The sequence below is a fragment of the Miscanthus floridulus genome, chromosome 1 (genome assembly GCF_019320115.1).
Source record: "Miscanthus floridulus cultivar M001 chromosome 1, ASM1932011v1, whole genome shotgun sequence".
NCBI classification, from domain to species: Eukaryota; Viridiplantae; Streptophyta; class Magnoliopsida; order Poales; family Poaceae; genus Miscanthus; species Miscanthus floridulus.
Window position 1 is genome coordinate 4,217,050 of NC_089580.1, and position 71,219 is coordinate 4,288,268.

At 49.0% G+C, this 71,219-nt stretch overlaps 2 protein-coding genes across 7 annotated transcripts; one reads left to right on the plus strand and one right to left on the minus strand.

Annotated features, from left to right (window-relative positions):
- Positions 1–30,462: 30,462 nt before the first annotated feature.
- LOC136503314 (uncharacterized) lies at positions 30,463–35,924 on the plus strand. Of its 6 annotated transcripts, XR_010771061.1 has the most exons (9): positions 32,020–32,090; positions 32,221–32,318; positions 32,425–32,483; positions 33,447–33,518; positions 33,645–33,742; positions 33,849–33,907; positions 34,867–34,938; positions 35,196–35,265; positions 35,607–35,741. XR_010771061.1 is itself a non-coding variant. In XM_066498635.1 (8 exons), the coding sequence occupies exons 4-7, from the start codon at positions 33,757–33,759 to the stop codon at positions 35,653–35,655; spliced, it is 342 nt and encodes a 113-aa protein (XP_066354732.1). In that variant the 5' UTR covers positions 32,104–32,318; positions 32,425–32,483; positions 33,447–33,518; positions 33,645–33,756; the 3' UTR covers positions 35,656–35,742; positions 35,809–35,924. The 6 variants fall into 6 exon arrangements, 1 of the variants encoding a protein (XP_066354732.1); XR_010770962.1 differs by lacking the exon at positions 32,020–32,090 and adding an exon at positions 30,463–30,677 and having other exon boundaries at positions 32,221–32,751; XR_010771155.1 differs by lacking the exon at positions 32,020–32,090 and having other exon boundaries at positions 32,104–32,318; positions 32,425–32,751.
- A 1,128-nt stretch (positions 35,925–37,052) lies between these two features.
- On the minus strand, positions 37,053–39,232 carry LOC136502360 (protein CUP-SHAPED COTYLEDON 1-like). Its single transcript, XM_066497986.1, has 3 exons — positions 38,984–39,232; positions 38,058–38,323; positions 37,053–37,930 (listed from the first exon to the last, which is right to left on the minus strand). The coding sequence occupies exons 1-3, from the start codon at positions 39,135–39,137 to the stop codon at positions 37,334–37,336; spliced, it is 1,017 nt and encodes a 338-aa protein (XP_066354083.1). The 5' UTR covers positions 39,138–39,232; the 3' UTR covers positions 37,053–37,333.
- Positions 39,233–71,219: the final 31,987 nt, after the last annotated feature.

Here is a 71,219-nt window from a genome sequence, read left to right on the forward strand (position 1 = left end):
GACCTCTTCTACTTCATCCTCTTCGGCCTCTTGTTCAGGAAGCGGCGCCGGTCTAGAGTTTGTAGTCTCTGTGACCACTATGGCTTTCCCACGAGCTGTGGCATCAGCAAGCGTGCTTTGTGCCACCTCCGGTTGCTGTTCCTCGGCTTGGTCTGGTCCACTTGGCGCCGAAGTATCCCTCTCAGCAGGGTTAGTGCTCGGAGCACTTGTACTTGGCTCGGTTCTCTTCTCGACCAGCTGCTCAGGGACTGTCGTCTGGCCGCTCATCTGCTGAGGTTCTGGTGGATTTTCTTCTATAGGTTCCTCCATAGCCAGCTGCTGGACAGTTCTCTCCGCCGTTGCTGGTGAAGTCATGCCGCACCCGGCTAGCTGGTTGGGATTTTCGGTGGACGCTGACCTAATATATTAGAGATAAGTTGAAAAGACAACAGTATCCAATACAAATTGTAAGCTTATATCAAGGTTGCAAATACTTACACCTTGGAAGTACAGAATGATGTGGCGAAGGAGCGTCTCTTCGACCGTGCTTGCTCCACGTGCTCGGCGGGTGCCACCGGGTCTTTTTCCACGACCAGTACCAGCGCTGGGGCTTGGTGCTCGACCCCTTTGCCGCTTGTCCTCTGCGTTGCAGTGGTCGGTGATGCGATCCCTACTGGCATGGAGGAGCCACTCTGCTCCGTCGACTCCAGTTGTCTCCTCCTCTTTCGAGGGACGAGTCGGAAGATGTCTGCATCCTCTATTTCATCATCTGACAGTGGGAAGATGGCCTAACGACATTTGCTAGCCGCTAGCTGCTTGCTAGTAGCCCTGGTCGTTGCCTCCTCCCCAACCCTGAGTATGGCCCAGTCGACGTCTTCGGCCCTGGCACTGGTCTGGGTGGTTGGGCCGGCAACTTGTGGCCAATCCACACCAGGGGGTAGAGACACGAACATTGCTGCTCTGTCACGACCATTACTCTAGGAAATATAAAGGCGACAACACAGTCAATTTTTGTTACAGCATAACTCTACAGGTACAAGGTAGCATAATTTACCTTTGGGGGAGGTCGGGCCAGCTTGAAGGCATGCTCGATGTCGCTTAACCTGACATAATTCGGATCAGCTAAGTTGAATAGCTCTCCAATCCTGGCTTTGATTTCTATCTTGTCAAGCACCTCTTTCTTGGTCCTCGTTGGATCTACGCTACCCTGGTATTCGTAGCCCAGATGTACCCTCTTCTGGTAGGGCTAGATCCTTCGGCTAATGAAGTTCCCGACCACACTTGGACCATCTAGTTTCCCCCATAGGATCATCCCAAGCAGTTCTACGATCTATTCCAAGTGCTCGGGCTTCTCCGACCAGCTGTTCTTCTTCTCCGGAATGAACCCCACGTTGCACAGGGTGATCGTGTTTGGCTCTTCGCGGATGTAGAACCACTTCTTGTACCAGTCGTCCAGTGATGTGTTCCAAGGGCAGTGCAAGTACTGGGCCTTCATCTCGTCATGCATATTGAGGTATACGCCTCCGGCTATCTTTGAGCCGCCACTTCCTTTCTTCTGTAGACAGAACAGATGGCGGAAGAGGTCGAAATGGGGCTGGAAGCGACCATATGCTTCACAAAGATGGATGAAGGTGGAGATAAGAAGAATCGAGTTGGGATGCAGATTGCAAATCCCAATCTCGTAATACAAGCAGAGCCCCTGAAGGAAAGGGTGCACTGGAACCCCAAAACCCCGCTTGAAGAAATCCTCGAAAACCACAATCTCACCTGGTTGTGGATCGGGGTAGCTTTCTCCTTCCGGTGCATGCCATCCCGCGAGTGCCTTGTTGTGGAGCACTCCCATGGTGACGAGGTCTTCGATGGTCTGCTCATTGCTCCTTGACTTCCACCACTCCTTCGCCATGACTCCGGCTTTCTTCTGGGCATCCCTCTTCGCCATTAATCTGTTCTTGCTAAAGGGGTGGATACGGTGGAGGGGTGATTGGTGATGATTTCGAAGGTATAGGGTTTGGCAAGAGGAAGAAGAAGGCTGCGACGGCGAATGATAATGGGGATCGGTAAAAAATAACTTACCTATTCTATATTATAAATAACCAAGAGTTCCGTCGTTTTGTCCGCCCAAGATTCTTGGGAGACGTGCGCATGCGCCATAGATGGTTGTTTTCACAACCTCGAGATCTACGCCAATAAACGCACCCCTTCGTTACCAGTGTACGCGCCTCTTCATTGCTAGTGTGAGAGGGCCCACACTGACGCACCTCTTTATAGGTGCCAAGCGACTGTTTGCTAGAAAGGGCAAGAAGACAGTATGACGTGCTATACCTGTCTGCTTTTTTGACCAGACATGTACGTTTGGACTTGACAGAATAAGAAGATAAATAAATACACCAAATAATAGTACAAGCGGCGTTCGTTTTTTCGCTGCATGTCTTATGCTCAAGGATGGTCCAGACCACTGCCATGCTCGGGGACTACCCAGACCACTACCATGCTTAGGGACTACCCAGACCACTGCCATGCTTGGGGACTGCCCAGACCACTGCCGTGCTTGTGGACTGCCTAGACCACTGCCGTGCTCGAGGACTGCCTAGACCACTACCATGCTCGGGGACTACTACGACCACTACCATGCTCAGGGACTGCTCTGACCACTAATGTGCTCGAGGACTATCCCGACCACTGCTCCGAGACCGCTCTCTTCGGCTACATGTGATTTGTACTCACATATAGTTGAGAGACATTTGTTTAGACCTTGTTACAAGGCTCATACTTCGCCTTCCAGCAAGCTCGGGGACTACATCGGTACGATGCACCTGCCGGTGCATCTCGTATCGCCTGTAATGGCATGTCGGTAAGGCTCTCTTTGTACACGCCATTTCGGTATGATGTATTATCCTTCGTTACCAGTGTACGCGCCTCTTCGTTGCTAGTGTGAGAGGGCCCACACTGACGCACCTCTTTACAGGTGCCAAGCGACTATTTGCTAGAAAGGGCAAGAAGACAGTATGACGTGCTATACCTGTCTGCTTTTTTGACCAGACATGTGCATTTGGACTTGATAGAATAAGAAGATAAATAAATACACCAAATAATAGTACAAGCGGCATTTGTTTTTTTGCTGCATGTCTTATGCTCAAGGATGGTCCAGACCACTGCCGTGCTCGAGGACTACCTAGACCACTGCTGTGCTTGGGGACTGCCCAGACCACTGCTGTGCTTGGGGACTACCTAGACCACTGCCATGCTCGTGGACTGCCTAGACCACTGCTGTGCTCGGGGACTGCCTAGACCACTGCCGTGCTCGGGGACTGCTACGACCACTACCATGCTCGGGGACTGCTATAACCACTAATGTGCTCGGGGACTGTCCCGACCACTGCTCGGAGACCGCTCTCTTTGGCTACATGTGATTTGTACTCACATACAGTTGAGAGACATTTGTTTAGACCTTGTTACAAGGCTCATACTTCTCCTTCCAGCAAGCTCGGGGACTACATCGGTACGATGCACCTGCCGGTGCATCTCATATCGCCTGTACGACGATTGGATTCTTAACTCCAGTGGAAATTCTTTTTAGACCCTGGCACCACGTGCCTACGTCACCTACTACCAGGCTCGGGTGAAGGGTCGAGATGGCAGACTAGAGGGGGGGTGAATAGTCTTTTCTAAAATTAATCGCGTCGGCTAACCAAAACAAGTGCGGAATTATAACTATCGGTCTAGCCAAGACTACACCCCTCTATCTATGTTCTCTAGCACCTTCCAAAGATACTAATCAAGCAACAAAGGTGCCGGGCTAGCTAGAGCTCACCTAACCAATTCTAGGAGCAAGGTTACGCAAACCTATGCCACTAGTACTTTAAGCAACAAGGGAGCTCCTACACATGCTAGTAAGCAAAAGCACAAAGCTAACTAAGCTCACTAGCAATGCTCAATAACAAGGCAACCAATGCCTAATTAGAGAGCGCAAAAACTTAGCTACACAAACTAAGCAATGTGACTAACAAGGTTACTAAAACCAAATTAGCCACGCAAGGGAGCTACTTCTATGCTACACAAGCAAGAAGGTAATTAGCAAGCTACACAAGCTATCTAATTACAAGAGCAACTACACAAGCTTAATATGTATAAAAGTAATTGCAAGCTTGTGTAACAGGGATGCAAACCAACGGGAAGAATAAGGTTGACATGATGATTTTTCTCCTGAGGTTCACGTGTTTGCCAACACGCTAGTCCCCGTTGTGTCAACCGCTCACTTGGTGGTTCGGTGGCTAATTAGCATCACCCGCTAAGCCCGCATGTCAGGCGCTGCACCCCGGAAGTGAGGGTAGCTCAATGACATGCTTTACTAGAGTTGCTCTTCGCGGCTCCCACAGGGCGAGCATAATGCCCCTCACAAGCACTTCTCCGGAGCGCCGCACAAGCTTCTTGCGCGCTTCGACGGAGACCACCACCAAGCCATCTAGGAGGTGGCAACCTCCAAGAGTAACAAGCACCACTGGCTTGCAACTCGATCACCTAGTGCCACTCGATGCAACCTCATGATGCAATCGCACTAGAATCGCTCACTCACACAATCGGATGATCGCTATCAAGTATGCGTGAGATAGAGGGCTCCTAAGCACTCTCAAGCATGGACACAAAGTCCCCCAAGGTGCTCAGCTCCAGCCATGGCCGAAGGCCACTTCTATTTATAGCCCCAGGGGCTAAACTAGCCGTTACCCCTTCACTGGGCAAAAATTGGGCCGACCGGACGCTGGACCTCAGTGTCCGGTCGCCCGCAGACGGCCACGTGTCCCGATTCCAATGGTCACTTGACCTGACCAGATGCAGCAGCTTCAACTGACCGGATGCTGGACCTTAGCGTCTGGTCATTTCCAGTAAGCTCCCCGAGGCGTATTTCTTCGACTGGACGCGTCCGGTCCACCTTGACCGGACACAGACTAGCGTCCGGTGCAATACCCTCGATACTGTGTCGACCGACCAGTTCGACCGGACGCATGCTGCCAGCATCCGGTGCTTTCAGACCCAGCGTCCGGTCAGTTGACCGATGCCAGCGTCTTTGCGATCAACTCGTTTTCACTTCTAACTTCTTCACCCTTGCTCCAATGTGCCAACCACAAGAACTTGCATCCGGCACAATAGAAAATAGGCATTCCATTTTCCTGAAAGCGCCGAATCAACTCCTTTGTAAATGTGCCAACACCACCAAGTGTACACCACCATGTGTATGTGTGTTAGCTTTTCACAATCATTTCCCAAAGGATGTTAGCCACTCAACTTGCCACGCCACTCGATCCTAGCGATAATGCAAAGTTAGATCACTCGAGTGGCACTAGATGACCGATATACAAACAAGTTTGCCCCTCTTGATAGTACGGCCATCTATCCTAAACTCGGTCATAAACTTCTCTACACACCTATGACCGGTGAAATGAAATGCCCTAGGTTATACCTTTGCCTTGCGCATTCCATTCCATCTCCTTCAATGTTGATGCAACACATGCACCAATATGATCAACAATGATATGATCCACTTCATATCATCATGTGATCATATTGGTTCATCGATCTTGACTTTACTTGCTCTTTACCATTGCCATTGTCCATCGGTGCCAAGTCTTGCTCAAGCTTCACCGCCACGCGGTCCATCACTCCAAAGCCTTTGACTTGCCCTTCACGCTTGCAACCGGTCCATCAAGCCAAGTCTTGTCTTGATCTTCTCCACCTTGATCACATGACTCAATGTCATGTCTCATGTGCAATAAGCTCCTTCATCATCACATGTGTGAGCTTTGCAACATCTCCAAGCCATTTTCACCTCCATGGCATATGTTGCTCACACACATGTACCTGTGGACTAATCACCTGTGTATCTCACATAAACACAATTAGTCCACCTAAGTTGTCACTCAATTACCAAAACCAAACAAGGACCTTTCATCGGGGACTAAGTGGGCACACTTCACCTTGTGGTGAATGTGTTTATTTAATCGACCCTTATGCTTTGACTGATTAAACGGATTACTATCGTGCTCGGGAACTATCCCGACCACTGCTCGGAGATTGTTCTCCTCGGCTACATGTGATTTGTACTCACATACAGTTGAGAGACATTTATTTAGACCTTACTACAAGGCTCATACCTCACCTTCGAGCAAGCTCAGGGACTACATCGGTACGATGCACCTACCGGTGCATCTTGTATCGCCTGTACGATGATTGGATTCTCAACTTAACTAGGAATTCTTTTTAGACCCTGGCACCATGTGCCTACGTCACCTACTACCAGGCTCGGGGACTAAGTGGGCACACTTCACCTTGTGGTGAATGTGTTTGTTTTTCGACCTCTATGCCTCTGATGATTAAGGATGCTACGCTTCAAGATTCACTTACATTTCTTTTCAGAAATACAAGTGGGCACACTTCGCATGATGGAAATCTTTTTCTTTTTCTTAAGAGCACCATACATTCTTCGAACAACCTACTTCTCCGGCGACAACGGTGGTCAGAAATGTCAAGGACTCAAGCCTTACTATTCGGAGAAGGTTAAAATGGCGTGTCATAGCATAATACATGGTGCTCGGGGACTAGCTGTGGGGGTATTAACCCCTATACCCTTATGGCTAAGATTGGGCCGGCCCGGATCAGTGGGTCCGGTCCACCAAAAGACGAAGCATGGCCCGGCCAACCTGTTTGGAGTCCCATGCAAGGAGTCAAGACAGATTGGGCGATCAAGCAAGATCTTGGTCGGTTAGAATAGGAATCCTTATCCAGTCACCTATGGCAATTGTAACTGATTAGGATTAGTTTCCAGATCTGTAACCCTGCCCCCCGGACTATATAAGGCGGGCAGGGGACCCCTCTAAAAAACATCTCTCATTGACATACAACAATACAATCAGACGTAGGACGTAGGTATTACGCCTTCTTGGTGGCCGAACCTGGATAAAACCCCGTGTCTGTCTTGTGTCACCATCTTGTTTGTGGCTTGCACATCTGTCTGCTGACAATCTACTACCTTGGGCATACCCCTAGGTAGACTGCCGACCATATTTCATCGACAGTGGGTGAGAGAGAGAGCCCCTCTTGCCCTCATCCTCTTAGCATTATATATAGACAAAGGCAATTTACAAGCGACCCCTCGGTGAGGATGAAATTGACAAGCCACTACACTAGCCCCTATTGGGCCTCTTCTAGGGCAAGTTGGCCCATATGAATATGGGCTCCCCCAACAGTAGCTCCTCAGCTACTAGGTTATGGCCGGTACTACATGACCTAGTAGATGCTCATACAAGAAGAGGGACAATACAACTCAAAATTTGGTTGCGAGGACTACCCTTCGCGACCTACACGTGCATGCCTTACTAAAAACTCCACCCAAAAACCCTATGGGGAAAAAGGCATGGAAAAAAGAGCACGCGCAAGACTTTAACCTATGCATGTTCTAATTCCTGAGGCTTCTAGCTCCAAGTGCCTTGATCTTCCAAACATTTTCATCTTTGGGCCTTGGCTCCTTCCGTTGCTTCTATAACGTGGTTAATTAGCTTTGCTCGGCATGTAGGTCTTCATCTCTAGGACCTTCTTGATGCGTTGGTCTTTTTCTCTAGGTTCTTCTCAGCGTGCAAGTCTTTGTCTCATAGGCCTTGTCCTCCGATATCTTCACGGGTTGTAGGTCTTTGTCTCCGAGGTGTTCTTGATGCATAATCCTTCATCTTTGGTATCTTCTCGATGTGCATGTCTTCATCTCTAGGACCTTCATGCCAGGAGCTTCACTTGATGATGCGTCTTGTCTTCAGAAATAGATGTAGCTATCATGGTTGGAATAGTCTATGTAGTTGTGGTCGTAGGTTGCTATGAGGCCTCCAATCTTTGCTCACGAGCATCAGGTAAAAGACTCCATGCCCTGGAGTAGCTAGTCCTTCCACTGTGACCCCTAGCCCCTTTTGGCCGATGCTCGTGACTAAATCCTCCATCGCTCTTGGTGTAGTCGATGCAGTCGTACTAGTGGAAGTAGATATCTAGACCCAAGTTGCCAATGAGCCCCTAACAAAGGTGTGGTAGACCTTGGTATCAAAGGAGCTGACATAGCCCTTCGAGCTTGGTGATGGTGCCAAATCATCGTAGGCATTGACGCTGGAGATGTCGACAAAGGCTCTTGTGCCGTTGTAGTGGATGAAGATGATGGCGAAGCTGCCCTTGGGGAAGTGTTGGTAGAGGCGAGTCATAGAGGCTTGTTGAAGTTGTTGGCGAGGCCCCTCTTGCTGAAGTGTTAGTGGAGGCACATTGTTATGGTTCGCTGAAGGTGCTCATGAAGGCCCTCCTACAAAAGGTGTTTGGCGGAGGCGATGTTTGTGTAGACATTGAAGGTTTCGATGAAGCCCCTTGTGCTGATGTGTTCATGGAGGCAAGTTGCTTCAGTTTTGCCAAAGGTGAAGGCTATCCTACAAAGGTGTTTGGCAAAAACCCTCCTAAAAAAGGTGTTTTAGCGGAGGCGATGTTTGGTGAAGTCACCAAAGATGGTGGCAAAGCCCCTCATGCTGAAGAGCTTAGCAAAGGTGATACCGATGTAGACGCCGATGCCGCATGTCGAAGGCAAAAGAAGTCGCATGAAAATGCACCTGAGTTGATAGGGTGCATTTTTTAGGGAGCATTATAGCTTCTTCGAATATTGACTTGCTTACAAATCTTTCGACACTCAGAAAGACACTGGCTTTCTACTTGCTACAAAAGATGGTTAGTCATTTATATGATATGCGAGGTAGCGTGAAATCCTTAGCTTCGTGACCTGGTGCCTGTTTAAGTTCGGGACTTCTTCCAGGATTTTGATGCACAGAGTCCTGGTGCCCGTGTATTTTTGGGACTTCTTCCAGGTGGCCCGAGCCATGCAATGCAATGCAATGCATTTATGTAATGTATGTATGTGATGATGCAAATGAATGCATTTGCATGAAAATATTAGAGGGGGTAAACATATCATGCATCCTACAAAAATGATAGTTTTGCTTGAACAAAAGATAAGCACTACACATAAGGAATAATGCCCTCAAATGAGAGGGTATAGTTTTAGAAGGCAAAAGAGTTGGTATGCGTAATATCATGAATTTAATGCTTATATGGTACCACTATTGTTTCTATGTGTAATATGATCTAGTAGTAGCATATGACATGTTTGTGAGCTTGTGAACCTAGTGTTTGATCTAGAAAATGAGCAATCAAGTATTTGACTCAACATTGGCAAGACAACCATTGAAAGATGTGTGAAGAATCTTGTCATTGGTTCAAACCGAGTTAGATCACTTATGCATGTTCCCTAGATTGATTTCAAGATGACTACTTAAACCTACATCAAATTGGTGCATACCTTTTGTGGAAATAGATGACAAAGGGGGAGAAGTTAGTCACAAAGATAGTGTGTGATGGGGAGAAGTGATCAAGATGGTGGACATTGAAGAATAGAAGGGGATCAACATCATATAAAATTGAAGCACACAAGTAAGGGGAGCAAGCTCCTGAACTTGTTTGATGCATTTGAATGTGCATTTACATATGCTTGCTTGCATTTGCACAAGTTTTAAATTGATATACATGCTTGTGTGGTGTATGCTAGTTATAGAACTTGAATGATGATTTGAATACTAGCATGCATAGGTTGCTAGCTAGATATATAGTGTTGTTCAAGTGGTACTAGAAGCCTTGCTTATAATGTTGATCTCATGGGGTTTCTAGTATTTGTTGTATGTAGCTAAGGATGAACTTCAAATGTGCACTCTGATTGGTATCATGCTTCAAAGGTCAATTCTTTACACCTTACCATCATCTGGTAGTTATTACTCTCCCACAATTCCAATTCAAGCATAGGTGCAAGCTTTAAACCAAGCACACTAGCACATATGTAGGGGAAAGCTAACACTACCACATCGGGTTTATAGTTCTTGTCCAAATCCTTTACACATGGTAAAATTCATTGGGCAAGCAACTCTAATCCAAAATTGAATTTAATTAATATCTTTATGGAGGTTGTCATCAATTAATAAAAAGGGGGAGATTGAAAGCCCTAGTTTGGTTTTGGTTAATGGATGAAACCTATTGGACTAACCCTATGCTCTAAGTGTGTAGATGAGATAGGTTGGTCCAAGCTAAGAAGGAGGTAGATGGCACTCATGGTGATGGAGATGGCCAAAAGATGGTGATCAAGTGCTCCAACTTGGAAAAGAGGAAAGAGAAAAACAAAATGCAAGGGCTCAAGGCAAAGTTATATGCTAGCGCATTTTGTTTTGCCGGTCAAGACACAATAGAGTGCGTGGCCTGGTTTAGGATAGATAGCCATACTATGAAGAAAGGAAATTCATGGTTAATACGGTTATCTAGTGCCACTAGGTGAAATGATTTATTGCATATGCATCAGGACCTAGTGAGTGCTAACTTACCCTTAAAAAATCCTAACACACGAGCACAAGTGTTTGAGACACTTTGGTGTTGTCACATGAGAGCAAGGGTCATCAATTGGTGCTGAAATAGGGGCGCTGGATCGAGCGTCGAACCAGATGGCTTTGGGTCCAACGGTGGCGCAAGCAAGACAGAGAGCAGCAGACCTGGCTCAGACCGAGTGAAACTAGGTCATCGGACTGAACAATATCACTATTCATCATCCGATGGCTAGGTCAACAAAAGCAGTGCGAAGGGCAGAGGACATGTGGTGCAACGAGGAGCATCAGACCAAAGTGAACAAGTCTGATGGTCGGCGTCGGACTAGGGTCCGACCGAATTTGCGGTTCTAGAACCTCTCTGGACGGCATCGGACCGAGCGGTTCTTTGGTCTGACGGTGGCGTGAAGTGCACGGCAGAGAGCCATTGATTGAGCAATGGTCGAATCTGATTCGAATGAGTCATGTGGTAGTGTAGCAGTGGCCACGGCAGGGTGTCGGACCAGACCCTATTGGTCTGACAGCCCGTGCTAGGTGGTCCAATGATCGACTGGAGCACATAACATGTAGTGGAGGCTTTAGCTATCTATTTAAGCTTGTTGGCTGTCTCTTGCTCATTCTCATGGGCATTTTCAACAGTGAAACAACCTTGTGAGCCTAGCCAAACACTCCCACTCATCTCTCTTGATTTGTTCCTCTAGTGAGTTGGGAGAGCATCCAAGTGCTTTTTGCTTTGAGTGATTGAATCTAGTGGCACTTGGGATTGCATTTGCTACGGGTTTTCTTATTACTTTTGATGGTTGTCACCACCTAGATGGCTTGGAGCAGCGATGATCATTGAGCGGAGGGTGGTGATTATCTCTGACTCCGATCGATGATTTGTGAGGGGTTCTTATGCCTATTCCCCGTGGGAGATCGCGAAAGGTAACTCTAGTGGATTGCTCATGGCTTGTTGATCCTCTCTTGTGTTGGTTCTTACGATGCCCAAGTGGTGGGCTAGGTGTGTGATGCCTATTAGCACATGAGCCACTAAGTGAGTGTATCGCCACAACGTCAACGTAGGTTGCCGGCAAGCAACCAAACCACGGGGATAAATCTTGTGTCCCAATTATCTCTTGGTATTCTCTATTGACACTTGCCTTGTTCGGTATTGCTCACTACCTCACTTGTATTTCATACTTACATTCTTGTCTTGTGTTGTAGTTGGTTGCTTGTGTAGATAGCTGAGTAGCTTAGTTGTATTTATTTGTAACTAGTTCTTTTGTTAGCTCTCTAGTTGTTGTAGTTGTTGACTAGCTTGCTTTGATTATGTGAAAATCAACTTAGAGATCATAACAACTAGCATGTGGTAGGTGGCTTGCTTGTGGTGAAATAGAGCTAGAGCAAAACCGTAAATTCGCCATCTTGTTATCTAATTAAGTTTGCTCTAGTGTTTTGTAGAATTTTTATTAGGCTATTCATCGCCTCTAGCTATTTAGGACCTTTCAATGTTTCATTTTTGTTGCATTATAGTGAAAAACTAAACCTTGGAGCTTTCAATGCAAAAACTATATTTGATTTGTATGATTTGGAACTTCTAAATTTTCCTTTGACACGTTGAAATAAATAATTATGAATAAAAACATACTATGTGGATTATGCAATTCAAGATTCATTCACGGAGGTGTAAGGTACGTAATAAAGAATATTTAGAGAAGGTCCATAAAGCTAATTGAGAAACACTGTCCACCTAAAAGTTTGAGAAATAAAACACCAACAAAAGTTAGATAAACATAAAAAGCTACATATTTTTTCAAAATTAAACAGCTATATATTTCTTAAACCACTTCTCCTATATTTCAAGTGCCTAAATTTTAAGATAGTTTCAGGCTAAACTCTTGTTCAACCAACTAATACAAGTAAATTGTTAGTTATTTTGTGATTTGTTATTTGTCTTTGTATCATAGCATATCAAAATTTTGTCCTTGTCTAACTATAGAAATAATTGTTAACTATCTTTATGCCAACTTGTCGGTGTTTCGGACCAGTGGGCCCTCAACCAACTAGTAAATTTGTACTGCGTGTTCCCAATCCCGGATGGTGATGCAAAGAGACACAAGGTTTATACTGGTTCGGGTAATGAGCACCCTACGTCCAGTTTGAGAGATTGATCTTGTATTCCTTGCATCGAAGTGCTCGTAGTAGGGGGTTACAAGCAGGGCGAGAAAGGGAGCTAGTCCCAGGTCTCTACGTGGAGCGGCGTGGATTGCTTGAGATGTTGATCTCAGGCAGCGGGGAAGCTCGAGCGTTTGTCTGCGTGTTTATGCGTAAGTTCATTGTGGGGGCCTAGGCCTAATCATAAGTGTCTGATCCTAGAAACGGCCTAGGTCCCTCCCTTTTATAGTTGAAGGGGGACAAGGGTGACACATTCGCTAGCTACACGACATCGTGCGGACGGAGGCAGCATGTTTGAGCCCTATAGCCTGTTACTGTGGCGGCGTGGGCGACAGAGTGGTCTCGTCCTTGAAGTACTAGGGCGATGCGCCGGTCACATCCGATCCTGTGCGTCGTGGGAGCTCCAGTGTTATCTCGAAGCAGGCGTGGCGGTCGGCGTGCTGGTCAGTATGTGTTGACTACGCGAGAAGCTGAGGCTTAGTTGGCACCGAGGCTGAGCCATCGTGGGGCTCTCGGCAGGCATGAATCACGAGGTTGCCGAGACCCTGATGTAGATTGCCAAGGCTTGGAGGGAACAATTGGTCTTGTACGCTGATTCCGAGGCTATGGTGACCCGGACTAGACTCCCCATGCCGCATTGTCTCTGGGGTGGGGGTTACATGGCACAGTGTAGTGCAGGCACTGATCGTGGGCATAGCACCAGAACACAGTGGTCGGTAATCCCAGCCGCGCCCTGTCCTAGTCGGTATGGTGTTGATGCGACTTCTTGTCCCATCGGCCACTCTGCGGTGTTGAGCCATCGTCCAGCTGAGATTGCGGGAGTGGTTGATGCATTAATGGGATGTGACGCTCTGTCGGGGAGACCGGTCGAGGCAGAAGCGATGGGTTATTGCCGAGCCGGCCTCGAATGATATGGAGAATCGCTGTCTCGTTCGAGGCTTTACGCGCGGGGCCTTGGGTGAGATGGAGAATTGGTTCCTCATCGAGGCCTACCGTGCGAGGCCTCGCGTGAGGCGAAGACTTGGTAGGCCGTCGAGGCCTCCCATGCAAGGCCTCGTGCGAGGCGGAGAGCCGGTGGGCTCAGACAATGCCGGAGGTCAACCGATGGTTTACCTTTTGGCTTTGCCTTTGATAGGGCTTAAGTGATTCTTTCGGTAAACGTTTGGGGTACCCTGTTTTATGGTACCCGACAGTAGCCCCCAAACCTCAGGGAGAGCATGAGCGCTCTTCTTGAGGTTTTGACGAGGCTTGACTTGCGGCAGCTCTTAGTGGACTAGTGTTTCGTACTTCGAGGCCTCGGTGGGTGCGAGCGCACCCACCGGGTGTAGCCCTCGAGGCCCTGGGGGAGTGGATTCATTCCTCTAGGGTCTTTTTCTCACGTTGACTGAGGGATGTTATCGTATTTGCCAAGCCCACAAGTGCGAGTTCGGGTTGTGGGGTCTCAGCAAGATCGTAGGAAGAACCCCCAAGCCTCTGCACGGAGCGAGAGGGCGATCAAGAGTCCTCCTGACTTTTTGTGCGACCCTCGCACTTCCTTTTCGCTCAGAAGGAGGGGTGGAATATGCCAGGCTACCCTCGGTGGGTGCGAGCGGTGACACTTCCGGTGAGCTATTATCGGGTAAGTCCGAGTGGAGGCCCGTGCCCCATTCGCTAGGGGTCAGCTAGCGGTCTAGAGGTGCACTCCAAGAGTACCAGAGGGTTTCTCTAGTGGGTGCCGGGGCCATTCGCTAGGCCCCGGTGCCTCGGTGCCTCCCTACGGTGGGATCCCATTCGGAGACATCCCTGCCGGTCTTGGACATGACTTAGGGCGTCCCAAGCATTTCGCTTGCTTGGGCCTTGGCCCCGTACAGGCTCGCCCATAGTCGTCCCTAACTCTATTGCCCTAGGGCGGTGTCGAAACCCTTAGGGGCCTAGCCTTCGAACCCCTAGACCGTAACGGGCCCGATGCCCTTTATCGCGTTTTCTCGAGTCTTCAAGTGCGGGCTTAGGTCGCTTGTCTTTGTCTTGGGTGCAAGAGGAGCCCCCAAGCCTCCGCACAGAGCGAGAGGGCAATCAAGGGTCCCCCTGACTTTTTTGTTCGACCATCGCACATCCTTTTCATTTAGACGGAGGGGTTGTTTGCCGAGCCCACTCGTGTGCGAGCCTAGGTCGCTGGGTCTCGGCAAAATTGTAGGGAGAGCCCCTGAGCCTCCGCACGGAGCAAGAGGGCAATCAGGAGTTCCCCTGGCATTTTGTACACCCCTCGTGCATGAGGGTTTGCTTGCCGAGCCCCCCTTGGGTGCGAGCCTAGGTCGCGGGGTCTCAGCATATCTGCAGGAAGAGCTCCCTAGCCTCTGCACGGAGCGAGAGGGCCGTCAGGAGTTCCCCTGGCTTTTTGAACGACCCTCGCATGTCCTTTTCACTCGGAAGGAGGGGTTGTTTTGCCGAGCCCCCTTGAGTGCAAGCTTGGGTCACTGGGTCTCGGCAAGGTTGCAGGAAGAGCCCCTTAGCCTCTGCATGGAGCAAGAGGGCCGTCAGGGGTTCCCCTGGCTTTTTGTACGACCCTCGCGCTTCCTTTTCGCTCGGAAGGAGAGGTGGAATATGCCAGGCTACCCTGCATGGGCACGAGCTGTGGCACTCCCAGTGAGCTGTTATCGGGTAATTCCGAGTGGAGGCCCATGCCCCGTTCGCTGGGGGTCGGCTAGCAGTCCAGAGACGCACTCCAAGAGTACCCAATTTCATCGCCCGTCTATTTCACCTTCATCCTGCATAAATACACAATGAGCCTCGGCCCTCCCCTCCTTACCTTGCATGCATTAGCTCTGCCACATTTGAGCCATCGCTAGAGTAGAGAGCCTCGGGAGGAAGAAGGGAGAGAGGCAAGGTGGAGAGAGAGAGAGGGAGAGAGAGACTCACCGCCATAGTCGAACTCTCCATCGCACTCATGGCTGGCGACATTGTTGTCATCGAGGCGGACCCTTGGGGTCCATCCGACGTCACCGTGGAGATTCTTCAGTCGCTCGTCGACGGTGGACTTCTTCGTCCAATTACTGACCCCAACAGGCCGGAGTGGATCGCTCCGTCGAGCAAGCCAGAGCCGAGGCCTTGCGACAGTTACGTCGTGAGCTTCGTTTCTTTTCACGAGCGCGGCCTCAGCCTTCCGACGGACCGGTTCATGCGGGTGCTCCCGCACTACTATGGCGTGGAGCTCCACAACTTCAACCCCAATCCCATTGCGTAGGCGGCCATCTTCGTCGCTGTCTACGAGGGGTATCTGGGGACTGCTCCCCATTGGGAGTTGTGGCTCCACCTCTTCCGGGCGGGGCACACCACCAAGCCAACGGGTACGTCGAGCACGAGGAAGGCGGTGAGGGCCGGCGGCTACACTCTCCAAGTGCACCAGGACCATTAGCACCTCTACATACTGGCCTAGCTTGCATCAACCAATCGCCGATGGTACATGAGATAGTTCTATCTTCGCAATGACGACAGTGGACTTCCCCCCCTACACCGGGCGGATCGTGGGGAGCTACCCGGAGAGGTGGAAGTATGGCGTCCCGAGGGAGGATCATCCCAAGCTACAACCACTCCTGGAGGGGCTGGAGAGGCTGTGAGACCGTGGCCTTACTGTGGCTATGGTCATGGCCGCCTTCCACCGCTGGAGGGTGCTACCGCTGATGGCTCGACGGTGGCACCTATTCGAGATGAGGCTGGATGAGCCGATCGAGGGCATCCGGATGTCTGCCTCTGCCCTTTCCGATGAGGAAATTCTTTGTCGGGTGAGGGAGATGGTGGAGGCAAAGCTGACGGGTAGTGGCCTGACCCCCTTCGCGATGCACCCGTCATGGGGGTTCCTCTCGCTAGTAAGTCACGTGCCGCTGCAGCCCCCGAGGCCTCCCTGTTTCTCATTGTTTCTTGTTCCCTTATCCGTGTTTGTCGTTCCTGCAGGGGATGAGGGATGTGCGAGCCTCCACGCCACTCGTTCCCGAGGACGCAAGGCGGCGGGCGGCCAACCGGGCGTACGCCGAGGCGCAGAAAAGGCGGAAGGATGCCAAGGTGGCGAAGCACACGAAGAAGACCCTTGCGCGCGAGGAACTGGAGAAGTGCCGCCGGCAGCAAAGGAAGGACGGTCTCCCGTTGGAGGCGTCCCCATCGCCGTCGCTATCGACAGACGCCTCGGATGGAAATGATGAGGGCAAGATGGGGCGGGATCCCCTGGACCATCTCCCTAACATCGAGGAGACGGTGCCCAGGGCGTCGGCAAGTAGCTCGACGCTCCCAGGGGAAGGAGGAGGAGCTGCCCCGGGGTCGGCAATCGCCCTCCCCGGGGCCGAGGCCAACATGACCGAGGCACGGGCATTGGGAAAGCGTGTTGTCAGCCTAGTGGGCTTGATGGCAGCGGTGGAGCAGGTGGCGGTGGGGGCAATGCAACTGCCCCCGTAGAGGGCCGAGGGGGCATCGAGGTCCATCGAGGACCGGCCGGCACCGGCAAATACAGAGGTCATGCCTCTGCCGCCGCCACCGCCTTTGTAGACGAGGGTCGCCATGCCGAAGCGGTTGCAGCCCCACTCGAGGTAAGCGTATTTTTGGTAGAGTCGCAGCGTTTTCTGTTTGTTCTTCGGTCTCGTGCTGACCCTGTAAGTGTTTTGTCCTTAGCCGGAAGCGACCTGCGGAGGTGCCTACCTTGGCGCCCCTTAAGGCGCTCAAGGTGAACCCTGGCTCCACCACCCACTGGGTGGTGGAGGCACAAGCCGCCATACAACGTGGCGCGGCATCGGCGAGGTCTGACCTGAAAGAGCCGGCCACCCAAGGAGGGGCTGTCGAGGCGATCCTGACACAAATGGGGGAGGGAGCGCCTCTGCCCTGCGAGGGCGAGGATCGTGAGTCAGATGGGGCCGAGGTGCCCTTAGTTGCCGAGGCCATCGAGGTCGAGGCCCCCAGGGTCTTTGAGGCCGAGGCGACAGAGGCCAGGGCACCTAGGACCGCCGAGGCCGAAGTGGCGGGCGTCGGAGCCCCCGCGACCACCGAGGCCACGATGGCGGAGGTCGGAGCCCCTGGGACCACCGAGGCCGACGTGATCGTGGCGAGGCCGTCGGCCTAGGAAGTGGAGATGAAGGCAGCGGAGGCCTCGGTGGCACCCTTGGTTCAAGGCCCGCCGTCGTTGTGGGAGAGCGCCCGGGAGGTGGAGGTCCATCCGATCTCCTCCGACGATACTTCCTGGGCGCAGGAGGTGGTCGACGCCGAGGTGGCCAGCGCCGTGGAATAGCCGGTTCCGACCCCGGGCGAGGGAAGCTTGGCCCTCATATGGGTACGACCCGAGCCCCACGGGTGGGATCACCCGCGTGTCCTGTGGCAGAGTCAGGATGACCCTAAGGGGGAGCCTCTGTTCACCCTCGAGGACACGGTCGAGGGCAGGTGCTGGGACACCTTCGAGCAATACCGCCAGCTGGCGGAGCAGTCACTACGGATGGCGCTGTCCGTGGTGGCCGACGATCTGCCCGGAGTCGCCCAGGTTCGTGCTTTCTTTTCTCATGTGGTGTTGTCTTTTTCTGAGTTTTCTTGTAGTGAATGACCCCTGTTCTGCTTCCCTAGGAGCTCGAGACCCGGTCCCTTGGGAAGTCGGTCTTTCTCCGGCGGGAGAGGGACGTCTAGGACCAACTCCAGCGGCAGAAGGGCCTGCTTGCCGGCGCCAACGAGCTTCTGGCAGTGTGGAGCATGGAGGTGGAGGACCTCCGTCTTCGTTGTGCCAATGCAAAGGTTGAGGCAGCCACGGCCTAGGAGTAGGTCGCCCCTTTGGTGGCGTGGGTCAAGGAGTTGGAGGAGGAGCTGACCCACGTCGCCGGTGATCGAGATGCCTTCAGGTCCTAGGCTGAAGAAGCAACGACCTCGGGCAAGGTCCTTGCTGGGCAGCTAGGGGCGAAGCAGAGTGTGCACTAGCTGACAAAAGGCACCTTGGATGAGGCCCTTACGGTGGCTGAGGCCTCCCGGACCGAGGCTGTGGTCTAGAGGGGAAAGGCCGAGGGTGAGTCCTATTCCCCTTGTTTTATTCGCTTTTCTTGTGTTCGCCCCCTAACACCCTGGTGTGATGTAGAGCTAGGGAGAGAGGCTTCCAGGGTGGCCGAGGCTTCTTGGGTCGAGGCCCAGCACCTAAAGGAGAAGGCCGAGGCTTCCCAGGTCGAGGCCCAATGCTCGGGAGAGAAAGCCGAGGCCTCTCAGGTTGAGGCCCGACGCTAGGAGCAAAAGGCCAAGGGTGAGTCCCGTAGGCTTCTGTCCCTATTTGGCTTGTTTTCCTTTGTGCTCAACCCCACTCCATTTCCTTTGGTGCAGAGTTGGAGGCGGAGGTCACCCGGGCAGTCGAGGCTTCCATCACGGTGCAGGCGGTGCTCGAGACCGAGATCGGGGAGCACGACGTGCTGAAAGGTGCCGCCCGTACCACCTACAAGGCCCTAGAGGTCAAGGGGTTCAGTCAGGCAGCTCCCTTGTGAGCCGTCTGATTGCGTTGAGCGGCCAAGTGCGTGAGCGGCTCCGAGGAGCACTGCACACAGGTGTCAAGCACGCACTGGCCGTCATCGCCTCGCACTACATCGGCGTTGACCTCTAGGCCATCAGCGATGGCTACGTCCTGCCCAATGATGATGAGGAGGCCGACGAGGTGATCGCAAAGCTAATAGAGGCGGCGAAGGGCCCCGGTACAGTGCTGGCCAAGCTATTCGAAGAGGAGGTGGTCCCTCCCCCGCCATCCACCGATGCTGGAGGCCCTAAACCTTGACCTGGGCCCAAGAGGCCATGCAAATAGAATGGGGATTAACTTTGTTTCATAACGCTTGTGGCCGTCGAGGCCTTTTTTAAAGTACTCGTGCTTCTTAATCATTTTTCTTGTATTTCTGAGCCTCTGCCCTCTGTTGTCTCTGATCAGATGTCTTTTACAAAAAAAGCCCCCTTGGAACCTAAGCCACCCCTTGGGCGAAAGGTGGTGAGGGAGTGCCGTAGCCCAGAGGCGTAGGCCGTCTTGCAACTCTACCGGCCTTCTGGCCCTGAGACAGACTTTCGGTCCTTGGGTTTTTCACAACCGATTCGTCGAAGCATGCTAGAGAGTTTTGGTGTAGGAATTTTTTCGAAAAACAACTAAAAATGGTGCGTGGGACTTAGGGGGGAATCCCCCATCTAGCCCCCGAGGGAGGCTCGGTTCTGCAGAAGCAGAGCCGTGTCTCCCTTGTGACGTTATCGTAATGCCGAGGCCTTTGATGGGCTCACGGGGTTTCTCGAAGAATTAGAACAACTAAAGAACGCTTCTTAATTGTATTTCGAGAAACAATCTATACAATACTTGGAAATTTAAGGGTAAAAGCGACGTAGCTGTTCTATGTTCCAAGCGTTGTTGAGAATTTCGCCCTCCTCATTGGATAGCTTGTAGGTCCCGGGCTACAGCACTTGGGCGACGATGTATGGTCCTTCCCACGGCGGGGTCAGCTTGTGGCGGCCCTTGTTGCTCTGCCTTAGCCTCAACACTAGGTCGCCTACCTTCAGGTCTCGGCTTTGAATGCACCGGGCCTGATAGCGCCATAGGGCTTGCTAGTACTTGGCCGAATGTAGTAGCGCCACATCTAGGGCTTCCTCCAGTTGGTCGAGGGCGTCTTCGCGGGTGGTGCGGTTGCTTTGCTCGTTGTAGGCCTGTAGCCTTGGGGAACCATATTCCAAGTCAGTGGGGAGGACAGCCTCGGCTCCATAGACTAGGAAGAAAGGTGTGAACCCTGTGGCTCGGCTTGGAGTGTTCCTCAGGCTCCAGATGACCGACGGGAGTTCAGCGAGCCATTTCTTGCCAAACTTCTTCAATCGGTTGTAAATTCTTGGCTTGAGGCCTTGTAGGATCATGCCGTTGGCACGTTCTACTTGGTCGTTTGTCCTTGGGTGTCCTACGGCCGACCAGGCCACACGGATGTGGTGGTCGTCGTAGAATGTCAAGAATTTTTGGCTAGTGAACTGTGTCCCATTGTCGGTGATGATGGTGTTTGGAACCCCGAACCTGTGGATGATGTCCGTGAAGAACAGCACCGCTTGCTCAGATTTAATTTGATTGATCGGGCAAGCCTCAATCCATTTGGAGAACTTATCGATTGCTACCAGCAGATGGGTGTAGCCCCCGAGGGCCTTCTGTAGAGCCTCGACCATGTCGAGCCCCCACATGGCAAACGGCCATGTAATGGGGATGGTTTGGAGGGCCTGGGCTGGGAGGTGCGTCTACCACGCGTAGTACTGGCATCCTTCGCAGGAGCATACTAACTTGGTGGCATCAGCAACCACCGTCGGCCAGTAGAACCCTTGGCGGAAGGCGTTTCCGATGAGCGTCTGAGGCGCCGCATGGTGCCCGCAAGCCCCCACGTGCAAGTCCCAAAGTAGGGCCTGGCCTGCCTCGGTGGTGATGCATCGTTGGAGGACGCCAGATGGACTTTGCCGGTATAACTCGCCGTTGCAGAGGACGTAAGTTTTGGCTTGTCGCACAAGCCGCCGAGCTTTGGTCCTATCAGTAGGAAGCTCTCCCCGAGTGAGCCAATCAAGGAATGGGACTCGCCAGTTCATGTCCTGGTCGGTCTGGGGAGGCTCTGTGTCGACTTCCATGACCTCGGGCTCGGCCGAAGGAGTCTCGGCGATAGAGGGGGCGTCGAGCACTGCGGTGGGTTCGGCCAACGGGCCCTCTTCCGCTGTCGAGGCATAGTCGATGGAAGGCTTGTGGAGGTCTCTGGCAAAGATGTTTGGGGGGACCGGAGCCCGTGACGATGCCAACCGGAGCCCGTGACAATGCCATCTTTGCCAGTTCATCCGCGGCCTCGTTGTATTTCCACGCGATGTGGTTGAGTTCGAGGCCATCGAACTTGTCTTCTAGGCGACATACCAACTTGCAGTACGCCTCCATTTTGGGGTCGAGGCAGTTTGACTCCTTCATGACTTGATCGACGATGAGCTACGAGTCGTCCCGGATGTCGAGACACCGTACTCCAAGTTCGATGGCGATTTGCAAGCCGTTGATAAGGGCTTCATACTCGGCTGCGTTGTTGGAGGCGGCGAAGTGGAGCCGAACCATGTAGTGCATGTGTACCCCGAGGGGCGAGATGAAGAGCAGACCCGCGCTTGCTCCGATCTTCATTAGGGAACCATCGATGTACATGGTCCAGCTTTCTGTCTGAATTTGAGTAGGTGGCAGTTGGGTGTCGGTCCACTCAGCCAAAAAATCAACCAAGACCTAGGACTTAATCACTTTCCGAGGCGCAAAAGTCAAGGCTTCCCCATAAGCTTGATGGCCCACTTGGCTATCTTACCCGAGGCCTCCCGGTTATGGATTATCTCTCCCAAGGGGAAAGACAACACCACAGTTACTGGGTGATACTCAAAGTAGTGACGCAGCTTGCGCCGGGCTAGGACTACGGTGTAGACTAGCTTCTGGATGTGGGGGTAGTGTGTTTTGGTCTCGGAGAGCACTTCGCTGATGAAGTAAACAGGTCGTTGGATGGGTAGAGCGTGCCCCTCTTCCTGCCCCTCCACTACCACGGCCGCGCTGACCACTTGGGTCGTTGCAGCGACGTAGAGTAAGAGGGCCTCGTCCCTGGCTGGCGGTACCAGGATGGGAGGATTGGTGAGTAGTGCCTTGAGCTTGGCGAGGGCTTCTTCGGTCTCGGGGTCCAAGAAAAGCGTTCGGATTTTCTCAAGAGGCGGTACAGAGGCAAGCCTTTTTCGCCAAGGCGCGAGATGAAGCGGCTCAGGGCCGCAAGGCATCCCATGACCCTCTACACTCCCTTGAGGTCTCGGATTGGTCCCATGCTAGTTACGGCCGAGACCTTCTTTGGGTTGGCCTCAATGCCGCGTTTCGAGACTATGAATCCCAAGAGCATGCCTTGGGGGACCCTGAACACACACTTCTCGGGGTTGAGCTTGATGCCCTTCTTTCTAAGGCATTTGAAGGCTATCTCTAGGTCATCGACGAGATCCCCAGCCTTTCTAGACTTGACAATGATGTCGTCCACATAGGCCTCGATGGTTCACCCGATGTGCTCGCCAAAGACCTGGGTCATGCACCGCTGGTATGTGGCCCCTATGTTTCTGAGGCCAAAAGGCATAGTCACATAGCAGTACATGCTGAAAGGTGTGATAAAAGAAGTCATGGGCTGGTCGGACTCTTTCATCTTGATTTGATGGTAACCGTAATACGCATCAAGGAACGACAGGGTCTCGCATCCCGCAGTGGAGTCAATGATTTGATCGATTCGAGGTAATGGGAAGGGGACTTTTGGACAGGCTTTATTCAAACTGGTGTAGTCTACACACATCCTCCACTTCCCATTTTTCTTCTTGACTAACACAGGGTTAGCCAACCACTCTGGATGGGATACTTCCTTGATGAATCCGGCCACCAAGAGCTTCTACACCTCCTCCCCGATGGTCCTGCATTTTTCCTCGTCGAATCGGCGTAGGCGCTGCTTCACCGGTCTAGAGCCGGCCTAGATGTCCAAGGCATGCTCAGCGACCTCCCTCGGTATGCCCAGCATGTCCGAGGGACTCCATGCGAACATATCGGCATTCGCGTGGAGAAAGTCGATGAGCACGGCTTCCTATTTGATGTCGAGAGTGGCACTGATCCTCAGCGCTCGGTCGTCGGGGCAGGCAGGGTCGACTAGGACGAGTTTGACAGCCTCCGCGGGCTCGAAAGTCCCGGCTCGACGCTTGGGCTCGGGCAGCTGGCTACCGAGTCGGTTGAGGTCGACGATGAAGGCCTCAGCCTCCATGAGAGCCTCGGTGTACTCGATGCACTCGATGTCGCAGTCGTATGCATGCTCGTACGTGGATTCAATCATGATGACACCGTGGGACCCGGCATCTTGAGCTTGAGGTAGGAGTAGTTGGGGACCGCAATGAACTTGGCGTAGCACGGCCGCCCTAGGACAGCATGGTAGGTTCCCTTGAACCCAACCACCTTGAAGGTAAGAACCTCCTTGCGGTAGTTGGACGGGGTGCCGAAGCAAACGGGAAGGTCGATGTGCCCGAGGGGTCACGTGCGTTTCCCCAGCACGATGCCGTGGAAAGGCGTGGCGTCACCCTGGAGCCACGACCGATCGATCTCCAGGAGCTCCAGGGTGTTGGCGTAGAGGATGTTGAGGCCGCTGCCTCTGTCCATCAACACCTTGGTGAGTCTGGTGTTGCCGATGATCGGGTCAACAACGAGTGGGTACTGCCCAGGATTTGGGACATGGTCGGGGTGGTCATCCTGATCAAAGGTGATCGCCTCCCAAGAACAGTCGAGGTATCGGGGAGTGGCCACCTTAACCGAGAAGACCTCTCGGCGTTCCCTCTTTCGCTGGCATGCCGTAAGGCACGCCAAGGGTCCACCAAAGATCATGAAGGCGTTATGCACCTCGGGGAACCCTTTGTCCTTATCGTCGTCTCGGCTGCCGGCGCCCCTCTTCTTGGCATCGTCGTCGGGGAGCCCGAGCTTGGCGTAATAACGCTGGAGCATGGTGCAATCCTCGAGGGTGTGCCTCACCGGGCCCTGGTGATAAGGGCAGGGCTTCTTCAGCATGTCGTCAAAAAGCCCGGGGCCTTGGGGATTCTTGCGCTCTGCGGCCATGACTAGATCGGCCTCGAGGATCTCCTGCTTCCCCTGGCGACCCTTTTTCTTTTTTTCTAGGGAGGTGGGGAGCCGAGGCCTCGGTGGCCTCATTCCTCCGCTTCCCCTTGGCGTCGTTGTCGGGGAAGATGGCCCCAACTACCTCTTCACCCGAGGCAAAGTTGGTGGCGATGTTGAGGAGCGCGGCAGCCGAGTGCGGTACGTTCCGGCCTAACTCTCGGACCAAGTCTCGGCAGGTGGTGCCGGAGAGGAAAGCCTGGACGATTTCCGAGTCACCGACGCTGGGCAACTCGGTGTACTATTTGGAAAAGCACCGGATGAAGTCTCACAGAGACTCGTCTAGTTTCTAGCGATAGCTCTTAAGGTCCCAGGAGTTTCTAGGGTGCACGTATGTGCCCTAGAAGTTCCCGATGAAGATCCTAACCAAGTCACGCCAATCGTGGATCTATGAGGGAGGAAGGTGTTCGAGCCAGGCTCGTGCCGAGTCTGACAAGAGCAAGGGGAGGTTGCGGATGATGAGTAGGTCATCGTCCACGCTGCCTAGCTGACAAGCCAGGCGGTAATCGGCTAGCCAAAGCTCGGGGTTGGTTTCGCCGCTGTATTTCGTGAGGTTGGCCGGTTGGCGAAACCGGGCTAGAAACTGAGCCCCGTGGATGGCCCTGCTAAAAACTCGGGGGCCAGGCGGTTTAGGAGAGGGGCTACGGTCCTCCCCACTGTCATAGCATCCGCCTTAGTGTGGATGGTAGCCGTGGGCGGGCCCCTCATTGTCGTGGCGTCGTCGTCCCGTGCCTCGCGTCGGTTGTCGAGGCGGTCGTGTAGCAATGGGACCCTGTTGATTGTCGGCGCCTGAGCAGGCTCGGGACGAACCGAGGCCTCCCTATCCTGCCGACGTGGTGCCGAGGGGAGGTCCGAGGCGGCTTTGCACCGTCGGGAGGCAGAACTCTTGGCCTGCTGCACCACGGCGGTCTCGAGGAGATCCTAGAGCTCGGCGCAGACCCGTCACCCCTCCATGTTAGAGGGCTCGGGCATCGCGCGCACTAGCATCGCCGCAGCCGTGACATTCTAGCTAGCGCGATTGAAGATTGGGGGATGATCGCCCCCTTCGTCGTCGTTGATGCGATGGTGGACGTCGCGGGCCCGCCACCGGGCTCCTCCACCGTCACCGCGACCCTGCTACTCCTGCTTGAGAGTGTCTCGAAGCTGTTGCAGAAGGAGTCAATCTTGCTCGACCTTGGCCTGAAGCTCACGGAGCTGCTCCAGGTCCGGGCATCGAAGTTGTCCGAGGGCAAGGTTCTCATTCCACACTGCTGGTGGGACAATGCCTGCGGGCATGGCATCGCCCATTCCCTGGCAAAGCGAGGTACGGTTGCCTACCCCCTCGTCATCATCGCCCATGCTTGGCATCCTGAGTTCGACGTGGAAGCATTCACGAGCGGGATCGTAAGTGCCTTCGTCGTCGGAGTCAGAGTAGCCGAAGTAGTAGTCGCTCGTGGCCAAGAAGCGGCGCATGGCTTTAGGGTTGTGGATTTCGGAGAAATCCGCTCCGGCCCATGCCTCGTCCTCCTTCGAGGAGTCAGTGTGGGTGTGAGTCGAAGCTGTGGCGTCGAGGTCAAGGGTGAAACGTTGGTGGTGTCCCGAGGGCTCTGCGTGAGCAGAAGCGTAGGCGTGAGCATAGGAGGCGGCGGCATTTCTCAATCCGAAGGGGTATGGAGATGGTGCCATCGCCGGGTTCTGCTTCGCCAGAGCTGGCTCCTCAGGAGGTGGCGGGGCAAAGCTTGATGACGGGGCATTGCCGCACGCCACCGGCCTCTTTCCTTTGTCCAAGCTCAGGCTAGACAGGTCCCCAACCAGGGACCTTGTGCCAACAGCCGGGCATGGGATACCAGTGGAGCGCGGCATGTCGCCCTGGGTTCGCGTGGTGTCGGCATGGCCCCGCTCACGTCGTGCCTGGCGAGTGCGACGAGAGCGGCCGCCCGGGCGCCGACTGCACCTGGGCTGTGGGTGCGTGACGTCGTCATCGGTCGGCGGGGCTCGGGGTGTGAGAAGTACCATATCGTACTCACATCCTAGAGACATGAACTCTAGGCTCAAGAACCAGATCACCGTGCTGAGATGTAGCGGTCGTATGGGGTTTGCCATCCAGAACTTGTTGGGACGACGAAGCTGACACGCAGAGGCCCCTACCTGGCACGCCAACTGTCGGTGTTTCAGACTGGCGGGCCCTCAACCAACTAGTAAATTTGTATTGCGTGTTCCCAATCCCGGATGGTGATGCAAAGAGACACAAGGTTTATACTGGTTCAGGTAATGAGCACCCTATGTCCAGTTTGAGAGATCGATCTTGTATTCCTTGCACCGAAGTGCTCGTAGTAGGGGGTTACAAGCAGGGCGAGAGAGGGAGCTAGTCCCAGGTCTCTATGTGGAGCAGCGTGGATTGCTTGAGATGTTGATCTCAGGCAGCGGGGAAGCTCGAGCGTTCGTCTGCGCGTTTATGCGTAAGTTCGTTGCGGGGGCCTAGGCCTAATCGTAAGTGTCCGATCCTAGAAACGGCCCAAGTCCCTCCCTTTTATAGTTGAAGGGGGGACAAGGGTGATACATTCGCTAGCTACACGGCGTCGTATGGACGGAGGCAGCGTGTCCGAGCCTGTAGCCGGTTACTGTGGCGGCGTGGGCGACGGAGTGGTCTCGTCCTTGAAGTACTGGGGCGACGCGCCGGTCACATCTGATCCTATGCGTCGTGGGAGCTCCAGTGTTATCTCAAAGCGGGCGTGGCGGTCGGCGTGCTGGTCACTGTGTGTTGACTGCGCGAGAAGCTAAGGCTTAGTTGGCGCCGAGGCCGAGCCATCGTGGGGGTCTTGGCAGACATGAATCCTGAGGTTGCCGAGACCCTGATGTAGATTGCCGAGGCTTGGAGGGAACAGTTGGTCTCGTACGCTGATTCTGAGGCTATGGTGACCCGGACTAGACTCCCCATGCCGCGTTGTCTCTAGGGCGGGGGTTACGTGGCACAGTGTAGTGCAGGCGCTGATCATGGGCACAGCACCAGAACACAGTGGCCGGTAATCCCAGTCGTGCCCTGTCCTGGTCGGTATGGCGTTGATGCGACTTCTTGTCCCGTCGGCCACTCTGCGGTGTCGAGCCATCGTCCGGCTGAGATTGCGGGAGTGGTTGACGCATTAATGGGGCGTGACGCTCTGTCAGGGAGCCCGGTCGAGGCAGAAGCGACGGGTTATTGCCGAGCCGGCCTTGAACGATACGGAGAATCGCTGTCTCATTCGAGGCTTTACGTGCGGGGCCTTGGGCGAGACGGAGAATTGGTTCCTCGTCGAGGCCTGCCGTGCGAGGCCTCACGCGAGGCGGAGACTTGGCAGGCCATCGAGGCCTCCCGTGCGAGGCCGCATGCGAGGCGGAGAGCCGGTGGGCTCGGACAATGCCGGAGGTCAACCGATGGTTTACCTTTTGGCTTTGTCTTTGATAGGGCTTAAGTGATTCTTTCGGTAAACGTTCGGGGTACCCCGTTTTATGGTACCCGACACAACTCAAACCAGATTTTGTCAGGTTTAGGGTTTTGTCTAACGAGTTTTTTATTCTCAGAACCAAAATTGTAGATTATATCTACATAAATTGTAACTAACTAAAACTACAATTTTGGTATAAAAAATATGCAATAACCGTCGCTTGAAAAAAATCTAAAATTCAATTTTAGCAAGTCCCTTATTAAACTAAGTCAAAGTGTCTCAACGATTCTTAAAGGAAAAACTTTAGTTGGGCCATTGAACACATAGATCGACGGCGTAGCAAAGAAACTGTTGGCCTGCCATGGGCCGGTCATGGCCAGCAGGCAAGCTTGTTTGGATCAAGTTGATCCTATCCGGTATTACCAAACCATGGATTACCACCATGCGCCCGCAAGGACGCCATTTGCCGAGGGTTCCTTTGTACCAGAAACGAAGGGGCCATCAAGGGTAAATGCATGGTCGCATGAGTAATACACTAATACTAGAAATTTAACGGAGGTGGGTGAAATCGCTTAACCAAGGCGGGCAAGCCAACCGCCTCGGTGAAAAGGTCACGGTTAATCGTGGCCTTAACGGAGGCGGTTGGCCACCCGCCTCGGTTAATCAAATAAAAAAACAAAATAAAATGAAAACCCGAGGACAAGCCAAGCGAGCCCATCCACGGGCTAGCCGAGCCCATCCAAGGGGCGCCATCGTAGCTGCTCGTCGGACTGCCGGTGGAGAGCTCGGGGGAGAGGGCCCGCCGTCGGGAGGGCGCAGATCCACCGCTGGGGGAGTGCCCGCCACCGGATCTAGTCCCCTGAAGCCGTCGTCGCTAGATCCGGACGCTCCACCATCGGATCTGCCACCGCGCCCCAGCCACCACCCGGATCTGGCGTCCTCATTGCGCCAAGGGGAGGGAGGGGTGCCGCCATGCCAAGGGGAGGGAGGAGCACCGCCGCTGTCACAGGGGAGAGGGAGAGAGGCTGCCGCCACCGCTGCTACTGCTTCGCCCGCTGCTGCTCTAGATCTGGGCCAGCCCGCTGTTGTTGTTGCTCCGCCCGCCGCCAGATTCTGGGAGATGGAAGAGGCACCACTGTTGATGGGGAGAGGCCACCGCCGCCACTGCTCCAAATCTGGGCCAGCCCGCTGCTACTGCTCTGCCTGCCACCAGAGCCGAGGAGAGGGAGAGGCGTTGTCGTCACTGCGGAGACGGAGAGGCGCCGCCGTCGCTGCTGAGAGGCAGAGAGAGGCCACCGCTGTCACCGGGGAGAGGGAGGAGCCACCACCGGCTGTGGAGAGGGTGAGGGAGAGGGAGAGAGTGGTGGGATGGGGCGGCAGGATGGGGGAGGGACGTGGTGTCGCCGCGTCGGGTTAGGGGTAGGCGCGTCGGGGCTGGGGAGAAATGGGGAAGGGAGAGACGGGCAGACGGCTGAGGGAGGAAGGGAGGGAGAAACTCTAGCACCTGTATATATAAGCCCGATAGGTGCAGTTGGATATAGGCTTTGTTGGGTCTGCTGTAGATTTTTCAAGGCGGGCAATGTAGAGGAACCGCCTCAGTTAATATGCCTATTAACCGAGGCATTTTCATTAGGGCAACCACCTCGGTTAATAGATAACCGAGGCGGTTCTTTTACATTGGCCGACTGCCCTGTCATGAATAACTGAGGCAGGCAGCCGGCTCAACCGCCTCGGAGCCCCAAATGAAAACATTGTGCAAAAGATTTTCTATAGTAGTGATAGTCTGCGGACCAGAAGACCTGGGTCGCCTCAGTGTTACCGATATGTCAGGCTCACCATATCACCCTCCAAATCAAGTGGCTATGGCTACAGCAGACGGACTTGGAGAAGGCGTGGTTGGAGCTACCGATGAAGACGTTGATGGTGGTCCCGGACTTTCTTCCGAGCTTCAACTTTCACGGTTATCAAAAATGGATGGGACACGCCATTCTGGACCAGCAGATGGGTGCATGGGAACTCAATCCTCGTTGAACTCATTCCCCGATGGTTTGTTTTTTTTTCGAAAGGACAGGAAAAGCTTTGCGGGAGACAGTTTGTTTTTTTTTCGAAAGGACGGCAAAAGCTTTGTCGTAAATTTTATTAGACGATAAAAAAGAAACAAAACTGTACAAGCAAAGCAAGCCCGTGGTTGATGCTTCGCTGAACGGCAACTAGATCCAGTAGATCACCGCTGGGCTCTCAGCCGCCGCCGTTGCGGAGTACCTCTAAGTCTGGGATGCAGTTCAAGGAGAGCAGTTTACCGATGCCAGAGACACGCTTGTGTTGTGTTGGACGACCGATAGAACATTCTCGATGATGTCGCCTTACAAAGCTCTTCACCAGGGGTTCCCTCTTCACCCTGGTAGAGCCTAGGAGTTGTGGAGAAAGCGAAACGGTAGATACTTCTGAGGAGTGGCTACACAAACTCCTCAGCTACTTGCCAGAATCAAGCATGGAGCCTAGCAGTGGGTGGAGGCCGAAGCCACCAAGTTGGGTTGCCTTCTTTCAGGAGTAATATACAACTCCATAAAGCTCCTAGATTCCGCGCTCTCTCAGGGCTTTGGTTACTGTTCTCTGTCCGGCTATCCAGCCCCCGCCCGCCGCGTGGCCACGCCGCTCGTAGCTGCGGGGCTCTCTTCCTCGTGGTCATCCCAACACCCACGCCCCTCAGGCCCACCACCCGCGCAGCGCCTCAAGCTCGTGCGTGTGCACGCCTGATTTCCCTCTCTCATGATTCATGGGCCCAGGTCTGCTCTGGCCCAGTCTTAGTATCCAGTGTCGGAGCCGTCATCGCACCACCTGGGCTGCCGCCTGCAGTCGTGGGGCGCTGCTCTCGGCTGCTTCACCCGCCTCCTCGGTGGTGCCGTCGGGATCAGTGGACGCCGCCCTCGCCTCCGTCGCCTTTCTCGGAAGCGCCGCCGCCGTTGTCTGGGTGCTCCGCTCGACTCGTGCGTCCGCGTGGGTGCCGTCGGGATCAGCGGGGCCGCCCTCGGCTCCGTCGCCACCGTTCTCCGCCGTGCTTTTGAGGTGTCTTTCTTTAATCTGCCGCTTCCTGCGTCATCGCGTCGTCCTCTGCTTCGTTCATTCCTGCTTACTCCGAATCCGGCCGCTGCATAGGCTAGCGCTAGCACGCCGCTCCTCCCTCTCCTCCGCATCCGGCCAGCAACGTCATCTCTGCAGGATCCGTGGGGTTCTCACCTCTTCAGCAGCGGCTGGTGCCGGCCGGCCCTACCACCGCCCCTCCCTGCGTCCAGCACGATGGACGCGCATCGGCGCCCGTCGTCGGTGCTCGGGCCGGTCGCTCCCCGGCTGCGGCAGAGGACGGCAGGGCGGCTGTGCCGTCGACCTTACGCCGGCGCCAGCGGCCGGGATGCCCACCTCGCGGATCGCGCCAGCGCCCAAGGCGCCCATGCATTGGTGGACGACCGCTCCCTAACATTCGCTCCTGTCCTTCCTTCTCGCCTACCCAGCGATTCCAGCTCGGATTTGCCGATTTTGGCCTGCCTCTCAGCAGCTTGCTGATTAAGATGGCCTGTTCCCTGTTCCGTACTGCATCGCCGTATTTCAGACGTTTTCCCCTACGTCGACACCATGGGGGATTCAGGCAGTCTGATGAAGGCAGTGCCTGTGTAGACATTGCTAGCGAAACCTTCTAGATTGTTAGTGCCGGTTTGCTACTAATTTGTTGTTTCCTTTCGCATATGAGGTCTCTAACGGCATAGCTGCAGCAGGAACAGCAAATGAAGTCGCAACAAGGTCAGGTCCATACCAATGTCATCCCAGCCCTCAAGTGCGTTGTCGTCAATCCAATGCCTGCCCTCACCAGTCGAATGAATCAGGCTATATCTTTTATTAATAGAGCTAGAGGACATTGCTTCATGTGCACTATTGCAGAAAGGAACCCAATGCAAACATGATTGTCAGTCTTACTTTTGCTAATTTAAGAGCAATCTACAGATCCTGAATCGAATGAGCCATTCATCTATCTCTCATGATACCTTGCATTTGCGTCTCATCAGGATCGTCGACTGCATCCATAAAAATGATAGTTTTGAGTATCCAAGAAATTTGTACTCTGCAATTTGCTCCTGCACATAATTGCAATACATCTATATTCTTCCTAGGAAAAGTTGAGAAGTATGCACCTCTCTCTCTAAAGTTTCAATTATAGTTTTCCTTTTGCTTTAAGCCTAACTAGCCTTTGTCTGGACTTCCAGCAACAAGCGCTTCTGGACTTCCAGCAACAACTGCCCTGGAGGCCCTGTTTCAGGAAACCAGCCATCCTCCTATTGTTCACTTGGTCATTAATCCTAATATTGTACTCCCTCCATTCCTAATTATAAGCCATTTTGGCTTTTCTAGATACGTTGTTTTTACTACATATCTATACATGGTGTATACATCTTTCGTAACAAGTTAATGAACATGCCCTTCTCTTAGGTAATATGCAGCTCCCTGCCTTCAGGCTGTATTGTATTCGGCTTTGCATTGTTTCTTCAAAGTTGGCTATTTACTTCAACATGGAGATAGAGTACCGGGTAATTGCTATCTTGCCTTGATTTCTTTGCAGATTGTTGTCAGCGAACGACAGCCAAGGGCTTCCTCAAGCTAAGGCCCAGCCTTGGACAACTTAAATCATGGCATTTGAAATAGCCAACCTTTAACCAGGTTCTTAAATCCCTATGCCTCTCACTTTGCCAACAATACCAGACTCTTGCATATACTTTTATTCTTTTGTTGTCTCATATTTGGAGAGGTTTTCTGGATCCCATAGGCTACAGATTTTGGTATGCATCCATCAAGACAGCTTCCACCAGCAGTCAGCAACACCAAGTTACCACCTCTCCTCCCCTTCAATCCACTTTACTATTTTACACCATGTGTCCCTTCTGTCCTCTGCTCCTTTGCTCTGTTTTCTATATGCTAATTGAGAGTTATGCTAAGGTACACTGTTGTTTTGGGTTTTCATGCCTACAGTCTTTGTTTATTAGTTAGTGCACTGCTACTTTGTGCCTGAACCGTTACTTAGTCTGTTGCATATCCAGCTACTAATTATTACTGAATGGTACAACACACGGCTGTACAAGTACACTAATAGCAGGTCCGTTCATGTTTTTATCAAATAGCAAGTATAGTTACAAATTTATTTACATGTAATACAAAGAAGTATACAGCCAATGGAAACTTTACACGTATTACCCCTTTGCTATTTTACATATGGAGGTGGACTGGTCATTGCATTTGACATTCATTTGCAAACATACTAGATAAGATGATATGGGTTCGCCTTGTGCATGCCTTCTATAATACTTATTTTGATCTGCCTAAAATTATATGGATACCTTACAATATCAGGAGTTTAGTCTTTTTATTTCACTGGAACAATTGATATGGGTTTGCGCAAGTTGTCTTTAATTTCATACCTTTTGATTACCAGCTACTCATAATTATTTCCATTCTAATAATGCAAATCACCTTAGGCTATAGTCTTAGTTAAAACACCTAGCTCTTCTATCCGGTTATATGTTCATGTGCTCTTCCTGCATGTGTGATTTGTATGTTGGCTTTGAATAGGAAAAAAATAAAACATCCTAACCTGTTATTTCACCTTCTGGTTAGCTAAAAGAAAGGAAAAATGCATCTAGGTTATTTAATTCAGTGCTTCTTTGTTCTGTATCAAACTCGATATGTTTTAGAAGTAAGCATCCGAAATCTTAATATTGGATCAAAAACTATTCTCCCTCTGTCAATGACATTTCAAATTGCTAATTGTTGACGACTTCATGTTTTATGCAGCCCTGCCACCTACAATTTTTGGCAGTTACATGCTACCTTCAGGTTTGAGTAAACCAAATAGTGATGGATTTGGTAAGTGGCCTCCATAAAAGTTACAGTGTGTAAATGTAACTAATGTATTCCATTCTGAATCTTAATTGGTATCAAGGTTTTAAGAATATTGATATAGATTGTTTTTAAAGAAATAGATCTTTGCAGATTGTTGTCAGCGAACAACAGCCAAGGGCTTCCTCAAGCTAAGGCCCAGCCTTGGACAACTTAAATCATGGCATTTGAAATAGCCAACCTTTAACCAGGTTCTTAAATCCCTATGCCTCTCACTTTGCCAACAATACCAGACTCTTGCATATACTTTTATTCTTTTGTTGTCTCATATTTGGAGAGGTTTTCTGGATCCCATAGGCTACAGATTTTGGTATGCATCCATCAAGACAGCTTCCACCAGCAGTCAGCAACACCAAGTTACCACCTCTCCTCCCCTTCAATCCACTTTACTATTTTACACCATGTGTCCCTTCTGTCCTCTGCTCCTTTGCTCTGTTTTCTATATGCTAATTGAGAGTTATGCTAAGGTACACTGTTGTTTTGGGTTTTCATGCCTACAGTCTTTGTTTATTAGTTAGTGCACTGCTACTTTGTGCCTGAACCGTTACTTAGTCTGTTGCATATCCAGCTACTAATTATTACTGAATGGTACAACACACGGCTGTACAAGTACACTAATAGCAGGTCCGTTCATGTTTTTATCAAATAGCAAGTATAGTTACAAATTTATTTACATGTAATACAAAGAAGTATACAGCCAATGGAAACTTTACGCGTATTACCCCTTTGCTATTTTACATATGGAGGTGGACTGGTCATTGCATTTGACATTCATTTGCAAACATACTAGATAAGATGATATGGGTTCGCCTTGTGCATGCCTTCTATAATACTTATTTTGATCTGCCTAAAATTATATGGATACCTTACAATATCAGGAGTTTAGTCTTTTTATTTCACTGAAACAATTGATATGGGTTTGCGCAAGTTGTCTTTAATTTCATACCTTTTGATTACCAGCTACTCATAATTATTTCCATTCTAATAATGCAAATCACCTTAGGCTATAGTCTTAGTTAAAACACCTAGCTCTTCTATCCGGTTATATGTTCATGTGCTCTTCCTGCATGTGTGATTTGTATGTTGCCTTTGAATAGGGAAAAAAACATCCTAACCTGTTATTTCACCTTCTGGTTAGCTAAAAGAAAGGAAAAATGCATCTAGGTTATTTAATTCAGTGCTTCTTTGTTCTGTATCAAACTCGATATGTTTTAGAAGTAAGCATCCGAAATCTTAATATTGGATCAAAAACTATTCTCCCTCTGTCAATGACATTTCGAATTGCTAATTGTTGACGACTTCATGTTTTATGCAGCCCTGCCACCTACAATTTTTGGCAGTTACATGCTACCTTCAGGTTTGAGTAAACCAAATAGTGATGGATTTGGTAAGTGGCCTCCATAAAAGTTACAGTGTGTAAATGTAACTAATGTATTCCATTCTGAATCTTAATTGGTATCAAGGTTTTAAGAATATTGATATAGATTGTTTTTAAAGAAATAGATGTTAGGTTTATTTGTGTCTGCACCTTTTCCTTTAAAATTAGCCTGCAAAATGACAGGGATATACAAATGATTAAAAATACTAGCACCTCCCTCCTTCCCAGTTCAAAGGGACATGTAAATCTTTATTTATTCACCTCAGATTTCGATGCCTTGGAGCTTATGACATCACAAACTTCAGGATTACGGGTTACACGGCTAACAAGCACTGGGTATGTCAATTTATTTCTTTTTAACAGCTTGCTGGTGGTTATTGAACATATATCATATATAAGATTTGTAGGAATTATGTGCCAAATTAAATCTTAAGGTATACATGTATGTCATACAACTCTGTATATGGGCTTGCTGCGAAAAAGAGGCTATAAGGGGACCACATTCATGGATTCTTTGGCCATCACAGAGTTTAGACTTCTTATCTTCAACATTACCTTTTTTGGGGAACTATCAGAGTTCTATACTGAAAAAATTTCCTGACAGATATGTTCTCAATATGATTCTTAACTATATGATTCTCTCTTAATGGTCCCAGTTTTCTGGTTTATGGTTTCAGTTTTGCAGATCTATACTTCCTGGAACCAGAAACTCAAAAGCACTCATAAATCATGTTTTCTACACAAAATGTTAGGTCTATATGTTTTTTCAGTTGTCAGCTCACTGTACCTATACAGGCCTCACATATTACCCTCTATTCGCCCATGAAAAATGTATCATTTGTTATTGAACACAAAGCCATAGTTCTTTGTACAGTTCATTATTCATCTTCCTTCGCTGAGATTGTTTTCAAACTTGGATCCTTTCAATTTGGAATGGTATTTTGGTCATCATGTCTGGTTGGCAAATTGGCAGGTTAAAGATGATCTTCGTTTTTTGCATGTCCTCTTAGTATCTTACTGATTTGAGTTGTATTGCATGAGTCATTCCACCGCTTTACAGCGTGTTTGGTTTCCAGGCCAATAGTGTTTCATGTTGGGCTGTTACTGGTCCTTCGGAATGCATCTTACTTTTCTTTCATTTCATGTTCAGTTTACTTCAGACTTCTTATACTATATATACTAATTCATTATACACATATATTATTAATTTAGGCTCCGGTACAGTATGCCAGAATGCACCGGTATCGGCACGTTACGTTCCTATAAGCAATGGTAGGTTTGGTGAATCCCCCTCCAGCCACCCGCGGACCAAATAATGTGTAGAAACAACACGATCTGTTTCCTCTCAAATGGCCAGGACTTACCACGTGCATCATAGAACCGATGAACCCTGCCAACTTCAGAAGGCCCTTCAGCATAAGATCCTCACCAATGGATGCCCAGCAGGAACCGGCGCAGCGGAGCGCGCCCCCCTGTGCTAGTAGCCTAGAAAGCTAGTACACTAGGGCGGCCTGCACTGTGTTTAAATGTAATCTTTTGGAGCCTCCTAGGGCGCTGCTAAAGCATGTCGCTGTATGTTAAACATTTTATCTTAAATAACACAAAGATGCACAATTTTTTTTTTGCAGATTCGAGGAAAAACACGTAGATAGATCATTAAATAAACAAGGCACAACTAACCTTAGTTTTAAATGAGAAAACTAAATAAAAAGGTTCTAAATACTATGCTTATGCTTATCTTGGTTGCATTGTGATATATATTTAACTAGCTGCTTTTTATTTAGGACATTTTATATTTAACAAACTGCTTTTACATTTAGGACAATTTTTTATTTAACCTTTACCATTTCCCAAAACTACACGTAGACATTATAGTTGAATAGAAATTGTAATTACCATGTTCACCATACCTGATAAGGATTGTATGATGCACATAATTTAGGATCTAACCGGATAGTATGAATTATATGTGAAGAAATCTAAACCAATGCTGAGTGCGATACTTACAGACACGTATTGTCTTTTTTTTTTTTTTTTTTTTTTTGCAAATTCAAGGACCCACTGAGAAACTTCACCCTACAACAACAAATCGACCAATCATATAATATTTTTTCTCACAAAACATAGTACACAGATCAACAGGACACGTTCACTTCTATAGTAAAACTTGACTTGTTTTTTTGACCTAATGATGGGTTTGTCCCATTTCAACATACATGCACTTTTCTAGTTATGTTTACTGATTTCGACCAAATGGGTTTGTCCCATATCACCTACAATATCCCCCTACATGTGTATATATTAATTTACCACAAGTCCATAACTAATTATATATATGTTGATCGATCTGGCGTAGTACGTAGTAATAGTCTTTTTTGTGTGTAACTTGTATAGGCGATGAACATCAGAATGTTCTCCATGTCGACTCGTCCATCCCCAGCTGCTGCTCCGGCTGCTGCTGATGCTGATCATATTCCATGCCAACCTTCACCACGGAGCTCCCGAACATGGCATGCTCACCACTTCCGACGACGTTTGCCACGACGCCACCGAGCTCTCGCGGCTGGCCGCTGCACCCGGCGAAGGGAAGAGGCTTCTGCAGCAGCTGGTGGTTATTCGGCGCGAAGACATTGCCGAACAATCCCGGTGGCGACGGCGTGGCCCAGGGAAGCATGGCCGCGGCCGCTGCGGCGCCCTGGTTGGCCGCCGCCGCCATCCAGCTCATGTACGCGCTCATGTCGACCGGCCTGTGGGCGCCGCCAAAGCTCTCGGCGGCGGCGGAGCCCTGGTGGTGGATCGCGCCCGGCGGCGAGCCGGATGATGTGTGCGCCGCGGCGGCGGCCAGGCCTCCGAGGATGGAGGAGACGTCGAGCTCCCCGAGCTCGCCCAGGGAGGCGTTGGCAGCGTCGTGGCATGGGGAGCCCATCGTGGGGCTGTCCTGTGGCGGTCTCATCTTGATGACCTGGCACTTCTTGAACACCCTGCACACCACCCATTCCTCCTTCGATTCGTCCACAACATAACATTAATAATGTCATTAATTAGCTTATTATCTTTTGTGATGTCCAACAAATATATATATGTGATTATTAAAGAATTCATTTGCATATATGTAGGAGTATTTATACCTTGTTTGGTTTGTAGGGGAACTTGTTCTGGAGCCTGTACTCGTGCATGACCCAGCTGGTCTTCTGGCCCTTGGGAGCCCTGCCCCTGTAGAAAACTAGGGTTTTCTTCATCCCCACGAGCATGCCGCGTTGGAAGATCTCCTTGTCCTTGCCGGTCGTCTTCCAGTAGCCTGAGTCAGTGGCGCGGTTCGTCCGGATTCCAGTCGGGTATTTCCTGTCACGCATGCTGAAGAAGTACCATTCCTTCTCGCCCATGCTAGCTTTGCCTGCATGCACATTAGTTTATAAAGTTACATATATATACTTACATTAGCTGCACGCAGCCGAGCAATGCATTACTTACATAACTGTGCATTGTTTGTCCTATACTGCCAATATAGTTAACTGATACTAGTATTCTTTGAATTTTTCTTGATCGTTCACTGAAGTACTACCAGTCTGCAAGTCGATCTATGTGGCAAGAGACTGAGTCAAGTGCAGTCACTGTAGTCTGCACTTCTGCAGTGTGCAGTGACTACTTAGAAAGAAGTGTACACATATAGATAACGACCTTGGTTTATGGGTGCAACTAGTAAACTAGGTCAAGGCATTGAAATTCTCACCAAATCTTTAATTTGGAGAGAAGCGCGACAAGCAAGTATATATATTGCAAAAAACACAAACGCGCAGTTAGTTAGGAAGTTCTTGGCTAGGCGTTCAGTTTGATTTTGCTAAAAAATTCATGACTAATTATTAGCTAAGCAAAAAAAACCCTTAAGACATCTAGTGTGTTCTACTTCCATGCATGCATGCCTCGACTTCCAGATGCCACAAAGTTAATGTGGGACGACAGATAAAAGAGCCATCTAGTAGAAGTGTAAGAAGGAGTTGATCGATCACTCGGTGTGTTGTGCTGCTGAATCTCATCTCATGGACACGGTGCTTACTTGGGAGGTCCCATGGCTCGCACTTGTTGAGGTCGACGTCGGCGATGGCGCGGGTGGCGAAGGCGAAGTCGGAGACCTTGCGGGTGAGGTAGTAGGTGACGAGCTCCTCGTCCGTCGGGTGGAACCGGAACCCCGGCGGGAGCCCCTCCTCCATTAATGGCAAGCTAAGCAACAAGCCTAGGCCTGTCGTTCTTCTTTGGAGTGGTGGACGACAGGAGACTAGAGCTAGCTGTGGTTAGTGCAGACTGTGAGCGAGCGAGCCCAGCACTCACACAGTCTGCATGCAGTGCGGCGGTGGCGGCGAGGTAAGGTGCTAGCTATTGCAAGGACGCATATATACTGGCAGAGCAAGACACGCGCACGCAGACAGTTTCAGCGTAAGGCCAAAAGTCCGCATGCCCAGCACATGTGTGCGTGAAGACGACGATAGTGCGTGCGAGAATAAATTAGCGATGGGCTAGCTGATGCTAATAATCTTTGCTGCACCACCACTATCCCTAGCAGTAGTGTCTTGTTCCTCTCTTATTCTAGAGCGGATCGCGGGGGTCTCAACAACCACGGAAGCGAAAAGGACGGAAAGGATTATTGCCGACGACGACTGCAGGGCGGAGGGAAAAGGAGGAAGAAGAAGCATCTATCGATCCGTCCCACGATCCGCATGCACAAGGGACTTAATTTCCAGCCAACTCCAACTACCTTCACCCACCAGCATTATGTGCATTGTGCAGTGCAGTGCAACCCCGGCCTGGCATTGGAATTGGATTGTATTGCATTGGAGACAGCTAGATGCGAGACAGCGACCACGACGACGACGACGTCGACGTCGACGAGAATAACAGCTTATTGTGCTGCTAACCTCACATATTTATTATATACATATAATAAACCTTCGTCAGATGGCGACGGCCGGTGCGCAATGAGACGAGGATTAGCCTTTTAGGATCGTTGCGCGTACGTGTACTTACTAGTAGAATTTTTTACGGTGCTCGATCGATCAGAATTGGTAGCAGTGGCAGTTGAGAGATCGATCGATCGATGGAGCACGCACGTAGGAATGATCTTTTTTGGTAGGGAGAATTAATCAATCGAACAACACAGCAGATCGCAGAGGCCCCGCCGGTACGTAGTTTCTGAACCGCATGCGCGCCTGCAGGAACTTTAGTCTGGTGACGGATTCCGACCTATCTAGCCCAGCAGCTCCATCCGTCGTCGTCTCTGGCGCCATATGATGCATCATGAATTGTCGGCAGGAGGAAGAAATAGAAAGGAGCTGAGCTATACTATAGTGTACTGGGCTGTCCTGGGTGAGATTGTTTCGTTGATCCGGTCACACGGGCGAAATTGCGCGTTATGTACGGCCTCATCTGATTTGGTTGTTGGGGACTTGTTTGCAGTAATCCACGGACGATTATGCAGCAGGTTTGATTTTTAGCGACTGTACGTGTCCTCTGCGCTGTTTTAGTTTACTCCAAAGAATATATAATCAACGAGCTAGCTACCTAGCTAGAATATATAATCGACAGTTATCAGTAGTAACCGTGAATCAACCTCCAGTGCTCGGGGAGGAACACCTATTTAATTTGGATTATTCCATCCGTAGAAGCATCTACGCTTTTCGGTACAAGAGTCGTACAGAGGGTTTGACATAAGTACTAGCTACATTGTTCACGTGTCCCAAACGAGCAGTGTCTGTTAGAATGGGCGAATGGATCTGCTTATCTGCGAGTGTCCTTCACCACCGCTCACCAGCATCATCAAATATAAATCTCTCTGTTCCAAATGGTAAATCATCTTGGCTTTTCTAGATATACATATAATTTGCTATACATTTAGATGTCTAGCTAGATACACATGTCAAAATCTATGTATCTAAAAAGTTACCAAAACGACTTATTACAATTCAGCATGTCATTGTATATATATTACTTAATTCATTCCAAATTATAAGTCCTTTTTGGTTTTTTAGGTACATAGCTTTGGTTAATTGTTATCCATCTAGACATAGTGCATATTTAGATGCATAGAAAAAGCTATGTAGCTACAAAAGTTAGAACAACTTATACATAATTTGGAATGCAGGGAGTAACAAGAAAGATGATGTCACACCCCAAAATTCCTATTTTGGGATCTGACTTAGAAAACACTAAGTAATATTAAATGGTTTTATCATTTTTCTAAATTTTTTCCAACTTTAGTTAAGTTGTTGATATTTTAGATAGTGGAAAATATGAGTTTCTAAAATTTTTGCAAGTCAATTTAATGTTTTGTTGCATTCATGCCTTTGCACACCGTTCATGTTTGAAAAATGAATTTAAATGTTTTCCAAATCTATATTTAAAACTCCAATTAGGTCTTTTGCCGACATCCTACAAAAATCTAGCATGACCTGTTCTCTCTTTCTCTCCCTTCTTTTCTTTGTCGAGCTCTCAGTCAATCTGGTGTCCATGTATTCTTTGGGCCAATCTTTTATCATCTCTCATCCGTTCATACATATGAAACCCAAATTGGATTGAAGCTCACGCTTTCACCTAGTCTATCATGGCAACCCATATTTCTTCTCATTAACTATTGGATCAAGAGCTATTTTTCGGGCCAATCTAACCTAGTCCACATTCTCTCCTTTTCCCAATGGATCATTAACATCTTTCTCTTGCATTGGGCCAAGCCCAAACCAGCCTAAGCCACCCCTCAACTAAACTCTCTTCCCTTTTCATGTGGACATGCAGCCCTCTCTTCCTGGTGGCGCCTCATCCTCACCCCACATGCACAAACTGCAGCATCTAATTCCTCCTTAATGCTTCCTTTTTCAATTCCACATTATTTCTCTTCACTGCATGTGGAAAAGTCCATGCCCGGCTAGCTTGTTGTGCTGCTCCCACGCCTCTTCCCTCCCCTTCCTCACATGCAGAAACAACAAAACATTAGTTCTCCACTTAATCACATGGTCACATCTCTCCCTCAATTCCTTTTTACTCTATCGGTTTCCACCTCCTCTCAAATGGATAAGAAAAGGGCAGACATGCAGCTCCTCCTGCTGCCCCACGCCAATCCCTTCTCATGCAAAAATATATTCACCTCTTCATTAGCTCTCTTAATTCCCTAGACAAACCTCTCTTAAGAGTGCTCCTTCACTACATCAATTTATCTCTTTCTCTTCAGTTGCACGCATGCAGCAGCAATATTCCATCAAGATGCTGCACCTCTCCTCTCCTGGTGCCGACCTCCCCCTTCCCTCATGCAAAACAGCAGCACTTAATCCCTTGACTCACCCCTCTCATGTATGCAGCATGCACATAACAACCAGCCACATTTCCTCCTCCCTCTCTCATGCACAATCAGAAGGATGCGCATTCCCCTTCACCTCCCTCCTTCCTCTCCCATAAATGGAACCCCCCTTGCTCCCTACAATGCCTTTTGCATTCCTGCTGTTCTCCTCCCCCTAAACATCTCTCTTGGGCGTTCCCCCCTCTTGCAGGTGAAGAAGAGGATAGAAACCATAACCATGGCCGCCCCCTTCCTCTTTCCTTCCTCCCTCTTGCTCCTTTACATCAAAACAGGGAGCCCTCGCTGCTGCAAATTTGGTTTTGCCGCTGCATCCCTCATCCTGAAGCCTGAATACGTCGAGGGAGAAAAACTATTGCCGCCTTCCTTCTCTGTACAGAGCACGTGGGCAGCAACCATGGTAAGGATGCCCTCCCTCTCCCCTCTCTGATTCTTCAGTCCATGCCCCTCTCATCCACCTCTTGATCTCCTTCACACATCATAGATCGTCCCCGAGGAGAATCGTTGCTGCATCGTTGACCCCTTGCCCTCTCGCCGATGTCATCTGTTGGAGTTGTTCCAAATTCACTCCAGGATATAGGCCAGGCTTCTGACGGAGCGAAGCGGAGGCCCGTCGCCGGAGGCTTGGGCCGGAGCGTAGCGGTACGGTACGGTATATACACCCTTGCTAGGGTTTCGTGGAGACTTGATTCTCTTGTAAGCCGCCATAGGCGTGTAACCCAAAACTCTTGAGATAGTGAGATTGTTGCTGGCTGGTGCCCGTGGTTTTTCCCCTTCACATCGGAGGGGTTTTCCACGTTAAATCGTGTGTCTCCTCTGTGGTTTGATTCTTTACTTCATATTCCTATACGTCGTTCATAACATCATCTCCACCGGCTGCCGCTGGCCCTCATCAAACAGCAAGGTTGTCCCTCCCTTTTTCCCTCTAATCCTGGTGCCCATGACCCTCTCATCCATATATTGATCTCTCATGTGGTCAGTGACGGACTTAGGTTTTTACCTCTGGGTATGCGCACCAAAAAAATTCTTATGCAATTCGATGAAAATTTCCTTTTTTTATTTTTTTATATTAAAAATTTCTACCTATCTCTATGACTGGCGGACCCCAGGGTATGCAGTGGCCCACCCTGCATACCCTGTAGGTCCGTCCCCGCATGTGGTGCATGATACTCTGTGAGGTGGAATTGACGCTGCCTCAACAATCAATGGCCCTATCGTCACCCTTTGTTGCCGCCGTTGACACAATCACCAGCTGCAACAATTCCTCAATGTGAGAACCCACACAACCCCCTCTATCTTATATGTTGATGTCTATCGCAATTTGGGAAATCGTAGTTCAAATAAGATCAGTTCCTGGCAAATTTTTCATCGCAAACCTTTGTTGTTCCCTGCGGCCAGCCATTGTACTGTTGGTTGGTATACATGTTCCCGGCATTTCGTCACCCCATTTTCCAATTCCTTCGAACCACATGTGCACCAAATATGTCGGGCCCCTAATTTAGGGTCCTCCATGCATCATGCATCAGTCCCTGGATCAGTAGCTGATACGCACAACTCGAACAAGATTGATACAAAAAACCATACTTTTATTGCTAAGGAGAAAACACATTACACGGTTCGGGTTTACATAGCTTGGGCCACTGGCCTTATATCGTATATCAGGGTTCTAAGATAGCGGTCCTATGTCAATGTGGCTCCATTCCTATAGGCAGCTTGGAGTGCGGACGTAACCCTAGACTTATTCCTACAGCGTACTTCTATTTTCCAATCGTCGTCGTCCTAGCTTACACTGATGGAGAGAAGGCTTCTACTCCCAGTTGGGATCCCCTTTTAATCCCGGTTTCCTAGCTTACACTGATGGAGAGAAGGCTTCTACTCCCAGTTGGGATCCCCTTTTAATCCCGGTTTCCTAGCTTACACTGATGGAGAGAAGGCTTCTACTCCCAGTTGGGATCCCCTTTTAATCCCGGTTGGGTCTATTTTCCAATCGTCGTCGTCCTAGCTTACACTGATGGAGAGAAGGCTTCTACTCCCAGTTGGGATCCCCTTTTAATCCCGGTTTCCTAGCTTACACTGATGGAGAGAAGACTTCTACTCCCAGTTGGGATCCCCTTTTAATCCCGGTTTCCCAACCGGGAGTAAGAATCCGGGACTAAAGGGTCTTCCCTTTAGTCCCGGGTCAGTAACCGGGAGTAAAGCCCCCTCCTCAGTTTAAAAAATAAACGAATTCCTTGAGACCTCGCTTGCGCTGTGTGGGATTTGAACACAAGACCTCTCTCATCACGCGTAGATTCCTTACCAACTCAACTGCACACCACATGCGGCATAGTCCTCCCCGCTCCTACTTTTAAATTGACCCGTGAGGGACCTTTAGTCCTGGGTGGGAGACCTTTAGTCCTGGTTTGTAATATCAACCCGGACTAAAAGGTCATCCTTTAGTCCTGGTTGGTGTTACCAACCGGGACTAAAGGTTGGAGGACTTTTAGTCCCGGTTGGTGGCTCCAACCGGGAGTAAAGGTCCACCTTTAGTCCCGGTTGGTGTTACCAACCGGGACTAAAGGTCCCCTGCCACTGTGCCGAGCGCAGTAGCCGTTGGGCAAGGACCTTTAGTCCCGGTTGGAGACACCAACCGGGACTAAAGGTCTCTCTAGTCCCGGGCGCAAAAAATGCCGGGACTAGAGCCCATTTTGGCCTCGGATGAAAGGTATGTTCTCTACTAGTGTTAGCTCTCTCGTACGGCTCCATCTTCGAGTATACTCCGAGTATCCTATCCTTGCATAGCCCCAGAAGTTCCATCTAGGAAGATGCTCCTGTAGCTTCACTCCTAAAACATAGAATGGAGGGGGTTGAGTACATAAAATACTCAGCAAACCCTAAACTTTGGGTGGAGGGAAGATGGATAGGGAAGGCTATATGTGGAGGTGGTTATGGTGGTGGAGATGAAAGTAGTAGGGTGGAGTAGTTATAATTATAGGTTGGAATCTGACAGAGTATTACCATTCTCTCCAGTTCCCGTTATTCATTATAATTACTAGTTTAGTAAAATACATCTTACCAGATCATCACAGTTGTAGAAGTCTAATCATAGTATCCCATCCTAGCATTTGCCCATTCCAAGGACGTGGCTATTCGAATAGATTTAAAAAACTCTACAGAGGTGTACAAAATTTTCCACATGATAGACATAGTCCGACACCATCATCATGGCTTAGACAGGTCTAACGAGATCCCGTACCCGCTTGGGAGCTATCCTAGATTTTCCGTATAACTCTACTACGGTTTCTTAGGGGTTGGAAACACAAAAGAAGACGGGAAGATATCCAATCCCCCCAAACATGATGATACCAAATCATCACAAAAAGAAAACATGGCTCGAACACGGCCAAGAAATCAAGGGCTTGAACGCGGCCAAAAACCAAAAGCTTAACATGGAAGATGACATAGCAACCACCGCCAACCGAACCACGGGAGAAAACATATCTCCCGTGTCGGCTCCTGATATTCTGCTGCTTACATCGGCCTCATAGTAGAAATTATACTTCTATCTAACGGGGTGCGAGATCAAGCCTACCCATATAGATATGTGGCTGTACGTAATAACTCACTAGGCGAGAGGGACTATGAACCGGACCTTATGTGACCGAGGCGAGTGTCTTCCATAGGAATCCTCACTAGGCATTCCTACCAAGGCAATTTATCTCCATAAATTACCCCCACTCGCCCCATGTCGGTGTTTAGTCAACTTTTTACCATTCAAGTTCCATAGTTATTATTAGGGTCTATTGCGTTCTTGCCCCTATTTTGAACCTCAATTGTGATTTTTCCCCCATTTTCTTCCACTTTGTGTTTTTACCCCTGCTTTTCCAAAACGAAGGTTCAGTTTACCCCTACTCCGTGAACAACAGGTAATGGTGTTAAAAAAGTTGAAAGATGACAAGTTTGCCCTTCCGAATATTGCGTTTTTGCCCCTATTTCAAACCCCAATTGTGATTTTACCCCCACTTTCTTCCACTTTGTGTTTTACCCCTACTTTTCCAAAACGAAGGCTCCGTTTACCCTAATTCTTAACTTAGTTATCTACATCCGGATCAAAGCAATTAAAAATTCACAAAAGCCTTGTGAAAAGACAAACTTACTTCTTATCTCTCGGTCGTCTCTCAGGGTCGTCCCTCTCAATGCTAGTAGGCAGCGGGTGGCTGGGTGCGGCGGTAGTGGCGGTGGAAGGGCAGCGTCGAGCGAGCGCAGCGAGCAGGTGCATGCGGCCAGGCGGAGGAAGCGGTGCGGGCGTCCGTGGCTTAGCCTGACATGGGCGTACAGCCAGGCACGCGGCTCTACTTGGCGCGGGCACGCACAGCCAGGCATGCGGCTCTACTTGGCACGAGCGCGCACGGCTTGGCCGGCGTCGCGAGCGCGCGGCTTGTGAAAGCAGCCGACCATGGAGCCGAAGACCTGCCTCTCTCTCTCAACTCTAGTAGATGGCTAGGTGCGGCGCTCGTGGAAGGAATCGTGAGTCCGTGCTCCCTTCCACGATCGTCGCACCCAGCCATCCGCTAGAGTTGAGAGAGAGAGGTGGGTCTTTGGCTCCATGGTCGGTTGCTTTCACGAGACATGCGCTCGCGACGCTGGCCAAGCCGCGTGTGCCCACATCAAGTAGAGCTGCGTGCTTGGCTGCGCGCGCCTGCACCAAGTAGAGCCGTGTGCCTGGCTGCACACCCACGTCAGGCTAAGCCACACGCGCCCACGCCGGTTCCTCTGTCTGAACGCACGCGCCCGCTCGCCACGCCCGCCTGACGGCCTGAGGCTACCCTTCCGCCGCCACCACCGCCGCACCCAGCCGCCCGCTGCCTGCTAGCGTTGAGAGGGACAACCCTAAGAGAGATGACCGAGAGATAAGAGGTAAGTTTGTCTTTTCATAGGGCTTTTGTTAATTTTTAATTACTTTGATCCGGATGTAGATAACTGAGTTAAGAATTGGGGTAAACGGAGCCTTCGTTTGGGAAAAGTAGGGGTAAAATACAAAGTGGAAGAAAGTGGGGGTAAAATCACAATTGGGGTTTAAAATAGGGGCAAAAACGCAATATTCGAAAGGACAAACTTGTCATCTTTCAACTTTTCTAACACCGTTACCTGCTGTTCACGGAGTAGGGGTAAACTGAACCTTCATTTTGAAAAAGCAGGGGTAAAAACACAAAGTGGAAGAAAATGAGCGTAAAATCACAATTGGGATTCAAAATAGGGGCAAGAACACAATAGCCCCTTATTATTATTAAGTTCATAGTACTCATATCATATTAAGGTAACCATTACCTTATCATATTACCATAATCAAGTTTATAGTTATAGTTTATTAGTTTATAATGGGTTTCAAGTTATATAGGTTGGGTTATTAATTATTGGAGATGAATAGTGGAGGGTTTATAGTGGAGGATAGCAATATGTGGTGGTGGTGGAAGGGAGGTGGTTAAGGGAGGTGGCACGTATTGTAGAGGGAGGGCTTAGGTGGGTGTTAGGACTTGCCTCCATTCAGTGACGATCATATCCTTATTCTGAGACTCTGGTTCTGGTGCCTCCTGTTCCTCTCATGTCTTCTATCTTATGTGGTCTAGTGTCGACAAACAAGGAAACACAAACAAGGAAAATAACAAGCAAAGCATGTAAAGCAAGCATAAACAAACAAACGATCCTAGATGGGTTGGTCCTATTGGGTGATGGGTTGTTAGTTAGGCTATCATTATTATGTCAATTTGAAGTAAGATTTGGATAGAGATATTCCATCCAGAAGGTAGGGTCCTATGGGTTGAGTTAAGGTGGGTGGTCGGTCTGATAGAAAACCAGACCACATTATTAGGGTTGACTATTATGTGAACTTGAAAGAGAAAGGTGACTTGGTCAAGCTTTCTACAGGTCCATTGGTTAGCGTCACATACGCACATGCATATGTATGTGCCTAGGGTTAATTAGGTGAGCTAGGTTATGACTAGGGTTAGTGGCATATACACATAAGCACATGTATATACCCATGATTAATTAGAATTGGGTATCTAGGTTGCTAGGGTTAACCATACATAGGCGTATACCCAGGTGTCGGGCATATCTATGTATGTATAGATATCCTATTATTATAGGCGATTGGGTACGGACATATTCAAGTATGTGTCATGGTATATACACATAAGCGGATATACGGGGTTTACTACTACTACTACTACGGCGAAGGGCTATTACTATAATTACTATTTTACTTAGATATAGAAGGAAAAGCAATCAAACTAGAATTTAAATGGGCACCAAATAATGGGACAAATGGTATGGTTATGTAGAGCGTGGAATTAGAAGAATTTTGGTGGTGGATTCAACTAATTTGGAGCTCGGATGAGAAAGTTATGATTTATCGAAGATTTAATACGAAAATGATATGTGGAATATAACCTTGGGAATTATTTTTGGAAAGTGGAATAATGAAAATGGGATGAAAATGCTTGGGTAGGATATGGGGTGTACCTAGTTTATTTAGGTATTTTCTAGGATTTTTTCTATGCATGGAAAGTGTTTTTTCACTCTCCTGTGTACACTCCTCGGGTGTACCTAGCAATTTTTTATCGACTGACACGTGGGCTCGATGCCACATAACACTGACACGTGGGTCCTTCCGACTCCTCCCATCTTAATGGTGTGGATGCCACTGCCCCACCTAATAGAGGGAGGGAGGGAGACGTAGGGCGACGGGGACGAAATGGCGACGACCGTTCGGCGGCAAGGCAGAGGAATGGCTCAATGCTCGCCGGAGTGAGGTCCATCGGCGGCGGCGATGCTTAGAGGCCATCTCCAACCAGTTGCCAATGTCCTGGAGGTCCACCCATGGTGGTTGGAGGAGTCCTCGGTGACAGTGGATGCATGCGGCGGCGTGGGCGGCTTGCTGGAGCAGGTGCGGTGGTGCGGCGATGGGCTTGCGATTGTGCGAGGCATTTGGGTGTGTGGTGTGCGGTCGCGATGCACGCACAAGTGTGCAGGGGTGGTGGCTTTGCTTGGTTGTGCAGTGCTACAGCGGGTGGTGGTGGTGGCTTGCGACGGTGGGTGGCTTGCGGTGGTAGAGCAACACAGGGGCTGAGGGAGGCTAGCTAGTGGGGGAGAAGGTAGAGGGGAATCCTAGGAGCAAGCTAGTCACTTCTATTGAGCTATGCCACTCTAGAGGGGGATAGCTTAGAGCTCGTGCCCATGGCGGCTGTGGTGAACCGAATTGGGGGAAAGACGACCTAAGGCTTGGTAGGAGGAAGGAGAAGGGAAAAGAAGAGGGAGATGGTGTGTTCTAGACCTAGGCAAATCTTGTGGGGGTGAAGGTTGGAGTGGAGGTGCATGGGGAGAGGCCTATTTATAGGTGGTAGAAGGTCGGGTCGCCGGCGAGATATTTTCTCCGGTGCCCTCGGTTACGCAGGCGCCAAGTCTCCTTTTCATGCACGAGTTCGTACCACGGCGGTGGCGCACAGCGAGCTCTCATCTGTCTCCTGGCTGGTGGTGAGCTGGCATAGAGCGCGGCAATGGTGGTGGCTCGGCAGGTCGACAGACATGGAGACCTGGTCATAGTTCTTCGTTGATGCCTGAGAAGAGGAGGAGGGTGACAACCAGGGTCCATGATGTCCTTGGTCGTGTGCTCGGGCAGATGTCAACGGCAGAGGAAAGGCGGTCGGGTACAGGGGGTCAGCGGCAGTGGTGACTATGGCACAGCGTCCCATTGACACGCTGGGGGAGAAGGAGGTGACAAGTGAGGTCCGCCTATCAGCGAAAGGAGAGAGGGGGAGGGCTGCTGCACTGCTAGGCCGAGCGAGCGAGCCGGCCCAAGTGAGAGACAGGAGGAGGGGGAAGCGCTACGCGGGCCTAGCCTGGTGGCGCAGGGCGGCCCGGTGCAGAGAAGGGAGAGGGGGAGTGGGTCGTGGCGCATTCCGAAAAAGGAGAGGAGGGAAATGAGCCCGAGGTTTTCTATTTATGAAATTCCCTTTCTATTTTCCATAAATGAACTAAGGTGCACTATTCATGGTTTGAATTCAAATTCGAGGAGTATTTGAAATATGTGGAGCTTGGTGAATCAGAGGGGAGGTCAAGGGAAAGTGTTTATGGTGGAGGATGTCAAAGAAAATTTATTTATTGCCAAATAAATTTTAGGGCAAGCAGCCAAGCTTTTCAATCAAACAATCATTCATTCAAACACTCAAACCATTCCTACAATCTAACCTAAATGTGTATGGTGGATTTTGATACAAGGGTTTTTAGGAAAATATTTTTTTTGAAAATAGTTTTGCGGAGGGATAAATACTCAAGGTTTTAATTTGTTGTAAAGTTTTAAAAAGTTCAAATTTTTAGTGGATTTTAATATGATGCAAAAACACGGGTGTTACAAATCTACCCCACTAAGAAGAATCTCATCCCCAAAATTCAAGTAAACTAGAGAGGGCATCCTAGAGAAAGAAAGAAAATCCTAGAGGGAGAAAGATCTAGAGAGGGAGGGATTTCTTTTGCCTTATTATGCTGTCCTGCGGAGAGTTCCTCAATCCGTTAGTGTACCACCCTATTGATATAGAGGTAGTATTTTGTCTAGAAGAGTATAACCCTATTGCCTTGCTAGGGCGATTACCGCATGATTGGAACAAGAAAATACCACCCTGTGACCACCATATCGGGGATCACGTCTCGGCGAGAGGAGGTATACTTCTTGACCAATGATAGCTGCTTGATCCATTTTCACTCATTGTACCCCTTTTCTTGAATTATCTTCTTTAGGCTTTGGGGGCTACCCCACTTAGAAGTTTTAATCTTCTAGTGTTATTTCAAGATAAGTGTGCCATCTTCTTCCTGTGTTCTTTGGGTTGTAAAGCTGCTTGAGAGGTCTTGGTCTTCTGATGTCTTCCAAATACGAATATCACCCTTTGTATAGAGCTACAAGGCTATTCTTCTTGTCTTCTTATGATCCACCCTGTTGATACACCCTATCATGATGACTTCTTGAGTTTTACTTCTTCTGAGTTGGTGGAGCCAATTTTCTTGTTTTGTTTAGCAACAATCAAAGTGTTCTTAGGGTTCCATTTCTCATCCTTTTTGGATTCCATTTTTCATCCAAAAACTTGCATCTTCTGCCTTCAACTTGTTTTTCTTGCTTCTGCCCTATTTGATTAGTGGTTTCTTTCTTTCTTTCTTTATTATGGGGTCCGGATCTACCCTACTTAGTAGATTTATCCTTAAATCTTCTACTACCTTAAATCCGATTATTCTTGTTTAGGTTATTCTTTATTTAGTGACCACCCTTAGTTGGTTTCTTAGCATATGAATATTACGAGGTTGTAGGCCAAACAAACTGCTTCTTGATTACGACAGGAGGGTTACAATCAATGGAGGAGAGGGAGGTGCTATGCTACTAGTACATCTCCCTAGGGAGAAACTAGTCTACTTCATCAAACAATGCGGCTTCATTCCGGTGCTCTTGGGGTCCTTCAATGGAGCTGGGTCATGGGTCTGCTTCTTCTCCTGGTGGTGGCTGGGTGAGAGGGATAAGTGGCTCTATGTATGAGGCTTCCATAGGTGGTGGTGCTGGTGGTACTACAAGATCCATCCTTCTTCTTTCTAGAGGGTAGACGGAGACTCCTTCCAGAATCACGGGCTCTGGTCCATGCAAGGCGAACATCCTTCGCTTGGGTCTAGTGACAAGGTAGGCATTCTTCAACTCTTGGGCGTGTCGGTCTTTGGCGGTCTTTAGGACTTCAGCAATGGCAGTCTCGTGGCATTCCACGGCAGCTGCTCGGGCATGTGCTTGGGCAAACTACACGTGGAGCTTCCTGGCATAGATCTCAGCTTCTTCGGCTCGGTGGATGCAACTCCTCAATTTGGAGGCTTGTCAGTCGTGTTGCTCATTGAGGGCAAGCAGGTAGATGACCATGTACTTGATGGTGGGGTCATCTTCTTGACCTTGCAAGGCTTCCATGCGAGCAATCTAGGCTAGTCGGTCCTTCTCTCAGGGCGGAAAGAATCTCATGGGTGTGCGGGCAATGGGCTCTTCACAGATGCGGCATAGGTGTCGTAGTGCTTTGCGGGCGATGGCTTGGTAGGTGTTAGTGAAGCAAAATCCGGTTGTGGTCATACTCCAAGCCTCGATGATGTCAGGGAAGTCTTCACTCTTGGCGATGTAGATGGTGACTTCACAGCGTTCTGTGCCATGTTCTTCATATTCACGGCCTTCTTACTCGGGGCGCTCTTGGATTCCAAGTTTTTGCATGGTGGACTAGAGAAGCTTGGGAAAACCTTTGGTGTGGAGGCAGTGGCTACTAATCCAAACTCCTTCGATCATTTTTATGGGCGTGGGAGGAGTCGACGGTGATGGTTTGCAGGTGGAAAGCTGAGGGTTGTGGGTGCTTTTGCTTTTTCTCAAGGGAGGAGAAAGCTAGCGGTGGGATTCTTCAGAGGTGGTGCTAAAAGGTGGAGGGGTTCCTTCTCTTATAATGTGATGGGGTGAGCCTTCCTTGAGACGCTTTGACTGGTCTTGACTGGGGCTTGATGTGTGCAGAGGAAGGAAGGGAGTGAGGTGGGTTCCACTATATGGTGGGACACTGTTTGATGACTGTGCAGTGACCTTCGTCGGTTTGCGGCTTAATGTAAGTCCAAAAAAATGAGGCGGCTAGGGTCTGCTGGTGATGGTGGCTTTGACTGCACCATTTTTCTTTTTCTTCTTTTCCTTTTTCAACGATTTGAGCCCAAAAATCTCAAAAATGTACTTGGCACCAACAAGATTTCTAGGATTTTTATTCCACTTCTCTGATTTTAACAATTAACTCAGGGCCTTTCATACGGTAACGGGCGCATTACAATGATGTAGAAAATAGTTGTTGCTATCAGAGTAGGGATCAGGATAGCAAATGGGACTTTGACGAGCTCGTCTTCTTCTAACCACATTTTGAGGGCTTCAAGTTCTGGCTTCTGATGGCGTATTTCTTCTTCTTCTTGATATTTTCTTTGGAAATCTTCGACTGTCAGTACTTCCTTCTGGCTTTTTCTTGAAGTGTTGCAATAGGTTGGCACTTGAGTAGGGGTTTAGGCGGGTGATTTGCGTTGTTGGTGGGGTGTTTCTCTCGTGAAGGGGCAGCTGGGGGTGCTTTTATAGGCGATCAATGGTGGGGTTTAGAGGAGCGGGTGTGCGGCTGGGTGCGCGCCATGATTCGCTGTATCGGGCTGCATTGGATGGCGAGGGAATCGGCGTCCAGGGGGAATAGCAGCAATAGCTTTCATTGGCAAGGTAACAGCATGAGGGCGGCATCATGGGGGAACAGTGGCCTCGCGTGGTGATGGAGGGGACAGTGATGCGGTGCGGTGTCGGTCGTGCGGCGGTGGGGCGTGGTAGTGCGCGGGGCAGTGGATGGGACAGTGATGCGGTGCAGAGGGGATGACAATGGTGTTGTGGGTGCAACGGCTACACGCACGGCGTCTATGGCTTTTGTAGGCGATCTGTCATGTAGTGTCTCGAGTTCAGGCGGGTGTCATTTCCTTCTTGTCTTCGTCTTCAGTGGGTTTTCAAAATATCTTAGGTGGTTTTGTCTACTCTTATTAGAAAGGGACGAGAGGGAAGAGCACAAGGGAAGAAAAAGGAGATCTAGTCCTAGAGAGAAAGCTTACGCGGGAGAAGAGAGAGACATATCGGGGTAGTTGTAGCTAAAGCAAGCAAGGGATCAATCAAGGTTCAAGCATAAATGATGTATGTTCTACTTTTGCGTATCTATCATAGAGAGTTATTCTTCATACTACCCTGTTTTCCCTAAACTGGACCTAATCTATCTTGTTGTTACTACTCATAGTTTTGAAGGGGGTGAGAAGAGAGAGAAAGTTGTTTTTGAAATAGAAGGTCAAGGTAAGGTGAGAGTCAAGGGTTATAAGCAAAGATTTTTGAAAATAGTTTTTTAGAAAATCATTCCTATCTAATGGTTATTCCTATCGAATCCTTAGCATGGCCGGTCCTAAAGTCCAAGTATGGCTCTGATACCACCCTGTCGGGCCCCTAATTTAGGGTCCTCTATGCATCATGTATCAGTCCCTAGATCAATAGCTGATACACACAACTCGAACAAGATTGATACCAAAAACCATTCTTTTATTGCTAAGGGGAAAACACATTACATGGTTCGGGTTTACATAGCTTGGGCCACTGGCCTTATATTGTATATTAGGGTTCTAAGACAATGGTCCTATGTCAACGTGGCTCCATTCCTATAGGCAGCTTGGAGTGCGGATGTAACTCTAGACTTATTCCTATAGCGTACTCCTATTTTCCAATCATCGTCGTCCTAGTGTAGCTCTCTCGTACGACTCCATCTTTGAGTATACTCTGAGTATCCTATCCTTGCGTAGCCCCAGAAGTTTCATCTAGGAAGATGGTCCTGTAGCTTCACTCCTAAAAATAGAATGGAGGGGGTTGAGTACATAAAGTACTCAACATGCCCTAAACTTTGGGTGGAGGGAAGGTGGATAGGGAAGGCTATATGTGGAGGTGGTTATAGGGGTGGAGGTGAAAGTAGTGGGGTGGAGTAGTTATAATTATAGGTTGGAACCTTGCAGAGTATTACTATTCTCACCAGTTCCCATTATTCATTATAATTACCAGTTTAGTAAAATACATCTTACCAAATCATCACAGTTGTAGAAGCCTAATCATAGTATCCTATACTAGCATTTGCCCATTGGACGTGACTATTCGAATAGATTTAAGAAACTCTACTATGGTTTCTTAGGGGTTGGAAACACAAAAGAAGACGGGAAGATACCCAATCCCCCCAAACATGATGATACCAAACCATCACAAAAGGAAAACATGACTCGAACACGGCCAAGAAAATAAGGGCTCGAACGTGGCCAAAAACCAAAAGCTTAACGTGGAAGATCACATAGCAACCACGTCAACCAAACCATGGGAGAAAACCTATCCCCCGTGTCGGCAGGACTACGAACAGGTCCTTATGTGACCGAGGTGAGTGTCTCCCACAGGAATCCTCACTAGGCATTCCTGCCAAGGCAATTTATCTCCATAAATTACCCCCACTCGCCCCATGTTGGGGTTTAGTCAACTTTTACCATTCAAGTTCCATAGTTATTATTATTAAGTTCATAGTACTCATATCATATTAAGTTAACCATTACCTTATCATATTACCTTAATCAACTTTATAGTTATAGTTTATTAGTTTATAATGGGTTTCAAGTTATATAGGTTGGGTTATTAATTATTGGAGATGGATAGTGGAGGGTTTATAGTGGAGGCTAGCAATATGTGGTGGTGGTGGAAGGGAGGTGGTTAAGGGAGGTGCCACATATTGTAGAGGGAGGGGTTAGGTGGGTGTTAGGACTTGCCTCCATTCACTGACGATCATATCCTTATTCTGAAACTCTGGTTCGAGTGCCTCCTGTTCCTGTCTTCTGGACTCCATCGGGTTCTCTCACGTCTTCTATCTTACGCGGTCTAGCATCGACAAACAAGGAAAATAACAAGCAAAGCATGTAAAGCAAGCATAAACAAACAAATGATCCTAGATGGGTTGGTCCTATTGGGTGATGGGTTGTTAGTTAGGCTATTATTATGATGTCAATTTGAAGTAAGATTTGGATAGAGATATTCCATTTAGAAGGTAGGGTCCTACGGGTTGAGTTAAGGTGGGTGGTCGGTCTGATGGAAAACCAGACCACATTATTAGGGTTCACTATTATGTAAACTTGAAAGAGAAAGGTGACTTGGTCAGGCTTTCTACGGGTCCATTGGGTTATCGACACATACGCACATGCATATGTATGTGCCTAGGGTTAATTAGGTGAGCTACATTATGACTAGGGTTAGTGGCATATACACATAAGCACATGTATATACCCATGATTAATTATAATTCGGTATCTAGGTTGCTAGGGTTAGCCATACATAGGCGTATACCCGGGTGTCCAGCATATCTATGTATGTATAGATATCCTATTATTTTAGGCGATTGGGTATGGATATATTCGAGTATGTGTCATGGTATATACACATACGCGAATATACTAGGTTTACTACTACTACGACGAAATGCTATTACTATAATTACTATTTTACTTAGATATAGAAAGAAAAGCAATCAAACTAGAATTTAAATGGGCACCAAATAATGGGACAAATGGTATGGTTATGTAGAGCGTGAATTTAGAAGAATTTTGGTGGTGGATTCAACTAATTTGGAGCTAGGATGAGAAAGTTATGATTTATCGAAGATTTAATAGGGAAATGATATGTGGAATATAACCTTGGGAATTATTTCTGGAAAGTGGAATAATGAAAATGGGATGCAAATGCTTGGGTAGGATCTGGGGTGTACCTAGTTTATTTAGGAATTTTTTGGGAATTTGTCTATGCATGGAAAGTAGTTTTTCACTCTCCTGTGTACACTCCCCGGGTGTACCTAGAAATTTCCTACCGGCTCACACGTGGGGTCGGTGCCACGTACCACTGACACGTGGGTCCTTCCGACTCCTCCTATATTAATGGTGTGGACACCGTTGCCCCAGCTGATAGAGGGAGGGAGGGAGGGAGACGTAGGGACGACCGTTTGGCGACAGGGCAGAGGAATGACTCGATGCTCGCCGGAGTGAGGTCCGCCAGTGGCGTCGATGCTCAGAGGCCATCTCCAACCAGTTGCCAGTGTCCTAGAGGTCCACTCGTGGCGGTTGGAGGAGTACTCTGTGACTGTGGGTGCATGCGGCGGCGTGGGTGGCTTGCCGAAGCGGGTGCGGTGGCGTGGCAATGGACTTGCGATTGCGCGAGGCGTTTGGGCATGCTGTGTGCGGTCGAAGTGCACACGCGAGTGTGTAGGGGCGGTGGCTTTCCTTGGTTGTGCAGTGCTGCAGCGGGCGGTGGTGGTGGTGGCACGGTGGCGGGTGGCTTGTGGCGGCTGAGGGAGGCAAGCTAGTGGGGGATAAGGTAGAGGGGAAGCCTAGGAGCAAGCCGGTCACTTCTATTGAGCTATGCCACTCTGGAGGGGGAGAGCTCAGAGCTCGCGCCCATGGTGACCGTGGTGAACCAAATTGGGGGAAAGATAACCTAAGGCTCGGTAGGAGGAAGGAGAAGGGAAAAGAAGAGGGAGATGGTGTGTTCTAGACCTAGGCGAAGCTTGTGGGGGTGAAGGTTGGATCGGAGGTGCATGGGGAGAGGCCTATTTATAGGTGGCGGAAGGTCAGGTCACCAGCGAGATATTTTCTTTGGTGCCCTTGGTTACGCAGGCGAAAAGTCTCCTTTTCACACACGAGTTCCTACCATGGCAGTGGCGCACAACGGGCTCTCGTCTGTCTACTGGCTGGTGGTGAGCTAGCGTAGAGCACGACAATGGCGGTGGCTCGGCGGGTCGATAGACATGGCGAACTGGTCACAGTGCTTCATTGATGCTTGGGAAGAGGAGGAGGGTGACAACCAGGGCCCATGATGTCCTTGGTCGCGTGCTCAGGCAGGTGTCAACAACGAAGGAAAGGCGGTCGGGTATAGGGGGTCAGCGGCGGCGGTGACTGCGACACAACGTCCCGTTGACAAGCTGGGGGAGAAGGAGGTGACAAGCGGGGTCCGCCTGTCGGCGAAAGGAGAGAGGGGGAGGGCTGCTGTGCTGCTGGGTCGAGTGAGCAAGCCGGCCCAAGCGAGAGAGAGAGGAGGAGGGGGAAGCGCTACGTGGGCTCGGCCTGGTGGCACAGGGGGCCCGTGCGAAGAAGAAGGGAGAGGGGGAGTGGGCCGTGGCCCGGGCCAAAAAGGAGAGGAGGAGGGAAATGAGCCCGAGATCATTTTTTATTTATGAAATTCCCATTCTATTTTTCATAAATGAACTAAGGTACACTATGCATGGTTTGAATTCAAATTCGAGGAGGATTTGAAATATGTGGAGCTTGGTGAATCAGAGGTGAGTTCAAGGGAAAGTGTTTATGGTGGACGATGTCAAGGAAAATTTATTTAGTGCCAAATAAATTCTAGGGCAAGCAATCATGCAACCAAGAATTTCAATCAAACAAGCATTCATTCAAACACTCAAACCATTCCTACAATCTAACCTAAATGCGTGTGGTGGATTTTGATGCAAGGGTTTTTAGGAAAATATATTTTATTTGAAAATAGTTTTGCGGAGGGATAAATAGTCAAGGTTTTAATTTGCTATAAAGTTTTTAAAAGTTCAAATTTTTAGTGGATTTTAATATGATGCAAAAACACGGGTGTTACAATATAATTGCACATGCGTCTGCCATATCTCGTAGCCATAGAATTCAAGACGAAAGAGATATAATTATTTTGTGCTTGCTGCCCCTGAATCCTTGCAGCCACGCTGCTGACATTTGGCATGCGCGTTCCTAGTGATTCAGTACTCTAAGTGTTGAACATTTCAACTAGCTCGCCCATCATAACCCTGCACATGTCCTTGCAAGATGGATCAGCCATACAATCTATAGCATCAGAGATATTAATGTTTCTCTGCATGCTGCCCCTGCTGTTTTAGAAGCAGTGATGATCTGTTTTGTAATAGTGTTCCTCAGGCGACCGACAGTCAAAACATCATGCCCTTTTGCCATAGCAGCTCCACAAAATATATCATCTATTAGTGCTACAAATACCGTGCCTTTGATGATCGAAACCCTCACTGTTTGCCGGCATGCACGTCTTGTGTGCACTACCACTGTAATAGCATCCTCCGCTGATCTAGTATGTATCTCCATGCACTGAATGACTATGACGTGTTCTCATATATCCTCTACACATATCCAGTAGCACTTACTCATATCTCAAAGGAGTAGTTAGAACACAATATATCTATTAAACATCCTTGCTAGCCTTATATCTTCTGTTGTTTCGCTCTCCCTAAGTCCCAGCCACCTCAACCACTACCACTATCATTGAGCCATCACTTTCTATAACCGGCGAGTCATCTCTTCGCCCAAAACCTATCCAAAGCTCCTTTTCGCCAAAGTCATGTTGTCATCGGAGCCTCAACCTCTGTATAAAGTTTCTCTCATCAAGCTTGCATAGTCATCCCATGTGATCTAGCCCTTAAATCTTCGTATGCTTACATCATTCTTCATAATGTTCGGTCCATCTTGTATACAATTCTTCAATCATTCACCCTTCATCTATAAATCTACATGCTCTCTAATCTTTCAAGTTAGCCCACATACATCATGTCCATTCTATTCATATCATTTATCAAACCTTCTAGCTTCTACCTCCGGTCTTTCATGCACTTTAAATCGTTTCTCTGTTTAGTTGTTTTTGCGCTCAGCGATTGTAGTTACAAGCCCTAAGTGTTTAAACCTTTACGTGTTGTTTTTATAATGCTTGATGTATTGTTTTTAGGTTTCCTTATGGTGTTTATGCTGGTTGTTGCGATCTATAGAAGAGGAGCTACACGAGGATGATCCAGAAGGAAAGTTGGACAAGTTTGTGCAATAGTTAAAGGCAAGTGTAACACGAGTACCCTTGATACTTAATAGCTTTATAATCACCTTTTCAAGTGCATGTGTCTAATTTGATGAACTGTAAGGACTTTACCTAGAATTGTTGTGCCCTGCACTCCTTGTTACCTTTAGGTTATGCATATGGGTAGTTTTGCTTAGCCTGCAATCATCAAACTGTATAATGTTAATATTGATTAATGTATTATGGAATTAATGTTAAAATGATGCTTTTTAGCAACATGGACAGAAGGGGTCTAGAGTATTGAGCCTTTTTGGGTGCTTCAGTCTGCCCTCCATAAGGACTGAATCTTAAAGCGACAACCCAGGACTTATAGTACAACCACGAGAACTACATGGCTCTGGTCTTAGCCCAGTATCTTGATCTGTTCTAGTTTGTTAGCAGCTTACCAAAAGGGCAAGAGGAGGGCACTAGATGGGTTTGGGTGTTCTCTTATTAGGGTGTGTGCCATGCCGCAACCATGTGTGCCACTCCTGAAGGAGGGCTCCAAACGGCTAGACGGCTGAAACCTTAGTAGCTGCTACTTATTAGAACGACTGGTGAAAGGTTTCGTAGTGATCCTTGCCGACTTACCTTGGAAGTGAGTCAAGAGGTTGGCCCCCTCAGGCAAAGGGCAATCATGACTTGTGGTGAAAGTGTACAAACTCTGCAGAGTTGTTTTTAAACTGACATATCAGTCGTGTTCACGGACACGAGCATCCTAGATCCTTTTCGAGATATATGGTCTGATGGATGGTTTGGGTGATGATTAATCTTGATGTTAATTATACTTTCACCTTGGGAGTTTAACCATAACCTAGCAACATAGGTTTAATAAATAAAATATGACCAACTAAAAGTGCTTACCGCAGTTCAGCCGTGTCCAACCTCTTGAGCCTTGCATCCCCTCATGTTATGCTTGTTGAGTATGGTGCGGTCACGCTTGCTTTACAATCAACAAAAATCCTGGATGGGTACCAGACGGTGATTCAAAGGAGGAGTTCCCTAAGATGTTCCAAGAGTACTAGGCGAGTGCTCCCTCAGTCAACTGTCCCTGTGGAGTATGGAGTCCCGAAGAGAAGATTAAGAATAGTTTCTGCTATATTTTTGTAATAGTTGAAGGTCCTGTTGTATGTATGTTTGATATGTAATAAAACATTGTTCTTGATATTCTCCATATTTATCACTATATGTGTCGTATGGACATCCTAGGCACACATATAGTTAGTGCTTGGTATTCTTTAGAAAACCGGGTGCGACATATGATTTCGCAAATGCCTCTATGGCTCTGTAGTACATATCACAATCACATCATCAACAGTTTCATCAATTCAACATCTGCGACAGAACATGAGTGTGCTTCGCATTTATATCATTGATGTTTTCGAGTGGTGAGAGAGGAAAGGACTCATGCCAAGCAGACGATACGCAGTTGCTGATGATACATAAGCACACAAAATTTGACAAATTTTATTGCAAAATACACAAAGATCAGCTACATCAAACTACATTCATTAGATACACCATGAAATATATTTTGACAATAGATTCATTTTATATTGTAAACGTGTTAATATAATTTTATATAAACTTGGTCAAATTTTAGACAAGTTTAACTTAGGACAAAGTCAAAATTAATTACATTTAGCATGGAGAGAGTATAGTTCATTTCAAACCTACTAATACCAGGTTACAGGTGGTAAAAAGTAAATCTTATAATTGAGAATGGATAATCCAAGAATCCAAACGACCAAGAATATTGTAATCCATAATTCAGATTGTTACAATCCAAACGTGACTCAACTCAGATTTTTATATAATCCACATATGCTATAGAGTCCAGACATACTCTTAGACCCCCTTTAGAACACGAGAATTTCACAGGGATTACGTTGAAATTTCACAATAATTTATCTGTTTATTAGAAAAAAAAATACAGAAAACTTGATAAATTGCCGAATTCTGGGCCCTTCTCCAATCCTTCGTCTCTCGGTGAATGGATTACCGTTGACGAGCAAAGCCCGGCAAGCGAAGACCGGCCTACGTCAATGCGAAGTCACCCGCCTTTGCAAAGCCCGACGCGGTTAAGACCCACAAAGGCCTCGATCGGCCCTAATCGCTTCGACAATCATCGAAGCCCACCCAACGAAGCTTATCCCGCCACGAGCAACGAACCCCAGTTAAAGCTCTTGCGGTGAGCCTGCTTCGTGGGTTCAAGCCTGCTTTCTCTGTGTCCAAAATAACCAACTCAGCTGTCAGGTGCAATCGTTGCTCAAAAAAAAAAACTGTCAGGTGCAATCTCCTTTTTTATTCTGGTCGAGTATAGCAACGGGGCCCGATACCTGATACCCGATGGGTATTTCATCCATTAGGGGATGGGGATGAGATCATATCTTTACCTGCGGGCATTTAAATGGGCAAAAATACATCCCCGATGGGTATAGCGGGTACGGAACGTTCCCTATTTACCCGTCCCCGTTACCTGTTGGGGAACCCGACTATTTGAGCTGTCATGCGAGTATTAGGCCCAAAAAAGCTCAACATAGGTATTTTGGCCAAAATCTGAACAATCATATATATAGTTTGTGTGTTCTAGGAACCCTAGTTCAATTTTTCCTCATTATCTCCGCCAGCAGCACAAGCACGCCTGCCTCACGAGCGCTCGTGCCCCTCGCTTCCTCAGTTCGGTCTCTCTGCCACCTTTGCTCGTCCTCCTCACAACCTCGCTCCTCGGCATCTCCGAGACTCTGACACTTATACCCGGGTGAAGAAGAAACGTCTCCGATTGCAAAGCTACGACCCCAAGTATCCTTGTTTATCAGGTATCTGTTACCCGACCGATGTCCGATGGGTATGGGGATGGGCAAGAATTTATACCCGAGACAGTTAACGGGGACGGGAACGGGATGAATTCTCCGTAGCGGAGAAGAGAACGTTCTGACGATATCCGACGAGTACATCCCGTTGCCATCCTTAGTTTTGTCTGGTGGTGACGCACGCTGCTCTTTTGTTTTTTCGAATGTGACGCACGGTACTCCACCAAGCCTATGGGCTCGGCCCATTACGTCAGGTGGTGGAGTAGGCTACCACCACAGCGCGTATAAAAAATTATTTGCCAAATCTTCTATCTATCTACGTTATCGTGGGATGAAGTTAATCGCTCTGCCCAAGCTTTATTAATCCGGCTCCCGCGCAGCTGAATCCGCGTCGCCACGCGGTCATCACATGCTTCTCGCCAAGCCGCCTAAATCGGTGTACTGCAACTATATGTACGACGCAAACATGGACGGGTAAATGCCTATCTACACTTCTGTTACCGCATTCTGGTTCGATAGTGCAGAGCTTCGAGGCGTAAGCACTTGCCATTGAGATGCAAGCATCATCTCGCTCTTTTCAGGTGATCTACTTGCTGGTCAACTGATCTCTCTGGACTGAGGATGCACGATCGACGCCCTCCGTCACTACGCACGTCCACCCTGTACTTTGTTGCAGCCTTGTACGACTCAGCCATGGCACCACCGATGTAGCTGGGATGATAAGGGAGGTTCGGTGTAAGCATGAAGAAGGAACATGCATTCATATAGCGAGAACTCCAAAATGTTACAAATTACAGTTCCTTTTAGGAATTAGTTTATAAATAAAAGAAAAAATAGACAAGGCCTGAATAGATTAGAAAATATATAGTTTAGAGTTCCCAATGCAAAACTGTTATTAGCTTTTTAATATTTTCTAAAAATAATCAAAGCAACAATGATCTACAGATATTGGTGATATAAGGATCATGGAAAGGGTTTTGTATTCTCTATATAATTAGATTTATTGATTTCTTAATAGTTCATCTAAACCATAAGCCATGTGCGTCAGTGTAGACGTGGACAAAAGTTCGTTATCCCGCGTAATGCACGGGCATATATCTAGTTATTAATAAAAAGTTACGAAGTTTGTATTGACTGTTGACTACTAAACTGTACCAGAGGGAGTACCTCATGGTTAATAGTGTATGGTCCAGTGACCAAACTTATTGACAAAATGGCCAGCGATTGAATGCATACATTCCAGGTCAAACTGCGGAGACGCATCTACCAGAAGGCGGCCAAAGCAGCGCATGACAAAAGTCACCATCCAATCCATAGGTTCCAGCCTATCAGTATTCATGGAAAAATGATAAAAAAAATTCATGGAATGGGGTCCCGATCTTTCATCATCAGATAGAAACTCTCGATTTGGTGGAAATTAAGCTACCACGATCCAACTTTCGAACACAAAGACTCGGAACCCATGATAACAGAAATATTGCTAATATGAATAAGCACTCGAAGTTAGGGTCCACAAACTAACGTACTATTCGATAACAGTTTAATCTAAGCAAAGCTCGAACCCTAACTTTGACGACGGCTAAATAAAAAGTGCTAGGGGGAGGTCGAGAACCCATTGCACCTAGACTGATTCTATATGCCCACTTGTTTTGACAATTACTCCCTCCGTTACATAAAAAGTGTGTCAGTCTCGTTTTCCATGAAGTCAAAGATTTTTAAGTTTGAACAAATATATATAAGAAATATTAACATTTTTGGTATGTAATTAGCATCATAGATAGATCATTGAATACATTTTCATAATAAACTTATTTGAAGATATAAATGTTGTTAATATTTTCAAAAATCTAGTCACACTTAAGAAAGTTTGATCAGCACGAGTCCCCATAGCGACTGTTTTTATGGGACAGAGTACTATCATTGACTTATATTGAATTTTTACATGAGACTGGTGCCACTGGAAAGGCTATCTCATTAGCTTTCCATACACATCTGATCAGGACAACGATTTTAGGGTTGTTCCTAGAGTCCGATGTAGGCTCGAACTTGATATGGACTAAGCGTCCAACATGGCTTGGATGCCCACAACTAGTCTTCTAAGGAGGTGGCCAAGGGGAGGATGTGTAAAAGGTTACACGAGGCATTGTCCACCTAGTTAGGGTGTGCTCCAACTTAGGAGGGTCCCAAGTGTGATTACAAGGCTTAAGACCCAATAACCGGTGACATTGCTCTTGATAGAAACAACAACGACATGCCATGATGATTTAGAGGTCTTGTCAATGTGATATTAAGTTGGGACCAGTCGGATATATGGGCCTGGGGTACCCTCACCGACCATGTATCTGGCCCATCGAGTGGAGGACGTCCAAGGATAAAGCCCACAAGGATTAGGCGCCACCACCAACTTGGAGATCACGACGTATCAAGGATATCTGCTGCCATCATAGCTGTGGTAGGATAGAATTGATCTGATGTAACAAACTAGGAATCCAATCTGTAGCGCCGATCGCTCTCATTGTAACCCTATCCCTCTACCTATATAAAGGGGGGGGTAAGGATCCCACGATCGGCACGTTCACAACGACACCAACGCCTCATTCCAATCTACCCCGTAGCTAGGAGCAACAGCCCCTATAACCGAGCATACGAATATAGGAAGAGCAACAGCACCACTAGAGTAGGGTTTAGCGCGCCCAAACCAGTATAAATTCTCATGTCTCGTGTGTTACCATCTGATTCCGTTTACGCGATCACGTTGCTAGGCATTCCTGGAGCTAAATCATCAGACAGTTGGTGCACCAGGTAGGGTCCTTTCGCGTATAGATTTATATTGTGTTTCAGATGGGAATCATCATCAACATCGATGGTGCCACGTAGAAGATGTAGCCGGGCGAGAAGATCACCTTCGGCAGCCTGGACTTCATCGCTGATCGGTTTGGGGACTTGCATCTGTGAGAACCCGAACCACCCATGGAGGAGAAGGAGCAGCCTCCCCTGATCTGCGCATTCTTTGCCAGATTAGAGGAAGCTATGGACGTTGGGCCCCGTGCTCTTGCCCATCACCTCAACCACTACGGACGTGACGTCTTCACCAAGCTTGGCCAAGAGCACGATCTTGAGGCCATACTCGGACTCTGGGAAGATCCAAATTGGGTCCCCCGATCGGATCTGCTGTCACCGCCCAATCACTTCCTCCTCGGCTTCCCAACCAGGTTAAGGAACACAATGGTGATCTACTTAAGCTGGCTTCAACAAGCCCTGGCAAAACTCATCGAACCTCGCACCGAGGAGCTCCCCATCTGCGGTTATAATTCTCCTGACCGCTTTAAGCAATCTAGCTACCTGGTTCGTCGGGATGATCACCCATGGCGACGAAGAGATGACCGAAGTACTTGAAGAGTGGGAGAACGTAGATGAGCTGAGCCCATCCTCGATTTTGACAAGATCGAGTACCAGCAATTCCTCTTTGACAACCCTAATCTTGAAGGGGAGCAGCCTAAGGAGGAGAAAACCAAGCCCTCAGAGAAACCTGAGTGCTACATGAATGTGTAAGACCCCGAGCCACCTCGAGAGGAACTCGAGAAGCTCATGCTCGACTGTCCTGCATCTTCATCGAGAGACGTGGCCGTCCCTGACACTACCGACAAGATGAGCGACGAAGCTTGCCTATGCCTGCTTCGCCAAAATGATGACCTTGAGACTGAGAACAATCATCTCCGCTAACAGCTCGATCGATCCCCTAACACTCAGCAGATCCGACCTATAAGCACTCACCCGACAGGTGACCAAAACTTGGCTAACTGGCCCTATGGGATCGTCAAGTTGCTCCAATCGGTTACCAAAGCCGAATAGAAGGTGCTCCCGATAGCTCAGAAGCCACAACCAGATTGGGAGACTCCTGAGATGCGCCGCACCCCCACGCCACGTGATAACTAAGGGCCGGCCGACAGGAAGGTCAAGCGCCTACCATCCATCGAACCCAATCTATGGTCTGCTGGGAGGTGGATGAGATGCCTGCTTGGTCATCAATGCGTGGCAGCAAGAACACGACACTCGCAATCTGGTAAACCGCTCAGCAGCCCTAGGAGACATGCTAAGTCACCGATCAAGCTTGAGTACATGATCCAGAGGATAGTCCCGAATGCTCGCAAGAAGCGGGCCTACCGGGACATGTTCGAGCGTATCATGAATAGCCCCTGTCAGAACCATGACTTCCCCATAACCCACCTTGCCAAAGATTGTGTTGCTTATCAGCAATGTGTCCAAAAGTAGATAGATGAGGACGAGTACTGGGGAGATCATGATGACAACGAGGGCACCGACGCAGCAGCCAGATTCTCCATGCTCATATTCGGTGGCCCCAAGCTTACTAGGATCGAAGGCTGCAGAAGCTGACCCACAGGCAGATCTACGTGACCGCACTGGCCGCCCTGCAATATCTTGGATGGTCCGAATGGCCAATTACCTTTGATCGCACCAATCATCCCAATCTAGTGGTTGAGGTGGGACGATTCCCTCTGGTGATCAGTGTAGTTATCGAGACCATGAGGATGACAAAGATTCTCTTGGATGGGGGTAGTGGAATTGACATCCTTTACAAGGATGCCTTTGACAAGCTCAACGTGGATATAAGGAAGCTGCATGCATTGCAATCCCCTTTCCACGATATCGTCCCTAGGCGGCGTGTTATGCCCCTGGGTACGATAGATCTCTCTATGTCGTTCGATGATGTGGTACACTACCAGAAGGAGACAATCTCCTTTGAAGTTGTTGATTTCCTAGGACCCTACAGCGCCATATTCAGGAGGCCATGCTACGCCAAATTCATGGATGTCCTGAACTATGCCTACCTCAAGCTGAAGATGCGTGGACCACATAGTGTCATCATAGTGTTGGGAAACTTCTAGAATGCCTACCAGTGTGAAAGGAATGCCATCGAGTATGTAGAGGCCAACAACCTAGATTTGGGAACGAGAAGCAAGGGACACTCGGGGGCTCCCGCCTACCCTTGCTCGGTGCAAGGGAAGAAGCTCCTGTTGATGATGCCAAAGCAGCCACCCCTCATCATCCCCGACCCATCATACTCGACTCTGGTGCTGGCTCCTACTCCTAGAAATCTCATCATTAGATCCCGAGGAGCAATCGATGACTCGCAATTACGTCGATTTTTTTTATTTTTTTAATTCTAGTTATCGTTTACATCTTGCAAGAACATTTATTTGTTACTTGAATAAACTGTGATCTTCCGTGTGCCTTACGAAGAACCTCTCTGGGTCATTCAAGGGCTAACCCTTGTAGCTGTCATGTATGTTCCTGTTCAGCATGTTCACATGTTATACTAACTTATCAACATGCTCAGGGGCTACAACGATAACCACACGTGCCACCCACCAATGTTTTCTCTCGCTCAATCAATGTCTCATAGATCTTGGTATGGTATAAGTGACTTAACGAGACCTTGCGTGGACTCAATCAAAATGTTTCATTTTGGGCGAACAATCCCTAGGTAGTTAGTCTAAAGCTTAACCAACATCAAACACTAAAGACAATGAAAGACAGAGTGTACAAAGTCGGGTGCTGCAAATTACAAAGCGACCTCAAGTGTTGCCCGAATCCTCTGATAAATCAGGCACACTGCCCTTTACTATCATAGAAAGATCCACCTCGCAGATTATGGCCTCGGAAGGCTCTATGGCCTATTGCTGAAGCTGCTGCATAGCAAGGGGTCTATGTCGATAGGCCTCCCTCTGATGGTACTGATGTTTAGGTTGGTGTAGATTGTCCCAACGGTCACTAGCGCCATGTGCGCCCTGGTGGATAAACTATACTAGGCAATCTCCTCCAGATGCCTTGGGATTCCCCTTAGCTGGGAAGCAACCTCTGATGAAGAGGCAGAACCTTCCAGCTGAGCATAGGCCGCTTGGTAGTCAACACGGCTAGCCGTGACTACACCCTGAAGCTCATCCTCGAGAGACGACACTTGGGACGCATACCTTGCCTCCATGGCCGAGAGAGTCCTTGAATGTAGGCGATCAACCTCAGCAACCACAACCTCTAGATTCGCGTACGCGGACTTGCACTCAGCGAGCTCATCATGAAGGCACTCGCCATAGCCGATTATGCTGCCAACAAGTGCATTAGTCAAAAATTCACATACAATCGTAACATGATTCACTGCTGAAAAGAAGAGTTACGTTGAACCTACTTTCGTAGCTTTTCCGTCTCCTCCTGAGCAAGCGCTCGCTTCTGCCTCTCCCTCCAATACGCAAGCCTAAGGCATGAAGAGGAGCCTTCTCTTTGGACAACCCAACGATGGCTTTCGCAATAGTTGAAAAAAGCGCAAAGGTTTCACAAACCTCAGCAATAGCTCTGGGCGTTTGGGTTACCCAATTTTTTCGGGTCGGGTAATTCAGGTAATGAAAACTGCTACCCGATATTCGCCCCAAAAAAACACTACCTACAAATTTGGGTTTGGATTCGGGTATTCCCGATCTACCCAAAATTCACAAAAACAAGAAACTGTACAGAAATATAGCAGTCATTAGACCTGGGAGATGCCATTGAGTTGGTCGCCATCCGAGATTGGATGTGGATGCGTCGGCATGGTGATGAACCACCGGTGCTACCGCTAGCCACCGGGTGCATGCGCTATGAGGACAGTGGAGTGTGGAAGCTAAAGGACCTAGATTTGGGAGCTGGACTGCAGGTGCTACGTAGCGCCATAGCCAGATGTGCCTCATGCATCAAGGCCTTCTGTGGTTTTGTCCTCAGGAGTTCAAAAATTGGGTCTTTAGGGCCATGGATGCTAGTGGAGGGCTAAGGCAGTGCCGTACTAGGCTGTTGGGCCTAAAGATTGATGGATTAGTAATGGCGCTTGGGATGGGCTCTCCTCTGAATATGGACATCGGGTAGTATGGGTAATTCGGGTACCGCAACTTGTTACCCAAATTATCCGAACTAATTTCGGGTATCTATAGTCAGTATCCGAAATTGTAATCAGGTAGTTTAGGTTCGGGCAGTTCGGGTACGGGTTCAGGTATTAGGTATTAGCTATTTTGCCTAGGCTTCCTCAGCAACCACAAGGGGAAAGGTCTCGGTAGGAGCCCTACCTTGGGTCTCATCTTGATGACGCTTCAGGTCTGCCACCTCTCTCTCTAGCTCCGCTATCCACACTTTTGCCTAATCATCTGGTCGAGGGAACCTCTCCCGGATGAACATGGATTTTGCCAAAGAATTTTTTTGAAGATGCTACAAAAACAAGATAGCATAAGTCTTAGCTTCATTCAGAATGAATCAACCCAAGACTCAGGGGATAGACCCATCGAGTCCCTTGCATGACCCCGAGCTTGATTCAGTAGCAGCGTCCACATGGTGCGACCACTAGATAGACGCTCGGGGGCTAGACACCAAAGCACCCCACATGAGTCATACCTCCAGGGTGGCACTAAGAGAGTCTCCGACCGAGATACACTTGGTCTTCATGGCATCGGCCAAGCTAGGCTCGTAGCACAATAGGCAGATCATTTGCATGCTTCATCATCCCATCCAACTCCCAGTGGCTAGAGTTGAGATGGCGCTGCTCCTCGACATCATGAAACCTGCTCTCATCCTCGGTGTTGAAAGCTTGCAGCAACGGCCCTCCCCTAGTTCGGTTTGCTCAAGAACCAAAAGGGACCAGGCGGACATCGTCCACCTACAGAGGTGAGTCAACCCGCATCAGTCTTCGCTCGAGATTGTCCTCTAGAAGAACACCCAAGGATGACCCCGATGGATCAAGCATGCATGCCGGCTCAATGACATGCTCTTTCCCTCGAGTACCCAAACTGGGAACTTGAGCAGGGTCATCCTACATAGGCTCCCCATGGATCACTGGAGAGACATCTTCCATAACATCCTCCATGGGTGGCATGCCTGTGTTGATGTTAGCCACGAAGTCATTAAGGGTATCAGCGACCCAACCCTTCTCTGCATTATTCAAATCCTCACTCTCATTCGGGTGAACTTTTGAAGCTATTACTTGGATAGCGCTACTCAGCACAATCGCCATGGGAAACCCCTCGGTTGATGAGACCTTCAGTCGGGTGCTAGCCCAAAGCAGAAGCAGATGTCAAGAGCCCATCGTTCAACAAAATGAGGAAGTGCAGGAATAAAACTCACATGTTCTCATCACTGGGGACATCCAGCATGGCAGGCTTCTTCAATCACCTGCGCGAGGTTCCCGAACCTTTCTTGAAGGGGACATACTCCGCCTTTGGACCAAAGTCACCGATGCCCAAAGCTGTCCCCACTGATGGCTTATCATCGGCAGGCCTAGGCGACCCTAGAGCTCTTGGCACTATGATCAACTCGCCATAAGCCAAAAATGAATATAACTGGTCATGGTTTCCCAACATACCTGGCACCATGGATGCCTATGCTCAGTGTTGCCTTTTCTTCTTCCTCTCGGGGGCTCCTTCTCCCTCATTGGTGCCTATTGCCTCCACGGTAGCCCTGCACCTCCTCATCTACATGCCTGAACCTGACGCACCATGGTTGGGATGGCTCGGGCGAGACATGGGAATAACAATGCTCAACTCCTCCCGAAGCTAGGACATCTCACCATCATCGGTGGATACCTCAACACGATCGAGCTTTCCTCCTTGGACTTTGTCCAAAGGGGCCCTTGAACAATACT

Coding starts and splice junctions, on each gene's coding strand:
- LOC136502360 (XM_066497986.1), bottom strand. CDS start 39,137: ATGGAGGAGGGGCTCCCGCCGGGGTTCCGGTTCCACCCGACGGACGAG. Junction 38,324..38,983: donor CGAGCCATGGGACCTCCCAA/GTAAGCACCGTG, acceptor ATGTGCATGCAG/GCAAAGCTAGCATGGGCGAG. Junction 37,931..38,057: donor TCCCCTACAAACCAAACAAG/GTATAAATACTC, acceptor GACGAATCGAAG/GAGGAATGGGTGGTGTGCAG.
- LOC136503314 (XM_066498635.1), top strand. CDS start 33,757: ATGCCTCTCACTTTGCCAACAATACCAGACTCTTGCATATACTTTTAT. Junction 33,908..34,866: donor CCAGCAGTCAGCAACACCAA/GTTACCACCTCT, acceptor TGTTTTATGCAG/CCCTGCCACCTACAATTTTT. Junction 35,266..35,606: donor ACACGGCTAACAAGCACTGG/GTATGTCAATTT, acceptor TTATGGTTTCAG/TTTTGCAGATCTATACTTCC.